The 60,948-nt window shown below is 33.8% G+C and overlaps 2 protein-coding genes and 1 non-coding gene across 3 annotated transcripts; 2 read left to right on the top strand and 1 right to left on the bottom strand.

The window, feature by feature from the left end:
* Nucleotides 1-494: 494 nt before the first annotated feature.
* LOC137828801 (uncharacterized) lies at nt 495-2,325 on the top strand. The gene has a single exon (XM_068635508.1). It carries the CDS (start codon nt 562-564, stop codon nt 1,969-1,971), a length of 1,410 nt encoding a protein of 469 aa, XP_068491609.1. The 5' UTR covers nt 495-561; the 3' UTR covers nt 1,972-2,325.
* Nucleotides 2,326-10,773: 8,448 nt separating this feature from the next.
* On the bottom strand, nt 10,774-16,585 carry LOC137828618 (coatomer subunit alpha-2-like). Its single transcript, XM_068635265.1, has 4 exons — nt 16,047-16,585; nt 15,479-15,973; nt 11,489-14,483; nt 10,774-11,102 (listed from the first exon to the last, which is right to left on the bottom strand). The coding sequence occupies exons 1-3, from the start codon at nt 16,252-16,254 to the stop codon at nt 11,530-11,532; spliced, it is 3,657 nt and encodes a 1,218-aa protein (XP_068491366.1). The 5' UTR covers nt 16,255-16,585; the 3' UTR covers nt 10,774-11,102; nt 11,489-11,529.
* Nucleotides 16,586-16,953: 368 nt separating this feature from the next.
* On the top strand, nt 16,954-17,027 carry TRNAI-AAU (transfer RNA isoleucine (anticodon AAU)). Its single transcript has one exon. It is a non-coding gene; the product is annotated as a tRNA-Ile (tRNA).
* Nucleotides 17,028-60,948: the final 43,921 nt, after the last annotated feature.

The raw sequence follows: 60,948 nt of genomic DNA, 5'->3' as shown, positions 1-60,948 counted from the left end.
TTTTACTCACTTGTATATTTTTATTCCTTTTTTGTTAATTCTTACATAATGTAGAATTACTCCCTCGTTATTATTCACAACTATGAATTATAAAGTTAAAAAGTTTCGCCTCATTATCTCTATTTAATAAAACATGTTTAAATTCTAACAAAAACAAAGAAAAACTTAAAAAAAATCATAGATAGCCCTCTCGCCCACTTCCTTCCTTTTCCCCCTCCCATGCTCTCCACTCTTCATTTCCCTCTCTCCACCATTCAACCCAATCCCACCTTTTTTTTTTTCTTTTTATCACATTCTTCCAATGCAATGTACTTTAATTTTAATTAAATCATTTATTCACAATTATTTATTTTAATGTTAAATCTAATGTAATTATCTTAAATCACTTTAAAAACATAAGAAAATAATTGAATTTTTAAAAAATAAAACATGAGAAATAGTAATAATTTATCAAAAAATGATATATTTGCATGAAAAACAAAATATTGAAGGCTAAAAACGTTTTTAAAATTCAAATGGGGTGCGGGTTTAAGAGCTGGGTAGTCTTTCAGCTGTGGTTCTATGGCGGCGTGGATGCTGACTCTCACGCCACCTTTGGAAGCAGAAAACGCATTGGAAACGTCGCTGAGGGAAGCCTTTGAGTCTGAGAAAGCATCTCTGAGACCCCCTTTCTCCTTAGCCATTCCAAGCCCCGACCAATACACCCTCCTCAACCGCGCTATCCTTCACGGCGTTTTAACGGAACCCCAATTCGCCAAAACCCACATCAAACACTTGCACGCCATCGTCACCGACGGCTACGCCGCCTTTGTCACCCTCCTCCTCAGCCTCGTCAACCACCTCTACCCCAAACTCCTTGCATCCGTCAAAACGCAGTTACTCTGGCTCACCGATCAAATAGTGTGCGTTTTGGGCGTCGGCTACGACGCCGTTTTGGTCTCCCTTTTGCGCCAAATCGCTGGCGCCGATTGTGGCGATGGCAACTTGTGGCTCTGCTCTAAGTTGGTCACCCTCTTTCTGGAACAGTGGGACCGCTTATTGGAAGACTCGCCCCACGTTTTGTCGTTCGCGTTGTACACGTTTCTTAGGGTTTTGACGGATCATTGTAGGGGTGGTAACGTTGAAAAGTTGGAGACTTTGAAGCGGTTGGAGATTCATCTGTGTGTGAAGATAGTGAGGGAAGAGTTTCACTTGTGTTTGAAAATTGGGAGGGATTTTATTCGCTTGTTGCAGGATTTGGTTCATGTCCCCGAGTTTAGGGCTATATTAAGAGACATTCTGTTTAATCCGTGTGTGTTTAATGTTGTGGGGTTTCAGTTTAAGGATGTTTCTCAGATTTACTCCACCAGGACTTCCAGTAGGTATTCTCTGCTTAGGATCAGTCCTGACATGGAGACCCAATTGAGGTTTTTGCTTACAAGCATAAAGTTGGGGCATCAGAAGAGGCATCAGGTTTGGTTTGCTAAGAAGTTTTTGAATGAGCCTGATAAAGAGTTTGTTATAGTTGATATTGTGAGGTTTATATGCTGTGCACACCATCCTTCAAATGAGATCATTCAGTCTGATATTGTTCCTAGGTGGGCGCTTATTGGTTGGCTTTTGACCTCTTGTAGGAGGAACCATGTTGTGGCTAATGTGAAACTGGCTTTGTTTTATGACTGGCTCTTTTTTGATGAAAGGGTGGATAACATTATGAACATTGAGCCTGCAGTTCTGCTTATGGTGCATTCTGTTCCAAAGTATGTTGACATTACTCATGCTCTTCTTGAGTTCTTATTGCATCTTGTGGACAGTTATGATGTAGAACGGAAGGGTTTCGTGGTTAAAGGTGTGTCATCGGCTTTTCAGTTGCTTGTGCGCAAAGGTGTGATTCGGTCGCTTGATGTCTTGATTTCTTGTCCTGCACTTCACCCTGGTTTGAAAGAGAGGCTGAAAAGCTTAATAGCATGTGGAACGGTTGGAAGCTCTTGAGGGATTCCTCCCAAGATAATTGCTGCCTGGTAGCCCACAGTATTGAGTTTCTTCAGATTTTGTCCTCAGAATATGCCTGACAGAAGCATGTACCACATACACACAAATATAAACCCCAATTCATTGGTAGCTAAGGATATTATAGAATAGAAGTCTGTATCAAGCAAGTGCACTCAAATGTAGGTTCTGATTCTTGTAAATTCAATTGATAGTTTTAGGTTATAACATTGTACATGGTCCCCTAAGGTCACTTTAAGTGTAGATTAATTCAAGGGTTTAACTTGCAGTTATGCCATGATCATGCTTGATGTTTCATTTGAATCCTTGATATTACTGACATGGTTAAAGATCTCAGAACTATTTTGCAGCTGCAAACGGTTTTTGAAAACCCTTCTGAAATTGGTGAAAACCAGGAGGGTCTAGCTTATTGCCACAACAAGTCGGATCTGTGATGCTATATCAGTATGTTCTTTTATTGCTGAAAACTGTCTTGAAAGATAAATCCTTTCTCTTTAAAAGAATTCATTAAGGTTTTGTTTGACAAAATTAAAAGATAAACTAGTTTCTTAGAAGTTCAGAACTAACTTATGACTAAGTTATTGGAATAGAAGTGAGAAGTATTTGACAAAATTAATTACTGATAAATCAATGTAAAGTCACATAAAATGATATAATTATAATTTCTTTTATGATATGAATAAAATTTATACTTTTTAAACAAAAATATATTATTATGTAATTTTAATTTTAATTTTTTTTAAATAAGTAAATTTTTTTCTATTTTTATTTATTGTTTCAAAGTTCTATGTGTTTTTTTTTATTTGGTTAAGTCATTTTATTTAAGTGAGTTTATGTGATGAATATTAATTAAAATTATTTTTTATTTATTTTTTAAAATTTAAATTTTTTCAATTTTTTTAATTTAAATTCTATAAAAGATTTTAAAAAATAATTAAATAAATATTAAAACATTGAAATAATTAATTGCTTTGATAAAATTAAAATAGGTAAAATAATTAAGCAAATGTATTAAAATATTATGGATAGTAATAAAATAAATAAGTAAAATAGAAATTAGAAATTCATTGATGTAGTTGATAACTTAAAAAAAATTAAGTAAACTATTTTTTTTAAATTACTAACTTTTATGTTATTTAAATTAATTTATAAACTAATCATTTATGTTATTAGTTAATTTATTGAACTTCGCATAAAGTTATATAAGATTTTGGATTATAGTTTCTTGTATTGTGTACAAAGAACAGTAATTATTCATCTCTTAATTCAACTACTGGTTTGAGAATTCTAGTAAATATTTTTACATTCAATTACAAATTGGGCTGATTTATTTATTTAAAGAATTCATTTCTGCTTATATGTATTTCCTTATTACTATTCAGTATGATGGAAAAAAATAGGCTGAGTTTCATTACTTGCTTAAGCTTCTGAATACTTTGTTTCAGTTTCTAAGTCATTCTGGTGAGTATAAGTAAAGGAGGCCTTCAGAAGAGAAATAAACGTGCTTCCGATCGAATGCTTGAAATTCAATGTACAGAGATTGATTAATTCTTTCAATGCATTTTTTACTGATAAATCTTTTCGCAATAAAATTTTTATTTTTTTTTCTAATCTTAGTGATTTTTATACAAAAACACACTAATTATTTTGTGAACTTCTGTCTTTTAAATACTAAATTACAAGAGTTAACTCTTTACATGTATACAATTAATAGTTGTTTTGATTATTAGTTTTTAAAATTGATTTTTTTATTTGTAATTTCATCACTCAACTTTTTTTACATAAGAACATCTTCACTTTAAGGGATCTTACTAAATCTTATTTTACTTTGAATGGATCATATTATGTTATATTCTTTTTCGTACTTTTTAAACTTTTTTAGTAGTTTTGTTTTAATGATGAGATTTACAAAAAAATTATAATCTAAAAAATAGTTTAATTATAATGTAATATTTCTATTTTCAAGTCTAAGTGTTATGTACAAAACTCATATCTTAAATTTAAAACTTATTATGTAACATCCCTATTTTTATTTATATTTGATAATATATTATGCATGCAATATCTAATTAACATATAAACATATACTATTTTCTCATATTTTATCTTAAAATATATCCTTCTTCTTAGGGATTTTAATATATACACAAAAGTTTAAAAACAAAACATCCAAAACAAAAGCATCTCATCCTCTGGCTACTCATTGATGAGCTTTATTATCTGCAACATCATCTGCTCTAATGTAATTACATGATCATCACATTAAAGAAAGCAAACACAAACAAAGAACCGGGTAAGCTAGCTATATAATTTTTTTTATATAATTTCAATTTCAAATTAATAAATATAATTCATCAAGTCTCATGCAATTTCTCAAAGCATCAAATGTCTATTAAAATTCATAATTCATTTTTCACATGTCAAACTTCTACTAACTCATAACACATAGACACTTAACTCTACTTCCGGAAGACTCATGTATTGAAATTAGAATCATGAGACCTGCACATATCATATTACTCGTTGTGAATCCACAGAGTCATGCACATAAACATCTCAATATCTCATCATCTCATATAACATGGTAAATCCATCTGACCTGAAAGACCAGATTATATTTCAAACCGCAGAAAAAGTCTTATGAATCTTCTTCGACTCTCACCAACTGAATAATTTCATTTATGTGATTCCATTATATCAGTAGTGTCGGGATCATCTCATTACGAGCCTAACAAATCAATACACTCTAACAACAATCTAAACACGGTATTTTCTTTCCTAAAATACTATGTCTTGATCACACTTTAACATCATTGCATACTTCATTTTACACATCAATACATCATTCAGTCACATCACATTTTAAACTTTTATAAGCAATCCAAATATATCTCAAAATTCACTTAAACACATAACTAAGTTCCTTTAATCATATTTTTAAATAAAATTTAGAATGTAAGTTCATGTGCTTCCCTCAGTGCTGAAAATTATAGTAAATTGCTTCAAGCATTTCAAGAAACTCATGAAGAAGCTAACCGATTGGTTCTCTCAAACAACCGTTTGAAAGGGCTTAACAACTGGCTTGAAAAGAGGGTTAAGACACTTGAAGAAGAGCTGGAAAAATCAAAATTTGAGTTTGAAAAACATTGCAAAAACTCTTCTCATGTGTGTGACTCTCTTACTTGTGAAAATTGTGAAAATCTTGAAAAGAAAGTACATTATCTTGTTAGAACTGTGGATAAGCTTTCAAATGGAAAATTCAACTTTGAGAATGTCTTGGCATCTCAAAATTGTGTTTTTGGAAGAGCTGGATTAGGTTTTAATCCACAGAATCGGCAAGATAATTTTTCAAAGAAATTTTCAAAACAGCCAGTAAAAAAACCGATTATTAAGTCGAAACAACCGATTGTTACATGCTTTTATTGCATGAAAAGAGGTCATTCTGTCAGATTCTGGAAAAATAAGGAAATATTCTATTCCCAGAGGCTTTATGAAATGGATTCCTAAAGTTTTTGAGGTTTTAAATGTTGAATGTAAATCAAATAGACCTACATTTGTAAGGGGACCAAACCTTGTTGCTTGAATTCATTTTTATGCAGGGAAACTAGAAGAACATGAGGTTCTGAGTCATCTGATCAGGTTCTTGGAAGGAAAGGATTAAGACTGGAACTGAATTAGAAGTATGTACCAGTCCAAGCCTTTTCAAAAGACAAAAGAAGCTCCTTGATAACAAACAAATGACTCATTGAAGGGACTTCATAAAAGGATAAGACTTTCCTTATCTCTGTCTTTGTTTTTTAATTACTATTTCATATTTAATTCTCTTTTTCAAATGAGCACTTACATCTGTTTTGAACCTTTCTCAGTCTATGTTGAAAATCTCAATCTGTCAACATGCTGCAGGAAAAACAACTGATTGTTTCCTCGAAATAACCGATTGTTTCTTCTCTGACAGCATTGTGAAAGAATTGAATTAATTCCTCTATTCTTTCTGTCTATTGCAGATCTCAACTATAAAAGGATCCTGAGTCAATAAAGCTGTCTTGAAAGCTTGATTGTATTCTGGAGGAAGTTACAACATGTCATAAAGGAATATATTCCATATCTTGAAAATTCAAGAGCCTTTATGACTAGTCAAAGATCACATGTGATGACCATGTGGTTTTATGCTCTTTTCTGACGTTTTCTATGCAGGTCTTGGTCCAGTCTTTTCTTCTTAAAGACTGAAACCCACTCATACCAATTGATCACAGTAGGGTTCAGTTATGCTATAAAATCTGGTGCAGCAGTTCTCTCTCACAAAAACAATCAATTGGGCCATCTTTTGCTCTCTTTGTGTGTGAACCTTTGCCTCTTTTTTCTGCTATCATGGAGTCCACTCCACCTACATCAAAGAGGATCAAAACAAGGGTTGTAAGGTCTAGAGGGAGACTTGAGGGCTGATTTTCAGGGGATAATGAGCTCATTGAGAGATATCATTTTGAGAGAAGCACAAAGGTGATCAACAACCCAAAAGTTGTCTCCTTTGATTGGCTGAAAAGCCAAAAGCTGGACAATGTGAGAAAGCTTCTCAAGGATCAGTTGCTGAGAAGATTCTTGGGGATGAAGGGAAACATATACCATGATTTGATTCGGGTATTCTACACCAACCTTAAGTTTGAAGGAAACAACCTTGTTTCTCATGTGAAAGGTGTAGACATGGAGACTACCCATGATGTGTGGGTTGCAGTAACTGGATTAAAGTATGCTGGTCTAAGGATTAATAAAGGAAATTTTGGAGTTGTGGAAGACTTCAACAAAGTCCAATACTACAAGATTTGTTTGAAGAATCAACAAGCCCAAGTGAGAACTTGTTCTGTTTGAGGCTTGAAGTTAGATGAAAGGGTGTTTGCTCTTATTGTTACTTGGATTCTAACTCCAAAGGGGAGCAACCATTCTGTTTTAATAGAAGAAGATCTTGTTTATATCTACTGCATCATGAAGAAGATCAAGATCAACTGGATTCATATCTTCAAAGAACATATGCAAAAATCCATGAGGTTAAGTGACTACCAATATCCCTATGTTGTTTTAATCTCTAAATTTTTGCTTTATTTTGAAGTGAATCTTGAAGATGAGACCTCTGAGTTGGTTGGTTAAATCAACACAAGAAATGAATAATGGTTCTCTAAGCAAGACGGGATTCACCAAGATAAATGGAAGATGGGTGAGCAAAGATGGTGATCATGGTGGTTCATCAAGTGTTGCAGCTGCTGATTTTGATGAAGAAGATCAAGCTGTTGATATGGATATCCACAATGTAGAACAACCTGCAACTAACTTTGATGCTGGAACAAGTGCATGACATCAAGGGGATGAGATTCCTTTTATGTCTTCTTTTGAAAGATACATGGTGAATAGGCTTGATGGCTTGCTGAAAATCAAAGAAATCTCCATGATCTTTGTGTGACCAATTTCCAGAGCATTGACAACAGATTTCAGAGCATGGACACTCGTTTTCTGACCCTGGATGAACAGATTGAAGTTTTTCAGAACCAGATCTTTGAGCTTCAATATGGCAAGGATGACTGAAGAAAAAACAACCGGTTGAATGCTCGAAACAACCGATTGTTTTTTACCAGTATAAGTGCTATTTCTTTTAAAATTTTGTTTAATCTGGAACAATTTCTATTTTATCTCTTTTTATACTCTATTTGTGAAGACGAATAGGGGGAGTTTTTATGATGTGTTGTCTTTAATTCTGCAAACTCTATTTGATTAAGTAACTAACCTGCTGCCATAGATGTTGTATATTGCTTAAACTTTGTTTTGCAGGAACTGCTTCAGATTCAATCAAGTCCAACACAAGCAAGTCCAACACAAGCAACCAGGGATTTGTCTTCATCAAATAGGGGGAGATTGTTGAATCAAGTGTGATCAAAGCTTTGAAGAATCCAAATCCTAGCGTTTGATGGAAGGCTGGAGTTGCTTGAAGTTGCTGCTGTGTTTTAGATTAGGATCTGGGGTAGTTTATCTTTGTAATCCACTCTTTTTTGAATTAAAGCTTTAGTATTTTCAAATCTTTTAAGTTTAAATTGTTTTTCAAATTAAGTGAAAAACAACCTGTTGTTATGTCGAAATAATCGATTGTTTTGTACTTAGGTATTTTTGAAAAAGTTTGAAAATTGTTTTGGTTGGTTGACTTGCTGTCAAACCAAAACAACCGATTGATTCGCTCTTTCAATCGATTGTTTGTTTGAAAATCCTAACAGAAACAGTTTTGTTGGTTAAGTGAGCTTTAAATGATTTCATAACTGAATACGCTCATGCTTTAAATGCTTTGACCATTCTTTGAATGTTATAAATAGTTTGTTAATGTTTTATAACAAACAACAAGAAAGAAAAACATATTTGAGTTTTTCAAAGAGCTTTTCAAAGATTTGAGTTTTCAACTTTGAGCTTTGGTTTATCAAGAGAGCATGGAATAAGATTACATCTGTATTGTTTTCAGTTGATTCTGTAACAAGTGTAATTCGTTCTGAATACTTTGTACATTCTGGTGTTGTGAAGCCAAGAAGGGTTTTGTGCTCTTGAGGTTGTCAAGATCAACATTCTTGTTGTGTGTGCTGAGCCAAAGAATGTGTGTTTCTTGGGGGGATCAAGGTCACTTCTTTGGTGGTGTGTGTATGTAATCTGGTTTTGATTACGTAGTGGATTCCCGAGTGGTTTCTAGAAAACTGGATGTAGCTCTTGGTTTAAGAGTGAATCAGTATAAACTGTTTGTACATCTCTTTCTTCCTTAAACTCGTTAAATTCAGTTGTTGTTATTTTTTACTGGTATAAACAACCAATTGTTTCTACGAAATAACCGATTGTTTTACTGGTGCTTTACTGTTTTGAGCCTTGTTTCTTGGCTTAACTTTATTCCTAATCTGGTTTCTTGCAAAGAATTTAATTCTAGCTTAAAAAGTTTGCGAAAACACTCTTTAAACAATTCATCATCCCTCTAGTTTAAAGTCATACATTCTAACAAACAGCATTATCCTTTAAGTGATTCATCAAACTATTTAAATATATTCATTTACTTATTCAAATAAAAAATAATATAATTTTATAACATCTATCATATATAAAATTTCACATGCAAATCTCAATCAACTTCTAATATACTTAAAATAAACAATCGTGCAAGAAAGTTTGAGACTGGTAAACCACATCATCCCACATTTTGGTCTTCTAGTCTAGAGTTCTATTGGAGATTAAGACTAACTTCCCTTACTTGAACTTAAGCAGATGCTCACTAAGAACTCCAAATCTACCAAAAGCTTAAAGGTAATTAACCTGCACCACAGAGTCTTGATCAAAAGTCTAACTATAACACTAAGACCCTAAACTAACAGAGATTCACCCTAAAGCTAAAAGAGTCACATGCAAAGCAAAGACAGATACAATCTAACAAGTTCAAAATTTGATTAAAAAATAAGAACAAAAATTAACTTACTCTTTTAGAGATTCTGATCAGGGAGTCTTATAGTCCTCATTCTCAGGAGTCTAATGACGGACTCCGATCGTCAAACAATGAGCAAGGAGATCAAAATCTTAGAAAGAATAAAGAAGAAAGGAAAAAGAAAACTTATAGAAAGATAATGATTCTTTTAAAATGAAAATTGAATAACTAAATTTTCTATTTATATATTTTTTTATTTTAATAATAAAATATTCAGATGTTATTTAAAATATACTCTAAAATTATTTCCTATATCCTTACACCTAAAACCTAAATTTTTAATTTAATATTCTATCTTGCATAAAAATGTTTTAAGCAATTGGATTAACATATTTTATAATATGTCAGAACACTTAGAGAAATGTTTAAAAGATTGATAATAATAATGATGATTAATATGAGAAATATCATAATTAGTTTTTATAAATGATAGTGTCTTATACAAGGGTACAAATTAAATAATTTCAATTATTAATTTTATATATAATTAATTTTTATAGATAAATTTGCTAAAAATAGTTTAAGATAATTAATTTTATATAGGTACAAATATGTCTAAAATAAGTTTTTATTCAAGAGAAAGGTTCACCAAAAAAGCTGTTAAAAATAATTATAAACTACAAATTTTCACATTCATAAAATCAGTTTATTCTTTTAACATTTTGCCCTTTGCAAGTTTAAGTCACAGTCCCAAAGCTTACAAAGTTCTGTACAATTTTTTTTATCAAAACGGCAAAGTTTTGTGCACTATTTGATGAATAAAACATTTTCTAGTTACTATTAATTACAAAAACGTTGCTTCGTTTTTACATTTTTATTTTCATAATAATTTATAAAAAAAATTGTGAAAAAAGATAATGTTAAAATAATCGTTTTCTCCTACAAAACTTGAAAAAACAAATTGAAAATAAGGTGCAACATTTTTATAATTAAATAAAAATAAGACAAATTTCTAAAAGTAGTTAGCACTTAACTCCTCTGTTTACAAACAAAGCAAAATTCCTTTAATTAAGAAATCAATTATAGTGAATGTAAACTTCTGCCCGTAAAAACCACAATTATAATGCTTGGTAATCAAATATCCAAGTTTTATCAAAACAGTTTCGTATAACTTGTTCATGGACAACTTCTCCGGGGAACACAACAGAAAAACCTTATTTGAAAATTTAGCAGTTCATTTTCTATCTCTCGTACTATTTTTGGCCATCAACAATATAATGAGTAGGAATTTATTGACAATACAAAGATGGGTTACTATTATGCTTGTAGCACAACTATAAGGTGCTACTCTGTCCCAGTTTAACTTGTGAAATTTCATATCCATATTTATATTTGAATGTGCAAATTAGAAGTTATGAAAAATAACTTCAATTTAGATATATTAGTCAATTGAACTTTATCTAACCCCAAATCAAACATGCCCTTGCTATATCTACCCAGTACCTACGAGTGAACAATATTGCTAGGATTAAAAAAAGCTAATAAAGACACTCTATTAGCCCTCGTGTGCCTCACCGATAAGAAAAATGTAATAAAAATAAAAGAAGATGGCATCCTCATGCAATACTTTAAGAATTCTCAATGATAATTCTCGACGGTCATTGAGTGCACCTAGAACTTAATCAACCTGCAGGTAAATTGCAAGGACCAAATCAAATAAACAAATCAAGTGTCACATAACTACAAATAAACATTATTTTGTAACCAAGGGACCGAACCCCGACTAACACAGACATACTATGTACTTTGTCAAATAAAACCGCACAAATTTAACTCTTGCACAGCCTATAACCATCGTTTGATCTAAGTACAACCTTTCACATTCTTGTGTATGAAAAACTAACACCCCTCGGATACGAAATGGATTTATTACACTGAAAATCATTTTCAAGAAAAGAGAAGGGCAAGCAAAAGGGTGAAAAAGTAATTCCTCATGACTAACTCTTGCTTCTATCACAATGCCAAGAACATATTGACTAATTAATAAGGATTCATCTAGTGCTGAAAACTGACCCGAAACAAAATTTAACGTTGGACCTGATCCAGTAGTGCAATCAGCGTATCTGGGAAGGTGAACAAAGCAGGCCAGAAGCATCTGCCCCTATCACGGCAAGATCACAAACATTACATAGTTGCCCCTCTTGAGTTGGCACAAAACGTGAAGTACAATATGGGCAAGAGACATCCTTCTGTCCTCGATAGATTGGCACGTAGGTTGCACCACAAATTACAAATGGGTTGCGGAAATCATAGTTCAATTGGGTAGCATTAGTCATATTTCTTTCCGCAGCTGTTACCACTTGCCTTGCTGCCTTAGCTTGGTTTTCAATGGTAGGATTTGTTTCAAGTAGCCTCCGGGCAAAGTTAGCAGCAGTAGCAAGGTTCTTTGCCTTGAAGCAGACAGTCATTGCATTCTGTAAAGCTAACCTAAGGTGAGGTGTCTGAAGATTGCAGTGTGTAAAATATGCTGCAAGCTCCTGCTGCCGCGCTATATTGTCCTTAACTTCCCTCCTCTTCAATTCCATCTGCAGGCCCAAAACATACTCCTTCACTATGATAATTAGTTCCTTCACATCATCCACTTCCCTCCTTGACTCAACAACAACCAAAGGAATTGTATGAAGAATATTAACAAATGTCCGAAGGGCGTCACTGAATTTTCCAGCAGTAGTTAATTTATAACCAGCTCTAAGCTTTTCATCCAATTGAGACAACTTGAAAGGAAGTGTCGGTGGGCCTCTCACGTTTGCACTAGATGACTCAGTCCAGCCTCTTTCAACTGCAAGGGATATGACTGGAGCAGAAGAAAATGCCCGCAGATAGGAATGACTGCCAGTGTGCAGATCAAGAAACATGGATTTCAAGGGGGTAAAATTCGTAATTCCAAGTTGCCGGTTCAGTAACCTCATTGCAGTATCAAAATTTCCAGCAGCTGCATGATCAGCTGCAAGAGATGACTTCTGAATCCAAATATGACTTACAGGCATGCCAGGTGTTGGGGTCACAAAAACTGAAGATTGTGTACTGATAGAAGCTTTGGGAGTGTCAGCTTCAGGGCCCAGGCCTAAATCCTCCATGTCCCATCCACCCTCTTCATCATTTTCTTCAGCTACTTCTCCATCCTCCAAAATCGCAGCAACATCTCCATTTTGTAAGCCATCTGCATCAACTATGTCAAGCTCCTCACCCCAATCCGCATCAGCAGCCTCATACTCTTCCTCATCAGCAACTCCCCTACCTGTATTGTCTAGAACACCATCAAACATGCCTCGCATGACCCTGAGAAGAGGCCAATCACTTCCAGACATGACAGGTGATGGAGGCATCAAGAGAGAAGGTACTTTTCCTGCAGGCAATGATGGAACATTATCTCCCAGTTCAGCCGCTAGCCGCTCTGCAACATCATGCAGACCATGGACTGAAGCAGTGATGTAGGCAAGAGGCAAATGGCCCACATTCTCTAATATCTTGACACGTTCTCGAACATCACCCATATATAGGGCATTGTGAAACTGACCCATAACATCATTCTTGACTTCAGCAATTTTCAACATCTTTGATAGTTTCTCCAAGTTACCTGTGACAAGATAAAGGAAAGACAATCTCTCAAAATTTTTTGTTCTCTGGTATGCATACTCTACTATACCAGCATTGCCCTGGCGGAGAGCCTCAACCCCCAATCGGTACCAGTGATCTTTCTCATCAATTGCTGTAGCTGATGCAACTGCAATTTGAATGTTCCCACTCTCTAAAGCCAAATTGAACCGAATTTTCTCATCTTTGACAAAATGCAGTGCAACCTCAGGAAAGCCTTTCTGCTGTAGATAAGCGATCATAGCCTGTCCACAAAGCTGTGAGTTCCTTATCATGTTCATAACATGATCATATCTTTTCTTCAAGAGGGAAAGCTTAAAAATATACTCAGTTGCATCAATAATTATAGTTCTGTTCTTTCCATCCCTATCCAAGCAGAAGATTGTGTTTCCAGAGACCTTTGTGATATAAATTGGAATATCCAGTGTCTTTATTATCCCACTATCCCCATTGGGAAGACAGTATTTGACATGATTTAGTGTTGTATAAATGAAAACCCCATTTTCATCCCAGGCTCCACTTTTTACACGAATTGTCTCGTGTAGAGTACATTGGTGCACAAGTTTCTTGGTAGCAATTATAATGGCGTGTTTGCTGAGCAAAGCAACATGTTCCATGTCATCAGACCAGACAACATACTTAATAAAAGGAGTCTGTAGTTCACCAAGAACAATTCTTTGTTGAAGGTCAAATATAACAACCTTATCCTCTGACCTACATAGCAAGTTGCCAGTTCCAGCATAGAATATAGCATCAGTGGCAATCGGAAGGACACTCTTTTTCACAGTCTCATTCTTCAAATTTTTTATAAGGACTTGATTGCTGCTTTTATCAAGCACAGCAAACCGATTACGAGCAACAAAGACTGCTGAAGCTCCGTGACCTCTTCTTGCTTCTTGCACATCACCCCTACCATAACTGTCCTTTGATATGCAGTACAACTCATAAGATCCACCATCTACCTCTGAACACAGAAGAAAAGCATTTTCAGTTGGGCTATAGGAAAGAGTTTTTGGACATTGATTCAAGCTTAAAGTGCCTGGCCTTCGAAAGGGAAGTACTTGTACTTCTTTTTGTGTTGAGAACTCATAGAAACACAAGAATCGATCTTTGGTGTAGAACAATGAATCAGCACTAACAATAAAAGCAGGCCTTTCTCTCTCCAACTTAAAAACGATCATGCCACTGTCATGACCAGCTGCCAACAGATTCATCTCAGGATGGGCCGCAAGAATCCAAAACCTGTCATGCTCTCGGCGAAATGTTTGAATTCCAGTTCTCTTTGTTGCATCCCATATCCGAATACTTTTATCTTCAGAATTTGACACAATGATATCCTGTTTGGCATGGAACATAACACATGAAACATTATTCATGTGCCCTCTCAAGGTGTCCACTTCCCATGCCTTGGTGTCTGAAAATAGAGATAGAAATCTTTAACGACATAAACAATACCAACTCAAACACTAGAGGTATGTTCCACACTGCATCCCACAATGTTTAAGGTTCCAAAAAAACAGGGTATACATCAAAATATTTACTTCTCTTTGATTCCCTACTCACTTTTTATTTTAAAAACTTTTTCTAAAATAATTCCACACTACTCATCAATCAATTTTCTCATCCTACATTTAACAAACAGAAATGTGCTCATGGAACAAACACATTGTGAAATGTACTCAAGGAATACAAACAAGCAAACAAAGAACAGTTCTTGAAAACAGAAAACAAACAAGGGTTTTAGTTTTCACCTCAACAACTACTGATGTGTTCGGTAATCAGTGCAGAACTCGATATGGTGGTTTATGGATGTTGAATGATATTTTTGTAGAAAAAATACGTTGTTAGATTGTTTTCATTTTTCAGCAAAAATCAAATTTGAATAGGAACAGAAAATGCAGATTCCACACCAAGGCCAAAATTCTATACTAAGTTTCAGTCCAAACTATCCTTTGAGATAAAAGTTCTCAAATATAAGAGTGGGTTTGATTCCTACTAATAAAAAAGATTTTAGCTTCAAAAACACAACTAAAACAAGGCTGTTCAATAAACTGAGGGTGGTGGCAAAAGTCGAATAAGATGAAGAAAGAGAAGATGAAAAAACATCTCCCAGATGTTTCTGTGTTCTGGTTTCAAGAACACTTGTTTTAGAAACAAATTTAAAAACTTTAGAGACTCTGATCGAGAATTTGATTTCTGAGCATCGAAGAATTATTCTGGAAATCATATTTTAAAACCAAAAAGAGAGAAAATAATCAAACAATCCCTAAATAACTTGCACTCACTCAGCCAAATACAATAATCAGAATAGCATCAATCATTCAACCCTATACAAAAATCCAGCAACTTGAGCATCGTCTAAACCGTGAAAATGGAAAACCAGACACATTAAAAAAATCAGTAATTTACCATTCATCCTCCAAAGTTTGACTTGGCGATCATCGGCAGCAGACACAATGAGAGGCAGAACGGGATGGAAGGAAGCCCAATTAACGCCGCGGTCATGGCCTTCCAAAACATACTTAACAACGGCATCAACGCCGCCGAAGAGATCGGTGTTCATCTGGCTGAGGCGAAGGATATCGTCCGCGGGGGACGCGGACTTCCTCTTTAGAGAACTGATGTCCCAGACGCGAACGGTCTGGTCGAGCGAGGCGGACACAACGAGATCTTCTTTGGGATGGAATAAGGCACACATGACGTAGTGATTGTGACCGGTCAAAACGGATATGCAGGTGCGCGATTGCCAGTTCCAGATGCGGATGGTTTGGTCGTCGCTGGCGCTGACAATCCAGGGGTTCTCGTGGTGGAACTGGACGGTGCGGATGTAGTCGAGATGTCCGAGGAGAGTGAAGAGGCACCTGTGGAGCTTGTAGTTCCAGACCTTAATCTTGTAATCGTCCCCTGCGAGATTAGGGTTAGTGAGGCAGGGATCTAAGGAAAAATGCACAGATCTAAGAGAGTTAGTTACAGTTACCTCCGGAGACGAAGAGAGGCTGGGAGTGGTGGAAATGGACGCCGCGGACGGGGCCATCGTGCTCGTCGAACTTGTCGATTAGGGTTCCCATGCGGTAGTCCCAAAGCTGGATGACGCCGCTGTGGAGACTGGCGAGGATCCATGGGCGCTTGGGGTGGAAGCTCAGGCCCTTCACTCTGTTACTCTTTGTCTCGAATTTGGTCAACATGTTGGGAAGAAAGTGATGCGGTTAGGGTTTGGCTTGGAATGGTTTGGAATGAGATCGGAGAAGGGGAAGAAGAAAAGGAAGAAGAATAATGAGGGTTTTGGGAAGATGAGATTCAGATCTGCGATCCCTCGTCACCCTCGAATCGAGCATATCCCCCTTACTACTGGTAGAGTGCCTTCTCATTCCTCTCGCTATATATACCTCGCGTTATTCCTTCTAATTCTTCTTCCTTTTCTCAATATCCTCACCACAATTCTATTCTCATTTTCATTTACTTCTCCTCGCCAAAATAAATAATTCAGATCTATTCTATCTAAAACTAATTAGATATGAAATATTTTAAATCATTGCTCATTTTTATACTTTCTTAACTTAATTCATGTTTGGTTAATGTATTTTTAATTAATCATTGTTTATGGAAACTGTATCGGTCAGTACCGGATGAGCCAGTTTTGGGCCTAGTAACCTACTGAGTCAAAGAACATCTCAAGTTACACAATAATAAGAGTAACGACAGTTATAATATCACTTAATGAGTCACATTCATATTTCAAAATATGCGAGAAATATCTCTGACAAATCAGCTAAATACGAATTAACTGAAATATGTTACAAATATTCTCTAGATATTCCAATATACTTATATACCAATATAACTCCCTATTAATCAGAGATCACGATGCATGTTAATCAATATGTGGCCTATTAGCTCAGTTGGTTAGAGCGTCGTGCTAATAACGCAAAGGTCGCAGGTTTGAGACCTGCATGGGCCATTTTTTTAATTTGCAATATGATATCTTAAAACTTTTTTCTGAACCATAATTTTTATGGTACTAAGTAGAAACTAAGATGTCGCTTCATATTATCATGATCTCTCTCATGAGAGAATTTTTTCTTGTTACTTGATATAAAGTGTAGTAGTGTAAAAGTACATGTTTAGGAAAGTCGCTCAAATACTAGCGACCCCTACCGACCGCACGGATATTATCGCCACGCGCGACCAGAATCAAATAGGAGTTTTTACTCCAACCAAATTTATCGAGGATGAAGCCTCGAACAAAATAAATTATTATCACCCCGCGACTAGAAAATAATATTATCGCCTTGCGCGACCAGAATAAAATAAAAGTACTCTGATTAAATTCATCAAGAATAACTCTTCGACCAACTCAAGTTAGTATCGTTTCAGGCGATCAATATTAATAGGAGTTTTCACTCCAACTCATCAAGGATAACTCCTCGACCAGCTGAAATTACTATTACCCCACACGATTAGAACAAAAATAGAAGTCTTCACTCCAATCGAATTCATTGAGGTCAACTCCTCGACCTGTGAAATTGCGATATGTTACCGTCTCACACGAACAGATTAAAATAGAAGTTTTTACTTCAACTGAATTCATCAATTCTACTCTAAAAGCTCGACTTAGCATTAGCCATATCTCCTATTTTTTAGGGTAACTACAAGTTATTTGAGGAAACTTACAGGCTCGGTTAGCCATTACCAATTACATCAATTTTTTATTACGGATTCGACCAAATTATTCTATTATACTTTGTCAAGACCACACCATCTATTTTGGTGATTGAAAAGCATTGCTAAAGCTTTAACTACAACTTATTAAAGACACATCGCAAAAGGCTTGGTATACCAAGTTCAAGACATTATCGCAAAGAAATCAGAGTCAAATATCGAAATTTAAGCGTTCGACAAGAATTAAAACATTGCAAATGTTCTAAGTGTTCAATCTTCCAAGGGTTCATGCCACTCGGCATCTGAAACGTCACTAAATCTCAATCATTAGACCTCTCCGATCAAACAATGTTCACCAAACGATGGTTTTTCAAGAAAGCATGCGTCACATCTCTGACAAATATTAAATAACCCAACAATCACATCTCTCCTTGGGAAGCCCGACAGCCATTTTACGATTCTTAAGAATTTCATCTCTTCGAGCCTGGGGGCAAGTGTACCGGTCAGTATCGGACGAGCCAGTCTCGAGCCTGATGATCGACGAACTGAGTCAAAGAACACCTCAAGTTACACAATAAATAAGAGTAACCACAGTTACAATAGCACTTAATGAGTCACATTCATATCCCAAAATATGTTACAAATATTCTCTATATATTCCAATATACCTATATACCAATATACCTCCCTATTAATCAGGGATCACGATGCATGTCAGTCAATAACTGATATATGGTCCATCATGGCAATGACCCATAACTAACACTATAAATAAAACTTTTTGCGAAGGTGTAAGGTACGTTTTCCGCATTCTACTATAATACACTTAAATCATAGCATTGACTTGAGCGTAAGAGTGCAATCACAGGTACCCTCTGACCGACCGAGCATCAGCCTTGAAGGAAGGAGACTTGAAGGAATCTGAAGATCACCAACATGTCAGCAATTTTGCACCTAATCACAGGTAATATTTAGGCTCCTCCTTGTCCATACCGGTACATGAACTAAATTAATAATTTGTTGAAATCAAATTAGAAATATATCATATATACATAAACTTAATGGAAAAAAATGGTATTATTGTGTGACCGTAGAAACTAAATTTGTAACGTTTAGGTGTATATAAATTAAATATTTTTTATACATGACGAGTTAAATTGGAAATTCGCAATAATCGTGGAGAGAGTTTTTTTTATGTGCATGATACGTTTGTCTCCGAAACTTTTGTTTTCATACTAATCTGGTTTGTTCCAAAAATAATTAAAGTGTAATTAAAAATTATTTTGATTAATAATATAATTCGGTAAAATTGAATTCAACACATTAATCCATTGTGTTTATCTTGATTTTTATAATGATTAATTTATAATTAGAAAATTACATAATATTTAATATTTAAATTTTTTTCGTGATATTATTAGACCAGAGGATTTTCCATTTCAAATTTTTAAATAAATTCACCTATGATCAAATATGAAAATGATAGTTATTTATTAATATAGGAAAAAAATTATATGATTTGAAACCAACTAATAATGTGATTAGTTAATTTTTTTTCTTAACAAATTTGATAATACAATTTTTAACAATTCTTTAAGGTCTATTTGTTTATAGTGATTTACTATTCACAAATAGGAAACAGGGGTATATTATTCATTTGGATTCAAGGATTTACACAAAATAGAAGGGGAAGATATATCTGAGTAGTAAGTATCATTTTCCTTGAAATGAAATGAAGAGAAAGACAGGGAAAGTCAACTCACCATTATAATTTTTCCAATTTTATCCTTTTTACATATATTAATTATTAAATAAATTTAACTAACACAAATATTTTAATAAAATAAAAAAATAATAATTAATAAAATTAATAATAAAATAATTTTTTAATACAAAAATATTTAGTTATATAATAAACAAATTATATAAAAATGATGATTATTATTATAAATATAATAATACTATTTACATTTAATATAAAATTATTTCTAATAATAATTTTTAAATTTATGAATATTTAAATTATTTATTTTTATATAATAATTTAAAATTTCTACATATATTCATAATTTTATATGTAAATTATTTTTCGTCAAGTAACTCATAATTTTTTCAAAATTAATTATTCAATGATATTGGAAATAACTTACATAATTTTAATTCACCCAAATATACACAAAAATACTTAATATTTGATTATTTTATTTTTTAAAAGACAAGAGTAAATTTGTAATCTTATATTTTACATATTTAAAAAAAATCAAAATATTCTCACAACCACATCACATCACTGACAAATTTCAATAAACTTTCCTTACAAATTCACTCTCACATACATCAATCCAAAAACACTAACTTTCTTCACATTTTCCTTTTAATTCACACATCCACTCCCTCAAATCCTCACACTTCCACTCCTCAATCCAAACGCAACCTAAGTGAAAGAAAAAATATTTTGGAGACATTACTCTTCCATGAGACACTATAAATAGTATCTCACTTATTCATATTTTCAATCAGTACATGTTGTACGCAGACTTGAGACTATAAACTTCATCATGTTCCTCCCTTCAAAATCACACATCTTCCACACTATGTTATACATTTTCTAATTAAGTCAACATATGTTGTGATAAGGAATTTTTTTGTCCTATGCAAATAGTTCGTTGCACCAACATAGTTTTTGTTGCGTAATTAGGAGATAATTATTCCATAATTAGTGTAGATTATGTTTTCTATTTATTAAGACAACTTTGATATCTTTTTGGTTATTTGATTTGATTTATATATCTTTAGTTACCTATTATTTTTTGCTTTAATTACCTATTATTTCTTTCCTTAATTAGGTTATAAATAGTCTATAAATTTAGACTGTAATCACATTTGTAAATACATTCAGAAATACATTCAATCTTTTCTTTCAACTTGGTATCACAGCTCTTGATCCTGGGAGAATCTGCTTCTGCATTTTTTCGAGCACCCTTCATTGCTGCAACTTTTTCTTCTGTTGACTGCCACATTGCACCATTGACCGTCGTCTTTGTTGACCACTATCATTAGAATTGGATTTCGTCGATTTGCAAATGTCAGTCACTTTTTAGCTCTCATGAACTCTCTTACTAAGACATCTAGCTCTTGTTCTCTAACCATGAGTGGTAAGAGTTCTAACTTCTTATCCTTTAATGATTTTGGTACTGAAAATATTTGGATTATAAACTCTGGTGTTATTGACTATATGACACCCCATTTCTCTTATTTTTCATCCTACATTGCTTTACCTGGTAACCAACATATTATTGTTGCTAATGGTTCCAATATTTCTGCTATTGGTTGTGGTAACATCCACCTTCAACCTTCATTTCTTTTAAAATTGTGCTTCATGTTCCCAAACTATCTAATAACCTCTTGTTTATTCATAAGGTTATGAAGATTTAAATTTGTGCAATGGTATTTTTTCATTCACATTCTGTTTTCCAGGATCTTGTCACTGGGAAGACGATTGGAATTGTTAAAGAGCAAGGTGGGTTATACTACTTACAGCATGAAGAAAATAAAGAGTGTGTTAGAATATAGGCACTCACTTCTAATCTTTAGCCAGGCCTTGAATCTTGGTCATCCTCTCAGATATGGCTTCAGACATCTTGGTCACCCTCCATTTACTACCCTAAAGTCTTTATTTCCTGTTTTATTTACAAAAGTGTTTGTTAAGTCTTTTCATTGTGCTGTTTTTTAGTTTCCTAAACACCATCTGAAAACCTTTCTTTCAAAAAATGATAGAATTTCTAAACATTTTGATCTTATTCATTCATTGAGATGTATAAGAATATCCACCTATTCCTAATATCTCAGGTGCAAAATGGTTTTTTCATTTATTGATGATTGTACTAAGGTTACATGGATATTCATCATGATAGATAAGTCCAAAGTTTTTCACTTATTTGTCAATTTTTATTGAATGATTCAAACACAATTTGGAAGTCCAATTAAGAAATTGCATTCTGATAGTGGAAGAGAATATGTGAACTAAAACATTTCCATATTCCTTAAGGAAAATGGAGTTATTTATGAACTAACATGTGTGAACACTCCTCAATAAAATGGGGTTGTGAAAGAAAAAAAATTCATCTCCTTGAGGTTACTAGAGTTTTACTCTTCCAAATGTCTATTCCTAGATCTTATCGGGGGAAGTAGACATTACCAAAGAAGAATAATGAGGACAAATATTTTGGAAAATAATATCAGTGAAGGCAACAAGAACCCGTTTGGTCGAACAACAACTTCAATTGTCTGAACTAGAGGTAAGAGCTCATACCCATGAGACTCTTAAGGATACCTTAAATACTGTTTTTGAACCTAACCTATTTGATTTACCTATATCCTCGAGAAAAGAAAAAAGATCTTGTGCCAAATATCCTATATCCTAATTCGTGTCTACAAAAAAACTTTCTATGTAGCACTGAAATTTTCTTTTAGCTATTGATTCTATCAATATTAGAAGCCTTAAAAGATGAGAACTAGGTTCAAGCCATGAATGAAGCAATGGATGCATTAGAAAGGAATGAGACTTGGGAGATTGTAGAGAGACCAAAGGATAAGAAGGCAATGGGTTGTAGGTGGATATACATATTTAAGTATCAGTCTGATGGCACATTGGATTGATATAAGACAAGGTTAGTTGCAAAAGCGTACACCCAAACCTATGTCATCGATTATGTGTAGACTTTTGCTTAAGTGGAAAAAATGAATACAATCGGGATTATTCTCTCCTTGGCAATGCAGTTTGGTTAGGAGATGCATCAATTTGATATTAAAAATGCATTCTTGCATGGAATCTTGGAGGAAGAAATGTACATGGAGATTCCACCTGGTTATGGTGCCACTAATGAAGGGAATAAGGTGTGTAGACTTAAAATAACCCTGTATTTTATTTTATTTTTTTATCACAATAAAGAAGTCCATGTAACAATCACCTCATGCGTGGTTTGTAAGGTTTACTCAAGCTATGATATCTTTGGGATATCAACAAAGACAAGGTGACCATACTCTATCTATAAAACATTCTCAGGATGGTAAAATCACTTTAATTCTGGTCTATGTAGATGATATGATTATTGTAAGTAATGATAAGATTGAAAAACAGACTTTGAGGGATAAACTGTCTGCTCAATTTGAGATAAAGGATCTGTTAGAATATATGGCCTTAAACGAGAGGGGGGTGAATTGTTTAAGAGAGGTTTTTGAAAACTTTTTCAGGTTTAACAAAATTCTTTGTGTGAATCCAGAACAATAATCAAGTTAGCCAAGAATATAAGCAATAAAACAGCAAAGCAACAGAAAAACAATCGGTTGTTTCTTCGAAACAATCGGTTGTTTATACCAGAAAAGCTTAAAATAGAATTTAAATGAGTTCAAAGTAAGAGAGAGATACACCAACAGTTTATACTGGTTCACTCTTAAGCCAAGAGCTACATCCAGTCCTCAGAAAACCACTGGGTAATCCACTAAGTAATCAAACCAAGTTACAACACACAAACCACCAAAGTAGTGACCTTGAACCCTTCAAGAAACACACTCTCTTTGGCAAGACACACAAAGAGTATTGATCTTGACCACCTCAAGAGCACACAACACTCCTTGGCAACACAACACCAAAAATATAGTAGGTTGAGAAGGGATTACACTTGTTCACAGTACAAACTGAAATCAATACAATTGCAATTCTATTCCACTCTCTTTGAAAACCCAAAGCTTGATATGAATGTTCAAATCTTAGAATCAACTTTGTCACAACTGAAAAACTCAAATTTGTTTCTCTAGCTTGTTTGAAAACATAAACAAACCATTTAAATTTTCCAAAGATTGGTCAAAGCAATTAATGAAGGAGCATATTCAGTTGAAAAACATTTAAAGCACATTCAACAACCAAAATAGAATTTTGTTAGGATTTTCAAAGAAACAATCGATTGAAACCACGAAACAACCGATTGTTTGATTTGACAGTTAAGTCAACCAAACTAAAACAGTTTTCAACCTTTTCAAAACTCCTAAGAGTAAAACAACCGATTGATTCGACAAAACAACAGGTTGTTTTTCACTTAGTTGGAAAAACACTTTATATTCTAAAAGGTTTTAAATCACATCAGTTTTAGATTCAACAAAGGAGTGGGTCACATTCTATTCTACCCAGATCCCTCCCAAACATAGCAGCAACACCAGCCTTGCATCAAACACATTGGATTTGGATTCTTCAAAGCACTTGATCACTTTTGATCAACAGTCTCCCCTTATTTGATGAAGACAAATCACTAGTTGCTTGTGTTGATCTTGATTGAATCTGAAACTGTACCTGTAAAACAAAAAGCTATGCAATCCAGAGCATCTCTCATAGCAGGTTATGATCATACATCAACTAGTTTTCTGCATAATCACAAAAGCAGAAAAACCAGCCAAACACAAAGCAAAAAAACAACTTCATACAAACCAATAATGCAGCAAAAATTAAAAACAGAATAATAGCAGAGTTATAACAATTTGTAAGACAACACAAACACCATATTCTCCCCCTATTTGTCTTCCCAAATAGACTCTAGGAAGAGATTAAACAGAAAAGTCCAAAATAAAGAAATACAAATATAGAAAGAACAACAAAGCTTTGACTTTGAAGCTTAACAATCGGTTGTTTCGAAAAATCAACCGGTTGTTTTTCTTTAGTCTTCTTTTCCATACTGCAGCTCAAAAATCTGATTCTGAACAACTTCAATCTGTTCATCAAGAGTTTGAAAACATGTATCCATGCTTTGAAATCTATTATCAAAGTTCTGAAAGTTTGAAACACAAAGATCATGAAGATTCCTTTGATTTTCCGCAAAGCCATCTAGCTTATTCACCATGTAGCTCTCAAAGGAAGACATTGAAGGAGTCCTATCTCCTTGATGTCCAACACTTGTCCCAACACCAAAATCAGTAGCAGGTTGTTCTGCATATGGAATATCCATATCAGCACCTTCAGCATCTTCTTGGTCTTCTTCACCATGTTCAGCATGAAGGCAACTTGAGGAACCACCTTGTTCACCATCCTTACTCACCCATTTTCCATTGATCTTGGTAAAACCCATCTTGCTTAGTGATCCATTGTTCACTTCAAAAGTTGACTTAACCAACTCAGATGTTTCACCCTCAAGATTCATTGTGCATGAGGATTCTTCAAACAACTTTTGTAATATTGAATTTTATTGAAGTCTTCCACCACACCAATGTTCCCTTTGTTGATTCTCAATCCAGCATACTTTAGGCCAGTCACAACAGCCCACACCTCATGAGTGATCTCCATATCCACACCCTTGATATGAGAAACAAGATTGTTACCTTCAAATTTTAAGTTGGTGTAGAAAACCCGAATAAGATCCGGATAGATGTTTCCTTTCATCTCCAATAACCTTTTCAACAGTTGTTCTTTGAGAAGCCTTCTCACATAATCCAGCTTTTGACTCTTCAATTAGCTAAAAGAGACAACTTTTGGGTTGTTTATCACTTTTCTACTTGTTTCAAAGCGATATTTCTCAATCAATTCATTGTCTCCTGAAAACCAGCCCTCAAGACGTCCTCCTAATCTCACATCTTTGGTTTTAATCCTTTTTTATGTTGGAGGAGTGGAATCCATGGAATCAGAATGAGAAAAAGCACACACAAAGAAGAGTATGAGATGCAGCAAGAGATGAGCCAATGGGTTGTTTTTGTGAAGGAAAACAGCTGTAGAGGGTTTTATAGCAAAACAAAATCCCTTTTTTATCCTTTGGTTGAAGTGGGTTTCAGTCTTCAAGATAGAAATCTGGTCCAACTTTTGCACAGAAAAACGTCAGCCCAGAGCAGAAAATCACATGGTCAGCACATGTGACTTTGACTAGACATAAAGGCACTAGGATTTCCAATATATGGAATATATTCCTTTATGACAAGAAGTAACCTCCTTCAGAAACAAATACGACTTTCATGACTGCTTTATTGACTCAAAATTTCTTTAAGATTGAAATCTGTAAAAGATAGAATTCATAAAGAAATTAAATCTATTTATGCAGTGCTGTCAGAGAAGAAACAATTGGTTGTTTCGAGAAAACAATCGGTTGTTTTTTTGCAGCAGTAACAGTGTATGAATTTTAAGCAAAAAACATAGAAGAGTTTAAAAATGCAATTGTTCATATGCAGATGAAGAATTTAATATGAATTTATAATAGAAAAGCAGAGACAAGGAAGGTCTTATCCTTTTGTCTTGAAGTTCCTTCAATGAGTCATTGTTTGTGATCAAGAATGCTTCTTTTGGATTTCAAGATATCTTGAGCTGGTACATACCCTTAGTTCAGTTCCAGACACTTCTTTTCTTCCAAAAGCTTGATCAGATAACTCAAGACTTCATGGTTCTCTTAGTATCCCTGCAACATAATGAATTCAAGCAACAAGATTTGGTCCCCTTACAAATATGGGTCCTTTTGATTCAGCTTTATCATTGGAAACCTCACAACCTTTGGGAATCCATTTCAAAATACCTTTAGGAACAAAATATTTCCCAATTTTACAGAATCTAACTGAGTGGTCTCTCTTCATGCAGTAAAAGCATGTAACAACCGGTTGTTTCAATCTTTCAATCGGTTGTTTTTCTGGCACTTTTGAAAAAGGCTTTGAAATCCCATTTTTCTTGTTTTCAGGATAAAACCCCAAACCAGATTTTCCAAAAACAAATTTTTGGGATGCCAAGACAGTTTCAAAGTTGGATTTACCCTTTGAAAGTTTATCCACAATTCTTACAAGATAGTGGACTTTACTCTCAAGAGTTTTACAATTTTTACAAATCTTGGAGTCACTCAAGTGAGAAGAATTTTTGTAATGCATTTCAAGTTTTTAAAAATCAATTTTTGACTTTTCCAATTCTTCTTCAAGAGTCTTGACTCTGTTTTCAAGCCAGTTATTCAACCCTTTCAATCGGTTGTTTGAGAGAGCCAATCGGTTAACTTCTTCATGAGTTTCTTTAAAAGCTTGAAGTAATTGGTTATAATTTTCAGCACTTAAGGAAGCACAAGAACTTACACTGCTTGAGATGCTTGAATCATCATCTCCTTCTACCATTAAAAATAGATGGGCTTTTTCATCTTCACTAGATGAGGAGCTTGATGAAGAGACTTCATTTTCATCCCAAGCAATATATGCTCTTTTTGATTTCCCTTTCTTTTCCCTATTGCTTGACTTCTTTTCCTTGCCTTCTTTATTTGGGCAATCAGATTTTATATGCCCTTGTTCTCCACAACCAAAGCAAGTATAATTGTTAGAATTGAAATCATTAGTTTTCTTGTTTCCATACCTTTCTTGTTGGATTCTTTGTTGCGGTTTCTCTTCAAGAATTTGCTGAACTTTTTGGACAACAAGCTAAGATTTTCTTCCTCACTTTCATCACTTGAGTCTTGCTTATTCTTGTGCTTGGCAACTTTCAAGGCAATGTTCCTCACATGCTTGTCTTCACTTTCTTGAACATTGAGTCTATTCATCTCCAACTCATTTTCTCTAAGCTTTCCAAACAAGGAGGTTGAGTCAAAGATGTCAAGTCCTTTGATTCAGAAATAGCCGTGACTTTAGGTTGCCAAGATCTATCAAGACACTTGAGAATCTTGATGTTTAGCTCCTCTTTGTCAAAGGTTTTTCCAAGACTCATTAGATGGTTGATGATGTGAGTGAATCTCTTTTGAACTTCAGCAATCGATTCTCCTTTGAGCATTCTAAACATCTCATACTCTTGTATTAAAGTATGTTTCCTTGCTCTCTTCACATCATTTATTCCTTCATGGGTGTCTTCTAGAGTATCCCACATTTCTTTAACCGATGCACATTGTGAGATCCTGAAAAATTCATCCGAATTCAAAGCAGATCTTATGATATTCTTGGCAATGCAATCAAACTTGGCCTTTTTATTTTTAGCATCAGTCCATTGGGACCATGGTTTTTCAATAGAAGATCCATCCTTTTCAAATTTAGGAATAAAAGGGTCTTTTTCAATTGCATCCCAAATTCCTTTATCAAGAGATTCAACAAAGATTTTCATTCTAACTTTCCAAAACTGATAATTCAAACCAAAAAACAAGGGTGGCCTATTAATTGAGGCACCCTCCCCAAAAGGAAATTTTTCAGCCATAGAAAAAAGATTTTAGGATCAAACTTGAATATATTTCAAGTACCAAGCTCTTGATGCCAATTGTTAGAATATATGGCCTTAAACGAGAGGGAGGGGTGAATTGTTTAAGAGAGGTTTTTGAAATCTTTTTGAAGTTTAACAAAATTCATTGTGTGAATCCAGAACAGAGATCAGGTTAGCCAAGAACATAAGCAATAAAACAGCAAAGCAACAGAGAAACAATCGGTTGTTTCTTTGAAACAATCGGTTGTTTATACCAGTAAAGCTTAAAACAGAATTTAAATGAGTTTGAGGGTAAGAGATAGATACACCAACAATTTATATTGGTTCACCCTTAAGCCAAGAGCTACATCCAGTCCCTAGAAAACCACTGGGTAATCCACTAAGTAATCAAACCAAATTACAACACACAAACCACCAAAGTAGTGACCTCGAACCCTTCAAGAAACACACTCCCTTTGGCAAGAGACACCAAGAGTATTGATCTCTACCACCTCAAGAGCACACAACACTGCTTGGCAACACAACACCAGAAATACAGTAGGTTGAGAAGGGATTACACTTGTTCACAGTACAAACTGAAATCAATACAATTGCAATCCTATTCCACTCTCTTTGAAAACCCAAAGCTTGATGTGAATGTTCAAATCTTAGAATCAACTTTGTCACAACTGAAAAGCTCAAATTTGTTTCTCTTGCTTGTTTGAAAACATAAACAAACCATTTATATTTCCCAAAGATTGGTCAAAGAAATTAATGAAGGAGCGTATTCAGTTGGAAAACATTTAAAGCACATTCAACAACCAAAATAGAATTCTGTTAGGACTTTCAAAGAAACAATCGGTTGAACCATGAAACAACCGATAACCAAACTAAAACAGTTTTCAACCTTTTCAAAACTCCTAAGAGTAAGACAACCGATTGATTCGATAAAACAACAGGTTGTTTTTCACTTAGTTGGAAAAACACTTTATTTTCTAAAAGGTTTTAAATCACATCAGTTTTAGATTCAACAAAGGAGTGGATCACAGTCTATTCTACCCAGATCCCTCCCAAACACAGCAACAACACCAGCCTTGCATCAAACACATTGGATTTGGATTCTCCAAAGCACTTGATCACTCTTGATCAACAAGATCTTGGGAAGTTGAAGTACTTCCTTGGGATAGAGGTTGTTTACTCTTGACAGAAAATCTTTGTTCCCCAAAGTAAATACGTCCTTGATCTCCTCAAAGAGACTTGTAAGTTGGGTTGTAAAAGCACTAGAGTGCTAGTAGAGAAAAATCATTGGATTAGGAATGATGAGGAAAGCCCAAAGGTGGAGAAGACACAATATCAAAGACTTGTTGGGAAGCTCATATATCTATCACACACTGGGTCAGACGTAGCCTATGTAATTAGTGTGGTTAGCTAATTCATGCAAGATGGCATGGAATTGTAAAGGACATTATCTATCACAAGGGTCCTCCCGTGGACTCTTGGAACTCTTTAAAGGATCATATGCGCGCTAGGTTTGTGCCCCCACATTTTAGGAAAGACCTCATGTTGAGACTCCAACGGTTTCAACAAGGCACGCTAAATGTGGATGAATATTATAAGGAGCTTGAGACGCTTGTGCTTAAAATTGAATTAGAAGAAAGTGAAGAAGCCATGGTTGCTAGGTTTGTGAGTGGTCTTAGGAAGGATATTCAAGACATTGTTGAGTTACAAGAGTATTCATCATTGGGCTCTTTAGTTCATCTTGCAATGAAGGTGGAAGCCCAACTTGCTAAGAAAAACTCTTTTAAAAATGCTTCCAATGATGGATACTACTCCAAGTCTTGGAGAAACAAAACTTCTTTTTCTAAACATCCTTCCAAAGATTCTTCTTTCAAACCCAAGGAATCTAAGCCATCAACTTCTAGACCTAAGTCTCCCACTAGAACATCTAACACTAAATGCTTTAAATGTATGGGTTATGGTCATATTGCTGCAAATTGTCCTTCCAAACGAAGTATGTACATGCATGAGGGCATTGTAGTTAGTGAGCATGATTCGGATTCTCCAAAGCATTCATTGCATTCTCATACATCTAGTGAGGAAGAGAGCGAATGTCCACTTGAAGGGGACTTGTTAGTTGTGAGAAGACTTCTTGGACAAGTTTCACAACCTTTTGATGAAAGTCAAAGGGAAAATATTTTCCATACAAGATGTCTTATTCAAAACAACATTTGTTCCTTGATAGTGGATGGGGGTAGTTGTGCAAATGTGGCTAGTACAAGAGTAGTAGATAAGCTTGGATTGCCTACTATCTCTCATACAAAGCCCTACAAGTTACAATGGCTTAGTGAAGTAGGAGAAATAATTGTTAATAAACAAGTCCTCATCCATTTCTCCATTGGAAAATACAAAGATGAGGTATTATGTGATGTTGTGCCCATGGAAGCCACTCATGTTCTTTTGGGAAGGCCTTGGCAATTTGATATAAAAGTTTTACATGATGGCTTTACCAACAAATTATCTTTTGAATTCCATGGTCACAAGGTTACTTTAAAATCTCTCTCTCCAAGAGAAGTCCATGAGGACCAAGTTATCATGAAGAAAAAGAGGGAGAGTGAAAAAGATAAAAAAGATAAAAAAGATAAGAGTTCTAAGCCTACACTCCTTGTGTCTAGGCGTGACATTGAAAGGGAAATAGTGGCTCATCATCCTCTTTTTTTAGCCATCCCTAGAACTCTTAGCATAGAATCACTTGTTGATAGTCCTCATTGCTTGGAAAATTTGGTAGAAGAGTTCAAAGATGTGTTTCAAGATCCTCCAAATGGACTTCCACCTTTGAGAGGGATTGAGCACCAAATTGATTTGATACCGGGCTCTTCTTTACCAAATCGTCCCGCATATAGGACCAATCCAAGTGAAACCAAGGAAATTCGCCAACAAGTTGAGGCTTTGATTGAGAAAGGGTGGGTGCAAGATAGCATGAGTCCTTGTGCTATGCCTATCATCTTAGTGCCAAAAAAGGATGGCACATGGCGAATGTGTTCGGATTGTAGGGCCATAAATAACATAACCATTAAGTATAGGCATCCCATACCTAGACTAGATGATTTGTTGGATGAATTACATGGTTCTAAAATCTTTTCAAAGATTGATCTTAAAAGCGGCTACAATCAAATCCGTATCAAACCGGGTGATGAATGGAAGACGGCTTTTAAGACCAACTTTGGTTTATATGAGTGGTTAGTTATGCCTTTTGGTTTAACTAATGCACCAAGTACCTTCATGCGCCTCATGCATCATGTTCTTAGACCTTTCATTGGTAAGTTTGTTGTGGTTTACTTTGATGACATTCTCATTTATAGCTTATCTTTGAATGACCATAGGTTGCATGTTAGGCAAGTTTTGGAAACCCTTAGGAAGGAACATTTGTATGTTAACCTTGCTAAATGTATGTTTGCTCTTGATCATATAGAATTCCTAGGGTTTGTTGTGAGTTGTAAAGGGGTCCATGTGGACAAAACAAAGGTGGTGGCCATTCAAAATTGGCCTACACCGAAATCTTTGAATGAGGTCCGAAGTTTTCATGGGCTTGCTTCTTTCTATAGAAGATTTGTCCCAAACTTTGGTACCATTGCCGCACCACTCAATGACATAGTGAAAAAGGATGTGGTCTTTCATTGGGGAGAAGCACAACAAAATGCTTTTAATACTTTGAAAGAAAAATTGACTAATGCTCCCATCTTGGCCCTTCCTAATTTCACTAAGACATTTGAGATTGAGTGTGATGCTTCAAGCATAGGTATTGGGGCTGTTCTCCTTCAAGAGGGCCACCCCATAGCCTATTTTAGTGAGAAATTGAAGGGAAGTCATCTCAACTATTTCACCTATGATAAGGAATTATATGCACTTGTTAGGGCTTTGTTTACTTGGCAACACTATCTTTTTCCCAAAGAGTTTGTGATACATAGTGATCATGAATCTCTTAAATATTTGAAAAGCCAAAACAAACTTAACAAAAGGCATGCTAAGTGGGTGGAATTCATTGAGCAATTTCCTTATGTGATCAAACACAAGCAAGGCAAAATAAATATTGTGGCGGATGCTCTTTCTAGAAGATACACCTTGCTAAATCTTTTAACCTCTCAATATCTTGGTTTTGATCACATTAAGGAACTTTATCATGATGACCTTGATTTTTCTCTCCTCTATCAAGAGTGTCTTAAGGGAGGACACAAAGACTTTTTTTATTCAAGATGGCTTTCTTTTTAAGGGAAAAACGTCTTTGTGTTCCCCAATGCTCTATTAGATTATCTCTTGTTAGAGAAGCTCATGAGGGGGGCTTAATGGGACATTTTGGGGTTGCTAAAACTTTGGATGTGTTGCATGAACATTTCTTTTGGCCTCATATGCATAAACATGTTCATAGTTTGTGTGATAAATGCATCGCTTGCCGCAAAGCTAAATCTAAAATGCATCCCCATGGTCTTTATACTCCTCTTCCTATCCCTTCAATGCCTTGGGTAGATATATCTATGGATTTCATCTTAGGCTTACCCAAGACATCAAAGGGAAAGGACTCCATTTTTGTGGTAGTGGATCGTTTTTCAAAGATGGCTCACTTTATTCCTTGCCACAAAGTGGATGATGCATGCCACATTGCAAACCTCTTCTTCCAAGAAGTGGTTCGCTTGCATGGGATTCCTAGGTCTATAGTGTCCGATAGAGATCCTAAGTTCTTGAGTCACTTTTGGAAGACCTTGTGGGGCAAGCTTGGAACTAAGCTTTTTATTTTCTACCACTTGCCACCCACAAACTGATGGTCAAACCGAGGTGGTGAATAGAACTTTGGGACAACTATTGAGATGCTTTATTTCGGGGAATCCTAGAGTGTGGGAGAATTTACTACCCCATGTTGAGTTTGCATATAACCGAGTAGTAAATTCTACCACCTCTCATTCTCCTTTTGAGGTAGTCTATGGGTTTAATCCCCTAACACCTCTTGATCTTCTTCCTATTCCCCTTCTTGAAGATGTCTTGTGCAAAGATGGGGATGAAAAGGCTTCTTTTGTGAAAACTTTGCATAAAGACATCAAGAAGAGAATTGAGAAGAAGGTTGGCAAGTATGCTGAACTTGCCAATAAAAGGAGAAAAGCATTGTTGTTTGATGAGGGCGATTGGGTTTGGCTTCATTTGAGGAAGGATCGTTTTCCTACTCAAAGGAAGTCCAAACTAATGCCTCGAGGGGATGGACCTTTCCAAGTCCTCAAGAGGATTAATGACAATGCTTATGAGTTAGATATGCCTGATACATTCTTAGGTAGTCATACTTTTAATGTCAGCGATCTAACTCCTTTTTCTGTAGGTCTCCAGAATTCGTGGTCGAATTCTCTCCAACTCGGGGAGTATGATGGAGATCAAGCTCAAGAGAACATGGAGGCCACTCATCAAGCTCAAGAAGAGGTGGAGGCACAAATGGAGGACGCCCATGGAGGTCAAAGTCCACCTCAAAGGATTACAAGAAGCATGTTCAAAGCTTTGGGAGCTAGAGGACATTTATTTTCTCTTTTTGTAGTTTCTTTAGTTGAAGGTGCTTAGAGGGAAACTTTAGAAACCTCTTTTGTTATAGCATCTTTTAGGCTTTAGTTAGGAGCTTTAGGGGGGTGTATTAGTAGATAGGTGTAGGAGTAGAATAGGGGGTGCCAAAGTGAAGGAAAGGATCACACCTTCCTTGCTTTGCAAATAGGCGCCGGTTCTAGATTGATTTGGAGGGAATTTTGAATTGTTTTAGCTTTCATTTTTCAGCACCTTAGGCTATAAATAGAGGTGCCTTCCTTGTAAAATTCAGATTTGAATTTATCTAAAGAAACTATACTCAAAATTGGAGTGAGCATTTGGAGAGCTTTTGAGCCTTCTACTCTAGTCTTATCTTGAAGGACCATGGTTTCCTCAAGTGGCGGCTTGCACACTCATCTAGGAGCATCCATACTTCTAGTGGCGTGATCATCCAACCATTCTTCCATCTTCATGAGCATTCTCTTCTCCTTCCTTTCTTCTTCTTCAATTGTTCATGTTGCCTTGTGTTTTGAGTTGTTTTAGTTTCGGTTCTTTCAATTTCCAGCACCTATATTTTGTTTTGTTTCTTAATTCTGTTCGGTACAATTGATTTTGGTTTAATTCTGTTCGGTCTTTTCTTTTTAAATTCCTTTGTTGATTCAATTTGACAATATTTGGTTCATCCAAATGAGTTTGGGATTTGGTACTTGTTATTGGTGAGTTCTTGACTTAGAACCATGATCCAACTCTAAGAAAAGTGTCTCTATATTTTCCAGCTCAAGGTGATTCCTAAAAATGTCAAGAATCTTGTTCTATGTGGCTATTGGAATCACATCACTATGTAATTAGTGTGGTTAGCTAATTCATGCAAGATCTAATAGAAAGACACTTGGAAGCAGTAAATAGAATTATTCTGTACTTAAAAACCTTTCTAGGGAAATGATTGATATTAAAAAAAAGGGAAAATTTATCCATGAAAGTATATACTGATGTTGACTATGCATGATCAATTCTTAATAGGAGATCCACCATAGGCTATTACATGTTCTTGGGTGGAAATTTGGTGACATGGAGGAGAAAGAAAACAAAATATAGTTGCAAGATCAAGTGCAAAGGCAAAATTTAGAGTCATGGCTCAAAGAGTTAGGGAACTATTATGGATGAAGATCATACTCAATGACCTCAAAGTAAAATATGAAGCCCGTATGGGACTGGAGTGTGATGTTAAGTCTGTCATCAGTGTTGAACACAATCCAGTTCAACATGACCAAACAAAGCACGTAAAGATAAATTGACATTTCATTGAGGAGAAGTTGGATAATCATCTTATAGCCACTTAGTACATCCCTTCAAGACTATAATTGACATATATGTTCACTAAGAGACTTCCCACAAAACAGTTCAAAGATCTTACTTGTAAGTTGGGAATAATAGGTATATATTCAACAGCTTGAGGGAGAGTGTTGCGTAATTAGGAGATAAGTATTCCATAATAAGTGCAAATTTCGTTTTCTATTTATTATGACAGGTTTGATATCTTTTGGTGATTTCGTTTGATTTGTATAACTTCAATTACCTATTATTTCTTGCTTTAATTACCTATTACTTCTTGCTTTAATTACTTATTATTTATTTCCTCGATTAGGTTGTAAATAGTGTATAAATTTAAATTGTAATCACATTTGTAAATACATTAAAAATACGTTCAATCTTTTTCTTTCAATTGTTTTCATTCCCATGAGTGTCATCCAAATTCTCATGTTGCTCACCTTAAGTTGTTGTTGTGCTCACATGGTATATAATCTGCAAAAGCTTTCTATGAGCAGAACGTTTACCTACCATTTATCCCACTAGAATTTGGATACTTTCCATCACTTAACTTTCTTGTTATGATATTATCAAACCATTCAATTTGATTTTATCTTCCACACACATTCCTTAAACCTCAACCAAATTTAGTTTTTTTTTTCATTTTTTTCAACTCCTATTAAGTTTGTTTAATTACCATGTTTAAAGAGCAACACTGATATGAATCCAAATAGAAATGACAGTAAAATTGGAAATTTAGGGTTACGGAACGGAATAAATTCAAAATAGTAACAATAAAAACATGGATAAAGGAAGGCGCCACAAACAAAGTTTGATAAGCCTAAGGATGATCGCCACAAGAATTGGTGAATTCTTGATAAGATCGCAAGATGCAGGAAAAAAATCCTAGCAGAGAAATACTCTCTCTTAAAATTGCCAAAATATTTGTCCCTCATTCTGAGTTCCAACAGTATATAAATACAAATTTAGCTATAGGTCTTTTCTTGTTTGTAAGAAAATAAGACGAAACTACAATCCTTATATTTCAAGAAGGGTCATTTACCCCAGTGGTTAAGGTGATACTTTCCATCTAGTTAAGACGAATCTACCGATTGAATCCATCAAAGGAACAAGATAAACCGAATAGAAACTTAAAACAGCACCTAGAACAAGAATAAACGGTAGAAATTGAAGACCAAGCTAAACTACCGATTGGAAATGAAAATGGAGATGAAAGAAGATGAAACTTAAGTGATTGAAGACCGCTGGAATGGAATTTGGAGTTGCTCCCGCCACTTGGTGATGGAGTTCCAAGATGAGTGAAGGAAGTCGCCACTTGAAGCTCTCCAAAAGCTCACAAGACGAGACTAAGCAAGGAGATCCAAATCTCACACAAATCTCTCTCCAAATGAGTAGAGTTTCTCTATATCAATTATCCAATTCTGAATTTACAAGAGCCCAACCTCTCTATTTATAATAGAAGAGGGCTGAAATGAAACACAAATGAAACTCAAAGTTCCCTCCAAATTCAAATGCAAATTGGTGCCACCTAGTCATGAAGTAAGTGTGACTCCTTTCCTATTTTCAGCACCTCCTAAAATGCGTCTACACCCCCTAACTATTCACACTCTTTATTTAATATTCATACCTCCTACAACTATACAAAAGTAATTCAAATGATGCTCTTTTATTTAATGTTTGGCCTTGCCCCTCAAGGTTTGGACTTGGGCTTTCTTGGGCTTGGGCTTTGGGCTTGGGCCTCATCTTTTGCAAAGACTAATAAGAAGAACTTTAAATGCTTTGGCCCTTGTCCATTTCTTCTATTGATAACATCTTTTTGATTCTCATCATACTCTCGAAGTTGGAGAGAATTCGTCCACGAATTCAGTACTCCTGCATAAAACAAAGTCAGTTTGCAATTAGATAAGAGAATACAAGAAGAAATAGGCAAACATGACTTATCACTTTGAAATGTTGGGAGTTCAAAAAAAGATGTTCTATACACAGACCATGTTGGAAAAGATTGTTTAGAAATGATATTATTTGGAAAACTAGAAGGTATGAAAAAATCATCCTTAACATTCTTTATCCAATATGGTGTATAAGTAGGAACCTTGGGTAAAAAAGATAAGGAAGGAAAACACCTTGGAGATGAAAGGATAAGACCCTTGTCAAATTGGCCTTCTTTGTCTTTTTCATTGTCACTTGTGGTAGGTGGTTGAGTTAGGTCTTGTTTGACCTTGTTTATCATTAAGGTTTGTTTTAATGGACAATGAAGAGCTTTGTGCCCAAAACCTAAACATTTAAAACATTTCATTTTTGAAATTTTGGTAGGTGACTTAGGAGTAGAAGGATTTGGAATAGAAACTTTTTTTGGAGAAGTGGTTTGTTTGGAAAAATTGGAAGGAGAAATTTGAGTAGAAATTTTGTTTGCACCCTTCCTAGAATAGTTGGAGAAACCATCATCATGAGTAGTTTTGAAAGTTGTTTTCAAAAGATATGATTCCACATTGATGGCTATGCGAAACACTTTCTTTAAAGAAGAGTACTCATTTAATTCTACAAATTCTCTAATATCTCTTCTCAAACCACGTACAAACCATTTTATCTTTGACTCTTCATTAGCATGCATATTCATTTTAGTCAAAGTTGTTTCAAAATCTTGAAAGTATTCATCTACCATCCTATGTCCTTGAGGAAGCCTTTGGAACTTCAACAAGTGTTCCTTCCTAGAAGGAGGAACAAACCTTGCTCACATACACTCTTTCAAATCATTCCAAGAAACCACGGGATGTCTCTTGTTATATCCAATGTCCATTACAATGCTATGCCACCATTTCTTGGTAAAATCTAAAAATTCTAAAGAGGCTATTTTCACCTTTTGATCTTCATAGACCCCATAGGCTTTAAAAATTTGTTCACATTTAGCCTCCCAATCTAAATACACATTAGGATCACTATTACCACTAAAGCTAGGTACTTTAACACTTTGAAAATAAGGCAATATCACGTGTTGGCGTCTATCTTCACGTTTATGTATTTTCCATTCTTCCTTTTTTTCAAAGCTCCCATAGGTGTTGGAACTCTTTAAAACATGCCCATGATGATGTTGGCCGTGAGCATTGGAAAAATCTTTGGAAGAATGCCTAGGAGAATGATGTCTTCCATGAATGGAATGTGAAGATCTTTCGTTCTTCAATTCAAGTTTTGACAATCTTTTCTCCATGTGTTTTACTTCTAAGATTTGAAGCCTTGCCTCCATTTGTCTCATCATCTCAAGATATTGTGCATTTGATTGTCTAGCATTTTTAAAATATTCAATGACAGCTGCCTTTTGAGGTGAGTGAGGCTTACAAGATTCGCTGCTAGAAAAATTATCCATGATAATAAAAGGCACAAAAACAGAAACAAACAATTAAGGAAACTTGTTAGCAAAATAAAGAAAAATGTAGCTTGCTGGAAAACGCCAAAAGAAGGCACTCAAACCACTCCAAGAAAATAATTTTTTGTCCTTTACCAAGCCTCTCTTGTGAATTGGATGAGCTTCAAGTGAAATATGCCAAAGCAAACCACACTTAATCAAGGAACAAATCACCACAAAAACTAGAGAAACAAAGAAGACAAGCAAGAAAAGGTATAAGCAAGAAAAGCTAAACCAAAACAGAATGCAATATATGACAAAACAGGAAAAGAATATGAATTAAAAGACAAGCAAGAAAAGTAAGGCACACAATGAAAGGATAGCACACAAAGGAGTCCTAAAGAATAGTACTAGAATAGATGAAGAAAACAAAAACAATGCTACTGGAATTTTTTTTTTGTTAAAACTGTGCGTGACTTTAAAGATTTAACTGTAACTATAGAAAGCGAACTGGAATGTGAAATTTTAACCACTGGAAATTCAAGATGTTATCTAAAAATTGGCACTGGAATCTCTCAATAACAGTAAGCCAATTAATTGTGATAAATTTCCGAAAATACTGCCGAATCACCGTTTTCCAGCGTCAGAATTTTACACACTGTACGTATTTCATTTATCATTTTTTTGTATATTGAATTTTGATGGACTTCTTTTTTTTCACTCTTTTGTAACACTTCAAACTACTTAAATCCAGAAGTTCAGAATTTTCCAGTAAGCACATAAATTTTGATAAACCAAACAGTCAGCACGTTTTTATGAAAAACAGAGGAACCTATACTGGAATGAAAAACAGAATTAAAGAAACTACAAAGACATAATAGAAATGATGAATAAGAACTTGTATAGTTCTAATACACAAGCATGAACTCAATACTAAAAAGAAAATGCACCAAAGGATCAAGAAAAAAAAACAAAAACCAAAATTTGTACTCAAAATAAAAGCAATCAACCAAAGATAGCAAGAAAAGTACTACAAGGAATTGATGACATTATAGGAAAAAACATGACTAGACAAAACATGTAAGGATTCAAAAAATAAAATGACTCAAGCACAATGAATTAACAACAATAAAAATAGCAAGAAATACTAAAAAAAAACACAAAAACAGAATCACTAATCACAAAAACAGAATCAAAGTGTCCAGCAACTAAAAAATTGTATGCACACAACCATAGCTCTAGATACCACATGATATGAGTTGGATTGACACTTAACAAGAAACAACACTTTAAGGAGGCTTAAGGACAAATCAATGGAGGACAATGCCATCCAAAGGAAGAGCCAAACTCATATAAATCATGAGTGCCATGTCCTTATCACAAACACTTGGCGGAATTGAAAGGAAAGCAAGAACAAAACAAGAACACAAATAGAAGCACAATTGAAATGTGTAAACTTAAAAACTTGACAGAATTGAATCAAGAAATGAATCTACCGATTGAACCCATCAAAGGAACAAGATAAACCGAATAGAAACTTAAAACAGCACCTAGAACAAGAATAAACGGTAGAAATTGAAGACCAAGCTAAACTACCGATTGGAAATGAAAATGGAGATGAAAGAAGATGAAACTTAAGTGATTGAAGACCGCTGGAATGGAATTTGGAGTTGCTCCCGCCACTTGGTGATGGAGTTCCAAGATGAGTGAAGGAAGTCGCCACTTGAAGCTCTCCAAAAGCTCACAAGACGAGACTAAGCAAGGAGATCCAAATCTCACACAAATCTCTCTCCAAATGAGTAGAGTTTCTCTATATCAATTATCCAATTCTGAATTTACAAGAGCCCAACCTCTCTATTTATAATAGAAGAGGGCTGAAATGAAACACAAATGAAACTCAAAGTTCCCTCCAAATTAAAATGCAAATTGGTGCCACCTAGTCATGAAGTAAGTGTGACTCCTTTCCTATTTTCAGCACCTCCTAAAATGCGTCTACACCCCCCTAACTATTCACACTCTTTATTTAATATTCATACCTCCTACAACTATACAAAAGTAATTCAAATGATGCTCTTTTATTTAATGTTTGGCCTTGCCCCTCATGGTTTGGACTTGGGCTTTCTTGGGCTTGGGCCTCATCTTTTGCAAAGACTAATAAGAAGAACTTTAAATGCTTTGGCCCTTGTCCATTCTTCTATTGATAACATCTTTTTGATTCTCATAAAAAAAAAATTTCAAAATAGTTCTAAGGTACCCAAAGTTTTATTCACTACCTCTGTTTGTCCATCTGTTTGGGGATGACAAGTAGTTGAAAACAAAAGTTTGGTACCTAACTTACCCCAGAAAGTCCTCCAAAAGTGACTTAGGAATTTTGTATCCCTATCACTCACAATACTTCTTGGTAGCCCATGAAGTCTTACTACTTCCCTGAAAAACAATTCAGCTACATGGCAAGCATCAACAATTTTTTTACAAGGAATAAAATGAGCCATTTTGCAAAATCTGTCAACAACCACAAAAATAGAATCTTTCCCTCCTTGAGTTCGTGGCAAACCCAATACAAAGTCCATTGAAATAGGTAAAGGAATGTACAAACCTTGAGGTTTGACTTTTGATTTGGCCTTTTTACAAGTAATGCAATTTTCATAAAACTTTTGCACATCACGTTTCATGTGAGGCCAATAAAAATTTTCATGCAAAGTGTCGTAGCTCATTTGAACCCCAAAGTGCCCCATTAGCCCTTCCTGATGTGCTTCTCTTACTAAAAGATCCCTAATGGAACATTTAGGAACACATAATCTTTTCTCCTTAAACAAATAACCATTGTCCTTAAAATATGCATTGGTACTAAACTTTGTGCAAACATTATAGATTTCAGTAAATTCAGAATCGTGTGGATACATATCTTTTAAAAATTCAAGACCAAACAATTTTGTTTCAAGAGTAGAAATCAAAACATGTCTTCTAGACAAAGCATCAACTACAATATTTCCTTTTCCTTTTTTATGCTTAATGACATATGGAAATTGTTCTAAAACTTTAACCCACTTGGCATGTCTTTTATTTAATTTTCCTTGGCATTTTAAGTACTTTAAAGACTAATGGTCACTATGAATCACAAATTCTTTTGGTAAGAGATAGTGTTGCCATGTTTGTAATGATCTCACTAAGGCATACAATTCCTTATCATAAGTGGGATAGTTTAAGGAACCACCATTTAATTTCTCACTAAAATAAGCAATTGGATGACCTTCTTGCATCAAAACAGCTCCTATACCCACATTAGATGCATCACATTCAATTTCAAAAGATTTTGCAAAGTTTGGAAATGCAAGAATGGGGGCATTAGTCAATTCATGCTTAAGGGCGACAAAGGCTTTTTCCTGTTTTTCTTCCCATTTAAACCCAACATGCTTTTTTACAATCTCATTTAGGGGTGCTGCCAAGGTGCTAAAATTCCTTACAAATCTCCTGTAGAAACTAGCTAGGCCATGAAAGCTCCTAATCTCACTCAAATTTTTAGGGATAGGCCATTCTTGGATAGCCTTCACTTTTTCATAATCTACCTGAACTCCTTTGGCACTTACCACAAAACCCAAGAACGCAATTTGTTGAGTACAAAATATGCATTTATCAAGATTAGCATATAACTTTTATTTTCTAAGAACATTCAAAACAACACACAAATGTTCCTCATATAATTCCAAACTAGTGTTATAGATCAAGATGTCATCAAAATAAACCACAACAAGTTTGCCCAAAAATTCTCTCAAAACATGGTTCATTAATCTCATAAAAGTGCTTGGGACATTTGTTAGCCCAAATGGCATCACACGCCACTCATACAATCCATATTTTTTTAAAGCCAGTTTTCCATTCATCCCCTCCCTAATCCTAATTTGATGGTAACCACTTCTTAAGTGAATTTTTGAGAATATACAAGCACCGTACAGTTCATCCAATAAATCATCTAACCTGGGAATAGGGTGTTTATACTTGATGGTAATGTTATTTAGTGCTCTACAATCTGTGCACATCCTCCAAGAACCATCATTTTTAGACACCAAAATAATTGGAATAGCACAAGGGCTCATGCTCTATTGTACCCATCCTTTGTTCATCAATTCTTCCACTTGAGTTTGGATCTCCTTTGTCTCTTGAGGGTTGCTTCTATAAGATGGCCTATTAGGCAAAGATGCTCCTGGAAGAAGGTCAATGTGATGTTCAATTCCCCTTAGGGGTGGGAGTCCTCTAGGAACATCACTTAGAAACACATCTTGGAACTCCTGCAACAGAGAATCAACACTAGGAAGAAAATTAATTTGATTAGAATGGTCAGCAACCAAAGTGTTGTTTTTGCAATAAAGTAAGTAAAGGGGTTTGCTAGAAAGTAGCAACTTCTTCACTTCATTCACTTTCAGTAATCCACTCATTTTTCTCTCATGTGTTTCTCTCTTTTTAGGTGTTTCACTCATCTCTCTTTTCTCTTGGACTCTCTTTTCTATCAATTTCATTTGATCCTCACATGCCTCTCTAGGAGATAACGGTTTGAGAATGATCTTCTTATTATTCTACATGAAAGAGATTTTATTGATGAAACCATCATGAATAGCCTTGGTGTCAAACTGCCACGGCCTCCCTAACAAAATGTGAGTTGCCTCCATTGGAACCACATCACACAAGACATTGTCATTATATTGTCCTATGGATAGGTTCACCTCCACTTGCTTACTCACTGTCATCTCTCCTTCTTCACTAAGCCATTGAAACTTGTATGGCCTTGGGTGCGGTTTTGTCTCCAAATTCAATTTGGTAACTAGTCTTGAGCTAGCTACATTGGTGCAACTTCCTCCATCAACTATGAGTGAACATCTTTTCCCTTGAATGGAACATCTAGTATGAAAAATATTTTCCCTTTAGGTTTGGTCCAAAGCTTGCATTTTGCTTCCTAAAAGCCTTCGAATCATCAACAAATCACCCTCCAATGCATCCAACTCCACCTCTACATCTTCCTTCTATTCTTCACTTGAAGGTTCACTATCTATTTGTCCATTTGATAACATGTACATTTTTTTTTTGTTGGACATTCTGCAGCATAGTGTCCTCTTTCGAAGCATTTGAAACATTTTACATCACTTGTCTTCCCTTTAGGTGGTGAATTATTATATCTATTAGATGACTTCCCACTAGAAGACGTGGTTGAAATTGAGGAAACTCCTTTATCCTTCATAACCTTATCCTTCCAGTTGGAATTATTATTATTGTTAGAACTCCTCCTCATAATTTCTTTCCTCTTGAGTTGTTGTTCTACTTGGTTAGCCTTGTGCAACAAGTCCTCCATGTCAACATACTCTTGCAGCTCCACAACATCCCTAATATCGTAGTTCAGTCCATTCAAAAACCTAGCCATGATTGCTTTGTTTTCTTCATTCATTCCAGCTCTAATCATGGTTACCTCCATCTCTTTAAAATACTCTTCCACACTTTTATTTCCTTGAGTCATTCTTTGAAGCTTGAGTTGCAAATCCCTATTGTCACTTGCTGGAATATATCTCTTTCTCATAATCCTTTTCATCTCTGTCCAAGATTCTACCATGGGTTCTTCATATCTAATTATGTCCCTTTGGTATTTATTCCACCAAGTTAAGGCATAATCTGAAAATTCAGCTGCTGCCAACTTCATCTTTTGCTCCTCATTATACTCATTGCAAGCAAACACATGCTCTACTTTAATTTCCCACTCCAAGTAAGCATCAAAATCACTCTTCCCTTTGAATGTGGGAATATTTAATTTTATCCCATCAAATCTCAGTTGTCTTTATTCCCCCTCATTTTCTCTTCTCCTCCTCCTATCTCCCCCTCCATTTTTTGATTTACTTGTTGTGCTTGCTCCATTTTGATCCAACCTCTCATGGAGTCCATCACTTTGTTGTTTCATTATCCTTTCCAAGTGTTGTTGTATTTGAGAAAGTCCACTATCTGACGATTCCCCTGCCATGCTCAAGTAAACAAATTACAAATAACAATATGTTTGGGCCTCACACCACTTTCTCACATGTTTACACTCAACACTCGTGTTTCACACAATAAGGCTTTTTTTTCTAATGATCACACTGTCTTTTACCACTCTTTCTCTACTTAAGGTTCTTACAAGAATCAAGCAATCAATAATCAAAAATCACTTTCAAATGTAGCAATCAGAATCAATTAAAAAAAATAGTAAAGAACAAAATAGTGAAGAACAATTTCACTGTCAACAAACAAGCAAGATAATTAAAAACAACAAGTAAAACAATAGATAGAGAAAATAAAATATGTAGACAGAACACTTTTAGAACTTTTAACAAACAGCAAGTATGCACTGGATAAGTGCTATTTCTTTTATGTTTTCCTCTTGTTCTTTTATTTTTCTATTTTTTTTCCTCTTCTTCTTCTTTTTTTTTCTTTTTCTATTTCTGTTTCTTATTTTTTTTTAAATAAAATCAAAAATAAAATGAGCAGTATCGTAACAGTACCACCGTGAACAGTGCAGAACAGTGGCAAATGAACAAAGAAAAAAAACAGAATGCACAAATGTATTATCACTTAAACCTTTGCTTTGAATACCAACTGATATGAATCCAAATAGAAATGACAGTAAAATTAGAAATTTAGGGTTACGGAACAGAATAAATTCAAAATAGTAACAATAAAAACCTGGATAAAGGAAGACGCCACAAACAAAGTTTGATAAGTCTAAGGATGATCACCACAAGAATTGGTGGATTCTTGATAAGATCGCAAGATGCAGGGAAAAACCCTAGCAGAGAAATACTCTCTCTTAAAATTGCTAAAATATTTGTCCTTCATTCTGAGTTCCAACAGTGTATAAATACAAATAGAGCTATAGGTCTTTTCTTGTTTGTAAGAAAATAAGACGAAACTATAATCTTTATATTTCAAGATGGATCATTTACCCAGTGGTTAAGTTGATACTTTCCATCTGGTTCTGGGGGGTTCAAATCTTACTCGACGCAACATAATAATATTATTCTATTTTTAAGGATCCAAACATGTTGTCCATGTATTCAGCGAAATCTTTTTAAATTTTGGGCAATTCAACAATTGAGCCAAAATATTAGCCACCTTGTGCTGTAAAGTCTCTTGGACCTTTTTAAGCCTTGCTTTTGTCATGGATTCGCCGTTCCTGCTCACTATGCCCTTTGGTTTGGATGTCATCATCATTCCATACTCTATAAATTATTACTCTTGTTTTAAAACATGTCTTCATTTTCTTATAAGTGCCTCGTGAAAAAGGAAAATACCATTCATGTTTATACCTCTAGTTTCCTTTGGGGAACAAATCTTCTCCTAACTTAGTGTACCTATTATCTTCCTTCACCCCATAAAACCTTAATATGGATTCCAATAAACTATTGGGCCACTTTGTTTAATATCATAGAAAAGGAAAAGTAGAAAAATGGTATAGGTTTTTGCACAAAGTTAATTAAACACAATCATCTAACAAAGGATAATACATTATGCTTCCACTCATTTAGTTTATTACTAGCTTTTTTAATAATGGGTTTCCACAACTCTTCTCTCTTGGGTTAGCCACAAATATCTAGAAGGGAATTTCTTAATTATGTAATTTAACTTGTCATCAAAGTGTTTAATCAATTTACTTTCAACCCTAAAACTATTTCAAAGATTCATGTGAACCACATTTTCCATTGTACCACCCCCCAAAGGTGTTGTTTATGTATTGTAGTATATCCACTACAACCTCATTCATCCCTACTTTGTACCTAAAGTGTATCTTATTACTTCTCACATCAACTTACTCAACAAATCTCTTGAAATTATGGAAAGTAGGAAAGCTACTGGATCTCCTTATGTCAAGCCTATATACATTACAAATTCTTTATTGAGACTCTTGTTTACTGAAACTGATAATATGTTAGAATCTGAGCACCCCTTGATCCATGTTCTCCATTTTTCAAAAAAATAATAATCTTTTTAGCATTTTGAGTAAGAAGTTACAGTTCACATGTTATACACCATTCATAATTCACTTCAAATACCAACCAACCTTTTATTTCCCTTTATACATCTTCAATAACTTCATTTGCCACCAAAATACTTTGAAAAAAGTTTTTTTAGATGTGTGCATGGATTAAATACCAAGAAGAAGACTTGAGACTAAAATTTGTATTGTGTCTTTATTGGACCTTTAGAGTTGTTTATACATTTTTTGTAATTAGAAACGGGTTAAGCCTAGGTCCATGTTGGGCAGAGTCAATGTGAGTCCACGTTAGGGTGAGTTGGGGTGAGCCCATGTAAGGCCGAGTAGGATCGATCATGTGTTGGGCCAAATCATGTTGGGTCCACGTTAGGGCACATTGGGCCAAATTAGGTTGGTTCCACGTTAACTGAGTCAAATAAGGCCTATATTAAGTCGATTTAGCCCAAGCTAGGTCAAATTGAGTTAGGACAGGTAAGGTTTAAATCCAGAAAGGTAGAGTTGGATCAAAGTCATGTAAGGTTAGGTCATGTTGGGTGAAGCGCAATGCGGGTTAGGTGAAGCCCAATGCAAGTTGGGCCCAAATAGGTTAGGTTGGGGTTGGAAAAAATTGGGTTAGGTTGGGTCATGATAAACCTATGTTAGCCTAGGTAATGATGGGTCAATGCGAGGCCGAGTCATGATGCGTTAGGTTCACCGTATGTCACGATGGGTTAAGTTAAGCCCATGCTAGACTTTGTCTAACCATGCTAACCCCATGTTAACCTAGGTCTGTCCAAATTGAGTCAATTCAAATCTAAATTTAAATCTAATTTTGAAAATTGTGATAACTAAATTTAATCTAATTTAAATTGGATTGAAAAAATTAAAGTCAATTTGATATAGTTAAAATGTATCTAGATTTTTTATCCAATCCATATAGATGTGGATTGACTTTAGATTGAATTTTGAAAATTTCAATCCATGATCACCCATATAAGTACTTTTCTCTAACTTATAACTTGGTAATAATCCTTTAGATGGTGGACTTTAATCTTTTTTAAAAAAATGTTATTATGATATTTTATGAGTAAGACACACATTTTGATAAATAAAATAAGTGTACACTTCTTTTGTCACATCTTTTTCCATTACAAAACTTCCCTCATTGTTATATTTTTGTTATATTTATTAATATATTTACTTTTCCACTTTAGCTTTTCATCTGAGAGTAATATTTCTTGTAAGTTTCTTAATTTGTGTCATCTATTATGAAGTGTTAGAGTAAAAGTCCAACATCGTGCATTTTTTTTATTAAAGTTTTTAAACCAACAAGCCATGTAGCTACGTCTAATAAGACGAAGATCAGATTATACAATTGCATCGTCTCATAGATGATAAGAACACTGAGCATATTACCAAACAACAACTAATTGAAGATCAATGAAGATTAAATGATAAGTACACATGAAGACTATAAACTAACTTAAAGTTTGTCACTTAGAGAATGTCTTGAATTGTCACCAGGAGAGACTGTGGCAAAACAAAAGTTACAACATGTGTCAACTCTCTTAAAATCAGTTATTTTAAACTTTGGCCCATGTATCTGTCATGTACGGTGTGCACTTTTAATCATTATTTATTGTAAGAGATTATGATAATAAGGAAGATAAATATTGGCAGTTATTAAAGAGGTTGTGTTTCAAAGAGAAGAGAAATTAATGTTGCATGCAATGCATTAAATGCTTCTCAACATTTAAAACTCACCAGACATAAGCATAAGAAAACAAATACAATGAAGAGGTTTCAAAGTTGAATGTGTGATAAGTGCCTAATTTTTGTAATATTTCATATTGAAATATAGGCATCTATGAGTATTAATTTCTAATTTATATATAAAATAATCCTTAATTTATGAATTTATATCTTTTACATTTTTTATGATCTTTAATTGAATAAGAGCATTTTATTCTCAAATTTGGTGTCAATTGCAGGTTTCTAGAGAAGAATGGAGATTTGGACTAAATAAGAATGATATATGCTAAAATGAGAAAGTTGGAAGGCTCAAAATGCTTAAAAGAGAGAGAGAAAAAGTCCAACCCAACAGGGAGAATGTGTCAGATTAATTGGGCTAATTTTATGTTTTTATGAACAAGCCCAAAACGCAACGTGGGAAGTCACCTAACCCTAGCAAATTAGGTTAAACAGGGGGCTATATGCACAACCCTAGTGTGCCATATTGAGACGAAAACATCATTGAGTGAATTGTAACCAAATGGGATAATGGAAGGTGCTAGACGTATGTGTGGCTAATTGTATTCTTTGGGATTGGGAGTAATTTGTTCAAACCCTTATGTATTGAGGTGATATTTAATTATGATATAATATTTTGTTCTTGATTGATTATTGATATTGTTGTTTTGCTTTTAAATATTTGTGACATGTTTGAGGATCTTAAATCTGTCTCGGAAGTATTTTTAGAGTTTTGACCTAAACCATAATACTTAACATATGTGAGTGCTAGGAATAGAATTGAAATGTTAATTGCTATTAACATCTGAGCTTGATTCTAAGTTGTTCTTATAATTATGTGAGGGATCGTTATTTAGGAAAAATTATTTAGAATTTTATATGCGAGTAATCAATATAAATGACTTTTATACGAGCATTAATTTCAATAAAAGAACATAATGTTAACATGTTAATCAAAATACGTAAGAGTGAGACAGATGAAACTTAATCCCTATTTTTCCAACTTGAAGCAACCAATTCTTTGTCTGTTTTCTTATTGATCATCGCCAACACAACCACTTTCAACACACTTTTTATTGTTTTGTTTTATGTTTAGCAATTATTATACACTACAAGAAAATCATGAAATAGAAACCAATTTTTAGAGACCAAAATAATTAGTTGCAATAGTAACTAAATTAGAGACCATTTTAGAAACTAAAAACAAATTGATTTCTAAATTAGTTTCTATTATTGTTAAATAGTTTCTAAATTGGTATCTAATTAACAACCAAAGTTTTTGCTACCAAATTTAGAAACTAAATAATTGGTAGTTAAAACCTTGGTTGCTAATTAGATACTAATTTAGAAACTATTTAACAATAATATAAACTAATTTAGAAACCATTTTTTTTAGTTTCTGAATTGGTCTCTGATTTAGTTACTATTGCAACTAATTATTTTGGTCTCTAAAAATTGGTTTCTATTTCATGATTTTCTTGTAGTGATACTTGATAATTCACTGTTCTTTGTGGGATCGATATCTGTCATTCGAAATAAATTATTACTTCTGACAACACGATGGTGCATTTATCGTAGAAAGTCATCCAGTTTTTGGCACGTTGCCAGGGAACAAGTTTGAATTTTTTAGTAAAAATTCCTAAATATTGTTAATATTCTAACTATTTTTATTTTTTTGTTAGTAGTTCTTAAATTGTTTATATTTTTTTATTGTGTTTATATTTTGTTACTATTTTTATTTTGCTTTATATACAAATTTTGTTTTATTTGATCAGATTTCATTTTCTTTTAATTTGTGGATTTATTTTTAATATTTTAATCTTTATTTTTGAATTTATTTACTTTTATTTGTTTTTATTTATTTTCATATATATTCAGCTTTTAAGTTATTTTTAGATTTTTGAATTTATTTTTATTTTATTTTATTTTCATATTTATTTTATTTTATTTTTCCAAAAAGAAAGAGAAAGTTAATTTTTGCATGTGAATATTTTTAAAGTTTTTTTAATATGTTTTTTAATTGTTTTTATGTTAATATTTTTTAAAAAAAATTGTTTTGTTTACCGTATTCATTTTATTTTATTTTGTTTTTTGGTTTTATTTTGATTTTGATTGTGATTTTGATTTTGATTTTATTTTGTTATGTGTATTTTTATTTTTTGTGAATATTTTTCTTATTTTTTTTTATTTGTTTTCAAAATTATTTTATTTTATTTGTTTTTAACTTTTTTTAAAAGAAAAAAAATATACTCTATTTTTTTTCACTAATATTTTTAGGAAGAAAACAACATGACAGAATAACAAGCACCACCTCCTAGGAGGACACTTGGAGATTATGTCATGTACCAAGGGACAAGGCATTTTTCTAGTATTGCAATACCTGCTACCGTCAAGGCTTTGGAAATAGAACCCGATTTTCTCACTCTCACTAGTTCCTTTGAATTTATAGCAATGGATCATGAGGATCCATATTCACATTTGTATACATTTTATGAATTGGTGGGAACAATGGGCTCTCAATCAGGTGATCTTGAAAATGTTTATATGCACTTGTTTCCTTTTTCATTGGCAGGAAAGGCTAAATAATGGCTCAAATCACTTCCAAATCAGAGTCTCACTAGCTGGGAAGATGTAGAGGAAAAATTTCTACAAATATTTTTCCCAATTTCTTATCATCTATGAGACGATGCATTTGTATAATTCGATCTCTATCTTATTAGATGTAGCTACATGCCTTATTGGTTTAAACACTTTAATAAAAAAAATGCACGATGTTGGACTTTTACTCTAACACTTCATAATAGATGACACAAATTAAGAAACTTACAAGAAATATTACTCTCAGATGAAAGGCTAAAGTGGAAAAGTAAATATATTAAATATAACAAAAATAGTGGATAAAAAACATAACAATGAGGGAAGTTTTGTAATGGAAAAAGATGTGACAAAGAAGTGTACACTTATTTTATTTATCAAAATGTGTATCGTACTCACAAAATATCATAATAACATTTTTAAAAAAAGATTAAAGTCCACTATCTTAAGAATTATTACCAAGTTATAAGTTAGAGAAAATTACTTATATGAGTGATCATGGTTTGGAATTTTCAAAATTCAAGCTAAAGTTAATCCAAATCTATATGGATTGGATTTAAAATCTAGATACATTTTAACTATATCAAATTGATTTTAATTTTTTCAATCTAATTTAAATTAGATTAAAATTAGTTTGCACAATTTTTGAAATTGGATTTAAATTTATATTTTAATTGACTCGATTTGGACAGACATAACTTAACATGAGTTAGCATTGTTAAACAAAGTCTAGCATGGGCTTAACTTAATCCATTGTGACATAGGGTGAACCTAACACATCATGACTCGGGCTCACCTTGACCCATCATGACTTGGACTCAGCTTAACCCATCATGACTTGGGTTAGGCATGATGTAGCCTAACATGGGTTTAGCTTGACCCAACCTAACCCAATTTTGTCCATCCCCAACCTAACATGTTTGGGCCCAACTTTCATTGGGCGTCACCCAACTTGCATTGCGCTTCACCCAACCTGACCTAACCTTACATGACTTTGATCCAACTCTACCTTTCTTGATTTAAACCTTACTTGACCTAACTCAATTTGACCTGGCTTGGACTAAATCGACTTAATATAGCCCTTATTTGACTCAGTTAACGTGGAACCAACCTAATTTGGCCCAATGTGCCCTAACGTGAACCCAACATGATTTGGCCCAACATATAATTGATCCTACTCGGCCTTACATGGGCTCACCCTAACTCGCCCTGACGTGGACTCACATCGACTTTGCCCAACATGGACCTAGGCTTAACCCGTTTCTAATTACATAAAATGTATAAACAACTTCGAAGGTCCAATAAAGACACAATACAAATTCTAGTCTCAAGTCTTCTTCTTGGTATTTAATTCATGCACACATCAAAAAGAACTTTTTTCAAAGTATTCTGGTGGCAAATGAAGTTATTGAAGATGTATAAAGGGAAATAAAAGGTTGATCAGTATTTGAAGTGAATTATGAGAAGGTGTTTAACATGTGAACTGTAACTTTTTACTCAAAATGCTAAAGAGATTATTATTTTTTTGAAAAATGGAGAACATGGATCAAGGGGGTGCTCAGATTCTAACATATTATCAGTTTCATTAAACAAGAGTCTCATTAAACAATTTGTAATGTATATAGGCTTGAGGTAAGGAGATCCACTAGCCTCCCTACTTTCCACAATTTCAAGAGATGAGCTGAGTAAGTTGATGTGAGAAGTAATAAGATACACTTTAGGTACAAAGTAGGGATGAATAAGGTTGTAGTGGATATACTACAATACATAAACAACACCTTTGGGAGGTGGTACAATGGAAAATGTGGTTCACATGAATCTTTGAAGTAGTTTTAGGGTTGAAAGTAAATTGATTAAGTGTTTGTTCGAAGACATGAGAACTATTAAACACTTTGATGACATGTTAAATTACATAATTACGAAAATTCCCTTATAGATATTTGGGGTCAACCCAAGAAAGAAGAGTTATGGAAACCCATTATTAAAAAATCTAATAATAAACTATATGAGTGGAAGCATAATTTTGAGCGAGAGAGAGAGGGAGATGTGCATACTCTTGAGCAACCCACTCAAGAGTCTTTCACTAACAAATATTCTACACCTCTTTAGGTCACAAGTACTCTCAACATCTTCAGGTTCTTCAAGTATTCTCTACCTCACACAATATTTTTAACCTTTGTATCTTTAGAAATTATTTTAACCTCTCTAGATACAATGTCTGAATCTCCCCTTGAGATAAAGGACCTCTCAATACAATGGAAAAAACTTGTGTTTAGAGAGAGCAATGAAAGCTCACTAGGTATACTTTACAATGGTGAAGAATTTACAATGGTTTAGCACACTACACAATTCTTACATGTTGCTCTCAATTAGTAGATAAGAAATTGTATACTCACTTCTAAGACATAACTACAAAAAGCTTTTACGTACACTTGAGTATTTTGTATGATGCACGCAGGAACACTGTTTTTGTGTTCTTCACCCGTGATGTCTTTTTATAGACTTCTGGAATGTGTATGTCGCAACTTTTAGGGTTTCTTCAATTTTCATATAGTCATTAGACGTTTGCTATAAAAATAACTTCTTTGATTGATCTTTGTGTTTAAGGCTTTTCAGTATATGCTCAATTTGTCACATTATTCTTTCTTCTTCAATGCCCTAAACGCTGGATATGCAATTTTCTATTCTGATCCTATATGCGCCTTTTGAAACTCCTGAAATATTTCAAAATGTTTCTTTACTCGCATTGATGTGAACGTTGACGCTGAATCAACCTTTGGATATTCTTTTTCTTATTTCGTTAACCATTTTTAACGTGTTAGATGCTCAATAAAGAAATTTTGGCTTTAATGACATCTTCATGTTTGTATGTTGTATTTGAATTTCAAATACTTTCTTCATTAGTATGAACTCTATCTGTTGAGTTTTGACTATCTCTGGACTTGTATATATCCATTATGCACTATTCATCTTCTTCTTTGTAGTAGACGCACAATATGAAATGTTCTAATATTAGCTTTCATTGCATTTTTCCACGTGTTTGTGTTTTGAAAAATCTTTCTTTCTAAATGGCTTTGTTTTATATTCTTGATATTCCTTTATATTCATTCATGTGATTTATGTTTGTCAACTTCTTCTTCTCCTTCTAGCTTTGTGCTTGTCTTCAAGTCCCTTTAATAATTTATGGGAACAAATAAGTATCAATGAATAATAAATCTTACCATTTAAATCATAGGTATCACAAAAACAATATCTCTTGATTATATAAAATTTCTATGACAGTTAACTTTGTGTTTAGAAACATTCGAAGTTAACATTGATTAAGAACGTTGAAGCACAATTAATTTTGACTTGGATATTATTCCATTAATCAAATTTTGGAAAACCTTTGATAAAGAAATAATTTAATTTCTATTTTTTTTGAAAGCTTTTACAATAATAAACTCTTTAATCAAATTTATTCTAAAACATTTAATCCATTAATCTTATTTGAAAATAATGTTTCCTAAAATAAAAAATGTCAAATAAGATTTGGAAAACATAACCGCAATGTCATAAAATATTCCAAAAATGTAAAAAATTAAGCATAAATTTTTTCCTATTTATAACATTCCATGTGACGCTTGGATAATACGTATATCGTCTTATATGTGTATTTTTCAACATGCGTCTGATACTTATAGGTGTATGCATCTGCTATGTGTTGCTTCTAAAGTGTTTCAACACTTGGATCATCTAGTATGATCATACTTTAGCTTCATTGTCTAATGCAATTTCTCCACAAGCTTCGTCTGATATCTCTTTTGTCTTGATAAGCGTTTCATCGTATGTGATGCTATTACATCTGATTAACTTTTATGCACAACGATATTTTTTTTCGATGTTCTCTTTGGGTGAATCATTTATTTCAAGGATGAACATAAAGAGTGGATCATTTAATAAGTTTTTATCAATGTTTCATCTAATAGCCTTTTTCTCTTGTTGTATTGTCTAGTGAGTCTTGCTCACTTTCTCTTTTACCTTTTTCTAATCTTGTACTACACATGAATGGGATTTTTCATATCACGTTACACCTTACAGTGCCCCAAAGCTTTGTATAAACATTGTTGTGTTCAAACCAACAAACTAGGAGAGTGAACTTAAATCATTGTATACGTTGAAAGACATTATCGTCTTTAGTGAGAAAAATTGTGATAATTTAATCACTCAGACATTGAATTTGTCTTGAGCGAGAAGTGACTTGTTTAAAGAATACTTAGTTAAGTCAAGAGTGACTTGTGGTAAATAATACTTGAACGAGGTTAGTTAGGACTGACTGAAAGACAAACAAATACTCGGGTTATGTCAGGAATGATTTGTGAAAGAATACTTGGGTTGAGAAAGAAATATCTTTGTGAAAAAAATGCTTGTGTGTACTTCACAACGATAGTCTACCTAGTAGAACTTGAACAGTAAGAATTGAACGTAGTTTATGTAATTAGACAAACCGATATAAAAATATCGAGTATCTTTTCATTTTCAAATTTGTTGTATTACATGTTATAATGGTTAAACTAATAAATAGAAGAAATAAGCTTTTAAAATTAATCTTGCAAATTTTTTTGACAAATCATCTCATTTTCATTCACGTATTGTTTGTCCTTACATGATCAGACGATACAAGCGAAAAACTATGAATTTTTAGAAAACACAATTGATGTAGGACCATCAAGCCACAATAACTTTTGGCTAAGAAGATAAAAGAAAATAGAGCTTTGATTAAAACATCAATTTCCAATAGTCTTTTTCATTTTCTTAGTCTTGTAAATTTGTATAGAGTAGTATAGGTTTATTTTGGCTTGTAAATTTGTATAGGTTTATTTTGGTCATGTATTGAACTTATTTTGGGTCATATATTGGACCAAGTATAGTAGGATGTAAATAGGATATGAGAGTCTAGCTAGGGTTACATTTGGGTCTCTTTGGGCCCAAAGCAACCCTAAACCGTCTAGGGTAAAGGAGGAGACACATGGACGTGATTTGGCACAATGTTGAAAGCGTGGCAGCTAGTTGGATGGAGGCGTGGACAACATGCATGTACACTTGGCAACACACCAATGAGAGTTTTCTCATCCATTCACAAAATGTCACTTGTATCTCCATAAATGGAGAGGATTTGCTCCAATTAGAGAATGTCACTTGTCACCATCCTATGAGTGGATAAGTTTTTTCTTAAATTTGACACCAATTAGCACTATAAATAGAGGCGTTAATCACTTTTGAAGGAGCTTAGAATTGATATAGAAGTACTTTCAAATTTTTAGCACACTTATCTTTTAACTCTCTCCTAATTAGCACCATTGTGAGTGTTTAACTCACCTCTTCTAAGCCTTAACTTTCGTACTCCAATTCATCTTCTCCACACGATTTTCTTCCTCCATTGAAGCCACAACAAACTTCCATCAAACCACAGCAAGACAACAAAATCAAAAGACACGTGCTGATGCAACTAGGAATTTCATCAACAATTCAACTCTTCTTTCTTATATTATTTCCCAGTTTATTATCATTGATTTCTCTCACTTTTTATTTTTATTCTCATTGTTTATTGTTGTATTTTTTTTATACTTTTACGAAGGAAGTAAAAATCGAACACTAGACGATTAGAATAATGATCTCATTAGCATAATGTTTAACATTTTTATTTTAATATTCTATATTTTGTTTAGAGATTATATTGAATAAATATTTCTTTATATATATATATATATATTATTTGGAATGTTAGAAATTGATTCATAGAATGTGTTAGAAAGAATATGATATTGTTAAAAACGATTGATGTGTCAAAGAGTTAAGCCAAATAACTATGAAGAATGTTAAATAAGAATTGAATTTTGACTTTAATACATAAGAATGGAATTTTAACTTTAATAAGATGCTTATTTATTTTACATCTAATATGTTAATTGTGTCAAATTATTAGTGCAAAGTGAAACAATAAGAAAGGGTGAATTGTTTTTTAAAGGGTATTTTACATTTAAAAGTAATTTTGCATGTGAACTTAACTTTTGAAAAAACAAAAAATAGAAAAATAATACTGTATTTTTATACTAGTTTGTTTCTACCGCTATTATGTTTATATATGCTTTAATCAAACTATCAAATTTCATTATTGCTTAAATCGAGTATAATTCTTCTTCTTAAATTATGACTTTGAGCCTAATTTGAATATTCTTTCACTCACTTCTTCAAACAAATTACTAAATCATTCTGTCATAATAATCTGTTCCTGGACACTATCCTAGGAAATGAAGATTGTTTGCTTGTTATATGTTTCTGCAAGACGGACATGAATATTGCTTAGAAGTTTTAAACTTACTGTACCAATTTATTGAACAACAAAAAAAAAAATTAAAAGAATATATTTATTAGAACTCAGTTCCAGGTAACAAAATAAACTATCAACCATCTTAAAAAAAATACATAAACCAAATACGGGCAAATTGAAATAATAATAAATGAATAATTAAACAAAAATGTTTTTATTTTTATTTTATTTTTTATTTATTTTTTAAATGTTTTTATTTACATTCTTCGTCTTTTTTTGTTTTATAATATTTTTTATTTTTATCAATCTTATTTAACTTTTTTTTCTCTCTGCAGAATATTTTTGTTTGACTTGGTAATTTAATCTTATTCATTTTGTCATTTGATTACCATATTTTCATTTTTCTTGAAAAATATAAGAATCTAAAATGAGACAATTTCCCCCATCATATATTTTTTTTATATGCATAAACTTTTAAATCCAACTTTAACTTGAGACATATTTGCTTACGGATGTCAATATCTAAAAGTCATATTTGTCTATGGATATTAATATTTGGAAGTGTCCGCTCTTTGTCTATGGATATTGTATATGGAAATGTCATGTTTGCCTACGGATATTGTCATCCGAAATTATACTCTTTGACTACAAATATCTTTATCTGGAAGGCATCATCATGCTTCTAGATATACATATCCGTAAGCCAAACATCCTCAGCTTTTATTTTTTGACAGTTTGATGATTTTGGTACTTTTAATGGATTAAAACCCCCTAAATTAAATCAATTTAAAGAATATACATAAAATCAACATTAAAAGGTATCTATAATTTCAACTTCTTCTTGTTCAATATAATCTTCAAAGTCCTCATTTGGAACCACAACGCCTTCTTCTCACAAGTGCAGTTCGTCGCACACGGTCCACATTAGAAGATCCTTCTCCTCTAATTCTCACCATGTTTCTAATCATAAAATACCATCAAATCAAAAACCAAAATCGCACATACACTGACTTCTGGATTTCACATCTGGAACGACTTGAAAACACTACCTTCCGGATTTTCTCATCCGAAACTAATACGGATATCCATATCCAGAAGCAATAAATCACAAATAACATTTCAGACATAACCATCCAGAACCCCTCTGGATATACACTTCCAAAACACAAAAAACACTTCCGGACATACATATCCAGAAGTCAAAGAATTTATGAAACTTTCATGTTCTGCACTGCGTATCCTTTACCGTTCTGCACTGCATATCCTCCTCCGTTAACGACACATCCTTCTCGCTACGCTGCCACTCTCCGTCGTTGTCGTGCCTCAAGGAACTCTAGTGTGTGTATAGACTTCCGGATGGATATGTTGAGTTATACCCTAGCCTCAATTATCCAGAAGAATGAATTTCCTACGATAGTGTGGGTGTTGGGTGCATCTTAAATTTAACCTAATTTTTACTTCATTAAGGGTAAGACTGTCATTTCACGTGAACCTATTGAGTGCCAATCTGAAATGATATGGTGCAGGGAGAATTTGCCCTAAAATGATTTCATTTGAACCATTTAACATATAGTATCACTTATGACCAAATGAATTGCTTTTGGCACCTTCAATGCTTTTTTCCGCACCTTTATGGATTTGAAAATTTTCAATCTTTTTCTATCAAATAACGATGTAGATTCATGTAAGCATTGATAGTTTGTGTTATTGTCTTGAGTCTTCATAAAGTAGCTATGGAGAACTACATTTTGACACAACATTCAGGTGGAACGAGATTGATAAATGCTTGAGTTTTACTCTTTCTGTTTTGGTTTTGTGCAATTCCAGACTTCTGGTTTGAAGTTCTTTCTAGATTATGCAAACTAGAGACTTATAAAATCCATAAGTTTTGTGTAATGTGTATTATGTAAGCAAAAAATGACTTCTTTTGAATTATGAAATCTATAACGATAATTTGGTATTCAAAATTGTATTTTAGATTGTGTAATCTAGAATACAATTTTGACTTTCAAAATGTGTAATTCATAATTTAAAATTGTTTTATAAACCGAAAGTTTATTATGGATTCCATAATCTAAAGAATTTTTTTTGTATAAAAAAAACCTCTCTAATTTGCGCAATGCAGAATAAACTTTTCTGAATTTGGAAGGAGTTTTTAACTAAAAGCCTTATGGATGGTAAGATTCGTAACTAATTCATGAATTGTACAATCTAAAAAATTCTTGGATCAAACAATCCAGAGTATACACCGAACAGAGAACAGAAAAGAAACTAACGATATGAACCTCACACATTCATCTTTCACAACATTAACAACGAGAATGGTGATAGGGGTGGTCGATAACGACAATAACGAGAATGGAAGAGACAATAAGCGTAGTGGTGACAATGGGTGTAGTGGCGGCACTCAAAACTAGTGTGAGAGAGTCTGGGAAAGATGAGAGAACCTCCGTGACAACGAGAATAGGAAACATGAAATGGAGTTAGGTTTTTAATTTTACTTAATGTCTTTTTTTTTTTACACACTCCACATAAGAAAATCATGGGGTGAAAAAAGGAATTCACTTTATCCAAATGCTAACTCCATTTTTTTTTTCACAAAATAGTAACTCTGGAAATCTCATTTAGGCTATTTCTTCTTTCACCTCCATACCTTCTTTTGACACCCCATAACTTATTTAATTCCATAAATACTCTTATGTAAAATAGTTAAATTTTATGGAGTTTTTTGTTGTCAAGGTGAGTGGGGTAAGTGCATGAAGAGCTTGGTAAGGCCTTGGAGGTTGCTTTCGTCGTGAGTTGTAAGGTGGTTCATGGTTGTTTGTCGTGGTGGTAATAGTCGAAGATGTACATTTATGGTAGATTTTTTCATTTTTGGTATAGGTTCTCATGTGGTTTTGATTGAAAAAAACACATTCTAGATTGGAGAATCTGGAACCTATTCCCAAATTTAGAAACGACTTTTGGATTCTTCAATTTGGGATGTAATTGTTAAAAAATGCATTCCTAATTATAGAATTCAAAAGTTATTCCTGAATCAGTAAAAGACTTTCAGATTTTAGAATCCATAATGTATATAGAATTTGGAAGTCTTTTCTGAAATGTATTTGTTAAAAACTATATTTCGAACTCTAGAATCTGAAAGCCTTTTCCAAATCTAGAAAAACTTCCAAAATATGTTTAAAAAATGAAAAAAACGATAGGAAATTGAAAAAACCAATCAAATACTAGTGAAAAATCAATCTTTTCTTACATAAAACTAACACAAATCTCCAATATATAATGATTATACAATGACCTACAAAACGCTCTCATACACTCTAAAAAAATCACCACAAAACTTCAACGAACACAAATGAGGTGATGGGGCGCCTGGGTGCTGCAGGGTGAATGAGGGGAAGAATGTGGGATTAAGGATTTTTTATTTTTTTATTTAAGGAAAAAAATGTCTTTTCATATAACCTATGGCGATGACAAAAAGAATATGAAGGTGCAGGAAGAACCTTCTCATTTAACTTCATAACCTTGGCCCAATACCTATCTATTTTGACTCTTTCTTCCTACACCTCCATACCTTCTTGTGCCACCCCCATACTAAATATGAAAATACCATTTTATCCTTTTTTTCACCCCTTGGATTTGAAATAATTAGCCTATGGATTATGTAATCCGGATAAATTCTGGATTACATAATTCGGAAGTCAATTTCATATTCAGAAAAGACTTCCGGTTATGTAATCCGGAAGCTAATAACACATCTGAAAAAAAAACTTCTGGATTACATAATCCAGAAACTAATCTTATGTATAGAAAAGACTTCCGGATTATGTAATCCGGAAGCTAATCACAAAAGACTTCCGGATTACATAATCCGGAAGCTAATTTTGAATCTAAAAAAAGACTTCCGGATTATGTAATCCGGAATATTGAAAAGGGTATTTTTGGAATAAGAAAAATTTATGGGGGTGGCACAAGAAGGTATGGAGGTGCAGGAAGAAGCAGCCTCTATTTTTAGTGAATAATATTTGGATTTAACAAAAATTAATACCCAACCGATTTTAAAACAGGTTTGTATCATATTTTGAGTCGTCATCTAAACCCATTATAATGTTATACACTTTCTTAAAATGTATATTTTTGAAAAATTATGCATCATATTAATAATGAAAGTTCTTGGCATAATAAATAATATTTACGCAACATAATG

The sequence above is a fragment of the Phaseolus vulgaris genome, chromosome 7 (assembly GCF_000499845.2).
Source record: "Phaseolus vulgaris cultivar G19833 chromosome 7, P. vulgaris v2.0, whole genome shotgun sequence".
In the NCBI taxonomy this organism is placed as follows: Eukaryota; Viridiplantae; Streptophyta; class Magnoliopsida; order Fabales; family Fabaceae; genus Phaseolus; species Phaseolus vulgaris.
This window is presented reverse-complemented; position numbering and strand designations above follow the sequence as displayed.

What these genes read in the sequence shown, in the direction of transcription:
- LOC137828801 (XM_068635508.1), top strand. Translation starts at nt 562, where the DNA reads ATGGCGGCGTGGATGCTGACTCTCACGCCACCTTTGGAAGCAGAAAAC.
- LOC137828618 (XM_068635265.1), bottom strand. Translation starts at nt 16,254, where the DNA reads ATGTTGACCAAATTCGAGACAAAGAGTAACAGAGTGAAGGGCCTGAGC. An exon ending in GCCTCTCTTCGTCTCCGGAG is followed by an intron (nt 15,974 to 16,046) that starts GTAACTGTAACT and finishes CTAATCTCGCAG; the next exon opens with GGGACGATTACAAGATTAAG. An exon ending in CAAACTTTGGAGGATGAATG is followed by an intron (nt 14,484 to 15,478) that starts GTAAATTACTGA and finishes CTCTATTTTCAG; the next exon opens with ACACCAAGGCATGGGAAGTG.